Raw genomic sequence first — 60,948 nt, 5'->3', positions numbered from 1 at the left:
TTGTTTATTATTTGGTTATTTTCTTATGCCATAAACAGCTGTTAACAATTTTTAACTAAAAAGCATTTTATTCTCTTCTCTTTCAGCTTGATCTTTATGCCGCAAGCTTATACAAGTAAGTGAGCTCATCATTTTTCTAATGAAAATTAATGAAACGTATGAAAATTGCTTTTACTTGCAACACCTTTGTTTCAAGTACAAGCTTTTTATGCAAAACATAAAATCTTATGTTCCTTCCTTAATCTCACTCCAACATATCAAAACAAGGCATTAATCTGAAGTATATACCTCCCAGTGGGTACACCAACTTGTGGTGTCTGAGGTTGCTGTGAACTTTTAAAAGTATTTTGTAATTCCTTGAGTATTTGTTGCAATTATATTCCATGTTTTGTTCTATGTTGTCTCCCATCTCCTTGCTTTTCCTTCATTTTTATTGTTACACTAAACATGTGCGGCTCGAAAAAGGATTTCTGCGTAATACATTAGACAACAGCATACTCGTTGAAAACATAATTTGCTTAAGAAAGCACATGTTTTTTAGTCATTAAAAACTTTTCATTAGACGCTGTGGGTTTTTTTTTACATTTTGAAATGAAAGCTAAATAATTACTCGCACATACTATCGGAAATTGTTTGCTTTTTGCCCAAGAAAACAATAGTTTAGACCATTAATAACGACATAAACTTGTATAGAGCTTTAAGCTCATGCTCTAAGTAAGCTTTTTGTACCCCAAAATATCGAAAACGGTTTATTTTTTTCTAAAGCAATAGTTTTAACAATTAAGATTAATACAAGCTTTTGCTGAGCTTTAAGCTCATAATCTAAATAAGCTCGTTATATCTCAAAATCAAGCAAAGTCATTACTTATGTATGAATAATATCGAAAACTGTCTTCTTTTTACTAAAAAAAACAATAGTTTAGGCTATGAAAAACATCAGAAGCTTCTATAGAGCTTTAAGCTCGTGCCCTACTTAAGCTCTTTGTACCTCAATATCGAAATTTGTCTGTTTGTTTTTAAAGCAATCACTGGTTTTGGCAATTAAGCGCGACGCAGGTTTCTATAGAGCTTTAAGCTCATGCCCTAAGCAAGCTCTTTGTATCTGAAAAAGCAAAATTATGATTTTTCAAAATGATGTATAGTTTGTATATAAGATTGGCATACAAAATTTCATCATTTTTCAAAATGTGGAGCGCAAGCTTTATGGTTATTTTCACTAGTGACCAGGAACCCTCTTAGAATTTCAAAAGTTTTATTATTTAAACATTGCACGTTATTATTGAAGTTACCTAGAGATGACCTAGAGGCGTCTGGAAAGCAGAGACTAAGTGGTATGAAAAGAGTTTGAATGTTCTTTGGTTAGATTCCGGATATGTTAGGTTAGGTTATGTTATGTTGAAATGGGAAACATACATTTTAGCATCTAAAATAAGAAGTTGGTTATGAAGCATATCTGCAGAAGACAGTATCTGATGTGTTTAAAAACTAATTATCAATTGCAACACATTTTGTTCCAATATAACGTTAAAATGCATTACCGACTGATTTTATGTGAGGAAGAGTGAGAGTAAGTTGGAAGCTACTCCGCATTAACATTCGTTTGAGGCGTGAGTTGTAAAACCGGGAACTTCGAAGACTTCTGTGACACACGCTTCCAGACTCGATCTCATAAAACGCCTTAAACTAAATATTTTTAGGACTTTAATGAACTGCCTAAAAGCTTTTCAAACACTTATCTATCTTGAGGGTAGGATTCTAAAGACTACAAAATTGTATCTATAGATCTACTTAAATTTATGTGTGTTTGCTGGGGTTGAAGCTTTCAAAAACACTCTGAGTGACCTGAGACTCTCACAAAAATGACATAAAAGTAGTTTGCCCCCTCTGGATAACTAAATATCAAACATTCTCTTGCCAGCTTGTGTTTATTGAGTTTTGAAGCTTCCGAAACAGCTTTAAAAGACCACGTGCTCCCACTACCATGACATTAAAATATTTTACCCTCTCTAGATGAAGAAATGTCAAGCATTCTCTTAGTAACTTCGCTTTGAAAACATAAGCTGTGAAAGCTTTGATGGCCGCTAAGTTTAGAAAAGAGTAAAATGTGGTGTCTTTAAACGGATGTCATCTACATTGCTACATACCGTTTTCTTGCTATCTATCCTATTGCATACTTCAAAAGGACCTACATTTACAACCCCTTAATGAAGAACTAAAACACCCAGACACATTAAAGCTTATATTTGTTTATATGAGCGCATGTGTATATGGGCGTATGTGGGTAATGCCCAAAATTCCGCATAATCCATTTAGCTTTGCTTTTAGCGCTAAATCTTTTAAACTCAACCCATTCATAAACCACTTCAAATTAACTAAATCACCAAATGGCGTTGTCTTGGGCACCGAAAACAACCTGGCACACACACACACCCAAACACACGCTTAAATTCATATGCTTGTATGCATATATGCATGAGAGACAAGAGGAACTGACGAGCACTTAAGTGCCAATCAATATTGATTAATAGTGTTGTCATGTCGGGATGTTGCGGTTTTTGCATACATTAAGGCGCTCAGGCACACGCACCCAGCTACATATGAGCGCTAACATGGGCCATGAATATAAGTGCTTAAATATGGATAAATGGATAGTGTAGGTGCTTGTTTATATGTGGGTGTGTTGCCATACCCTTCGACTAGCTCCAAAGTATATGTGTGTGTAAATTGATAAATACCGAGCAGCAAAATTTCGCTTAATTCGTTGAAAAGCTGGTATTTGCGTGTGGATATTATTTTCGGCGGCTGGAGTTGAGCGCTGCGGTTTTATTTCAGGGTCTTCCACCAACCAGAGGTTCAGAGATGAAAAGTTAATTGAAATTGGCCGCAAACTTGAGGGTGCAGATAGACATTGAAACGGACAGTTAGGCAGGCAGACGGACAGACAGACAGACAAGCATGCCTTAAGTGCTACGTACTTAATTTGTTTTGTGAGTGAAAGTGTTCTAAGGTTTGATGCAGATGGCGGTAGGAAAGGTTATAAATTATATGCGAGTAATTGATCAGTGTGGCTCAATTGTATGTAGAGAAATCGATATGTGGCAGTACGGGTTATGAACAGAGTGAAATTCATGGTTTGCTCAATTCAAAACGCCTACATGGTTTGCTGTCGCTTTAGCTATATTAAATCTTTAGTGATATTAGATTTCGTTGCATACTTTTCGGAGTGAGAGAAGTAAAACTTTCGTTTTATAAATAAGACAATGTAGTTAGCCTTGTTTTAAAGCATATTGTGAGCATACTTTTAGGGGTAACGCTGCACTAAAACCAGATGTAGGATATTATAAATGAGCTTGCTAATGCGATTTTGAAATTATGTCAGCTTTCTTTACAATAAGTGAATTTGTGCCGGTCACTTTGTATGGCCGCTATACGTTATGGTGGTCTGATCATTGCAAAATCATTGGAGATTCAAATAATGAAATCGTGAAGATATCTTGTTAAATAAAAAAATTTTCCACACTAAAACTTGAATCCGATTGTTCAGTTTGTATGACAGCTATATGCTAGAGTGGTCCGATAGCGGTGATTTCGATAAATGAGCAGCTTCTTATGGAGAAAAAAATGTGTGCAAAGTTTCATATCGATAATTCAAAATCTGAGGGACTAGATAGCGACAGCTATTTATTTTTATATAGGATTCTTCGAAATATGGTGTATTTTTCGGACTGTGACACCGCAATTTTAGATATGTAATATCAAAATTAAAAATATATAAATCACAAATAAGAATTACAGATACACCTGAAGTCCTCCGATCCACATTATACACACTGACTTTGAAACATGTTTTGCATAAGCCTGTTGAGAATTCCAAACCCTATACAACGTATGAAAGAAATGTGTCAGAGTTAGCAAACAATTCAACAGCGATACCATGAACGCCTTTATATATTAAGACTGCCAACCTTCCGCCCCACTCACAAGCTTTGCGCGCCAATTGGCGCCATTACTAATTTATACCACCCACCACTCAATATCAAGCTCTCCAATCTCGACTGAGTGCCGGCGCACACTCCGCTGCTACAAAATTAATATGCAAATTCATTTTGTCAAGCAATTAGAAGACGAAAACGACAAAAGTTTCTGATCAACGCTACAATATCCTGTCCTGAAGCTGCGCTCGGCGCTCACGTCCGACCGTCGGCGGCGGCGCCAAGCGTTGCTCCATTGTCATTGTCACAATTATTGTCCGTTACGAAATTCACAGTTTGGTTTGTCCTTCAAGACAATTGTCAATTGACGCAAGTTCGGAAGCAAATGAGTTTCAACTTGTTGGCGTGCTTGCTTTGTTTTTCTTTTCTGACGGGAGGAGGGGGCAACACGGCGCAGCGCCAATGTTGACAGTTATTCAAGAAAAGCGTATAGTTTGGCGGCGTCGACTTGACGTGATGAGTGCGGGGGTATGGAAAGCGAAGATTTTTGTTTCGCAGTCTTTGTGTGTTTAATTTTCCGTGTGTGTGTGTGTGGCTATATTTGTGTAATTGTCTGCGTGGCGTATTCATGGCAAAGTTCAAATTGGCATCACTGTCAATTACGATTATTAGCCTGTGGGTCGTCCGTCCCACGCACGCGAGTCGGAGTCGGTGGTATAGTGCCGTTGATACTGTAAATAGCTGTGTGTGTTGCCACACCGGTGTATCGTTATGGCGCAAGCAACCGAATGACGGTCGAAAGTAGCAGATTTCAAGTTGGCAAATAAAAGCTAAGTTGCTGCGAGGCAACAAAGTCTTTGATATTCCTCAAATTCAACTTAACAAAGTGTGTTGTTGTTGATGTAAATTTTAGATTTAATTCTTGTTGCTTTTGTAGAATTGCAGATACTATAGTTGGTATTTCGATTTGTTTAAAAGTTTGAAGGTTGCCACGTTGATTGAAGGTATCGGAAGATGTGGCAAGTTGAAGTTACAAAATATATTAAAAAGGTATTAGTAAAAGCGACATATTACTGTTGCCAGTATACACTAGCGGCTCCATCGTCAGCGATTGGGGAATCAGCTACATCATCTCCTGGAGTTATGCTTTCAGTGCCATTGCGCAGGTTGGAGAAATGATCCCTCCACAATTTTAGTATGCTCTGAGCTTCAGTGACTAGATTAACTTTGGGGATTCTGCAAGAGTATGCTCCAAGCTCTTTGTACCAACGCATTTCGGCCTCTCGCTTTTTTGTCTGAAAATGCGTCTTGCTTCCCTTTTCAACTCTCGGTATGTATCTTATCCCGCACGTGTTGTGGTCGATTATAAAGTTGCGAGGTAGGCAGTCTGTTGTCACTCCACTGTGAGACCGCACTTCTCATCGTACCAGCTATTCCGAAAACCAATGGTTTCGTTTGCAGCTGTTCGTAAAGAGCTTGGATTACCGTCCCACAGTTCCCTTAGTTGCCGAGTTGCTGATGAGTGTTCTCGGTCAGCTTTCTGCTGTGATTGCTGCTTCTCGACGTCGAACCTTCCTTGTGTTTGTTGACTTGCTTTTTTTGCTGCATAAGGGCGGGTGCGTCGTTTGGCTGCAACAAGAGTCAATGTTAAGTCATCGGAGCCTACGCACGTCTAAAACACTGGAGACATGTCTTCCGTCTATCACAACATGATCGATCTAATTAGTGGCTTTTCGATCCTGGAATCCGGAATCTGGTAGTACAGATAACCATATTTCGGGCCCCGGCGAAGTCGACCAGCCTCAACGCATATGGGGATGTTTCGTCGTGGAGGTTGAATTTACCAACCGTTGTCAACAGAATCTCACACCGAATTTGCGCTTCTTTATAATGCCACAAGGACCTAATCGTCTCAGTTCTTGTCCCGCCCATCGCATTTCTTAGACGGCGATGATGTCAACCTCGATTCTAACGGCGACATCAACCAGCTGGGCAGCGGCATCTTCCCAATTAAGGGACCGGACATTCCAGGTGCATGCACGTAGATCGTAATCCTTAACAAGTTTGCAGGAGTCGTCATCAAATGGGTGGTCTCTCATCCGAGGCTGTTTTCTTCTTTTCATTGATAGTGTTTTTTACGTGACGGGTACCAAACCCAGCACAAAATTCTGGGGAGGGAATGTTTCGCCTTTTCACTTTGACTTATACTTAGACATAGCTTTAGACTTACTTAGACTTAGACTTAGACTTAGACTTAGACTTAACTTAGACTTAGACTTAGACTTGGACTTAGACTTAGACTTCGATTTAGACTAAGACTAAGACTTATAATACATTTATATGTGTTTTATCTTTATCCTTACGCTTATCTTTTGCCGTATATCATATTTATCTTTGTATTTTCTAGTTCTTTCTCTCTAGTCTGTAGTGTCTTTTAGAAGCAGTGTCCAAGCTTTTTCTGCAGAAGCTTTTGAACTGTCTCAGGGCGAAAAAATGTAAGCGTCGCTTTTGAATTTCTTTAAGGCTCCATCAACCTGTATCTAATTTCCATGTTCCAAATTCACACCTATTCCCCATGTAGTGTCACGGCGCCTTGTAACCCCCTTAAAACATAAATAATAATGGCCATCTTAACTCTTTGTGCTGCCATGTGACACATCACACTAAAATAATGTGATTTTTACGACACTCGTGTGTTGCATAACATTCGGCATTCAAATTGTCCTTTTATGTGCAACATACGTTTGCTGAGATCCCCGCGGAGAAGACACATTTGTTAAAACATAAATTTGTATTCATCTTGAAAGTAAGGGCCCCAATGCCGTCAACGCCACCAACAGGAGCGCTAAGCATGCCCGTGTTTATACCTAAGCAGCAAACAGCAAGTCTTGATGACTATAAAACACCAATATGTGTGTTAGTGACCGTGTAAAACGCTTCGTCACATGCACAGATTTCATATTAGCATATCTACTAATGAATGCGTGTAAAACAATATCAATAAAAGTAAAAGTTCATTAGCATAACATAAAAACGACATTTATAGCATTGGTAGCTTTTATTTGCATACATGATATGTGTATGTGTGTGTGTGTGTGACTGTCCCAGCGGGCTTGCGGCTTGAATTGTTAATATGATACATACTGTGCGTGTGTGTGTATGTGTATGTGTGTGTTTGTGTAAGTTTTGTGGTCAGTGTGACCCAAATTTTACAACCAAAATTTTATGATTACACAAGAGACTGCGCTAAAGGATTACTAATCACATATTCATACAAGCAAACGCGCACACACACTCGAGTGAGGAAATATGCAAGCACGCCTGAGCGTATGCTAATAAAATAGTATGAAAACTATCAGCATAAAATTTAGTTTACATAAAATTTTCTGTTGACACAGTGAAATAGAAATGGAAATGTTGACCGAAATGCGGCGAGCTAGAGGGAGATAGAGAGAGGGGTAGAGAGAAAGAGAGATAGGGAGAGCAAAAGTGATAGAAAGAGAAAAGGGTGAGCAGCGCCAGAAGCGTGAAAATGGCGGCGTTGAAAAGTCGTAAAATGACACAAGCGCAGGTGCCTACAGACAAACTAATATATCTGCTTGTTAAAATCGTATATATATAAAGATCTGTGTATATATGTATATCAGTCCAACGCACTCAAAAGCGCAAGCAACATTTTAACAGCTCATTGTTGCTTGCGTTTGAGCGAAATTTTCTGCAAGAGTCGCAACAAGACGTGGCTATAATGTCCGCAATGCGGCAGTAAAATGTGGCAACTAACGAGTTGTTGTAGTTGTATATGTTTGTAAATGTGTAAATGCGACACCTTTAACATACCATACATATATATATAATATGTCTGTGTTTGTGGCAACAATTGCGGGCATTATGCTAATTTTTGAAGGACATTTGAAAGAGAACTTGTCACACAGCCGCTCAGTCCGCACTCACTCTCGCTACACCAAATACTTGGCATAATATTATTTCGTCAGTGTGGCAAGTGCCGCGGTGGCGCGTTTTTGCAGCATGACACTCACTATACCTTTTCCATATGCAGCTGGCAGGGGTACAATGCAAATCAGTGTGGTAAATTAGAAATTACGCAAATCTGTGGCGGCAACAATTGGAAAGAGCGTGAAATGAACAGTAATGAAAGGGTAGCCAATCACATGCAAATCAATGCACAAAAGCATGGAAGGGATCCACAAAATAAGGAGGATTTGTAAGGCAATTGAAGAAATTAAGTAATTTACCTAATATTAGGTGCCATACAGCCTTTTTTCGATATTTCATTCATTTCATTCGAGCTGAAGCTACGTCCTAAACTTCTCAAACGAGTTGTGAATAGTTTTCTATATAAAATCAAAATAATTATATAGCCAAGGGTTTCTATAAGAATATATATTCTATTCTTTCCACAAAGGTGATCGCCATTGACAGGTAATATCTTTAAACTCCAGATGAGTGTTGAGCTCTAGAGAACCGGCTTTATCACAAAGACCCACAAAAGAACTTATGCTGCATTGTCCTCCTGTTCAATATCTTCCAAATATAATCTTTCGCAGCAAACCTCTCACTATGGTGGAATACATGCTAACTTCAGGGTAGTTCACCCTGTCCAAGCGACTTTTATATACTGACATAATTTGATCTCAGAAGAGACCATTCGAGCTTCTCTATAGTGTCTATTGTGAATTGCAATCTTGCCAACAAAAATCATCTGCCATCTATCAAAATATAATTCGTTGAAAAAAACCTTCTTGTCAAGCGTAAAATGTACTAAAGATGGTCTACTCGGCACCTCGAGGTCTTACCCAGAGATAGAATCTACTATAGTTCATAATTGGTTTTATAGTAGAGTGAGATGGCAATCACGGTCTCAGATTTATTGAAACAGAGCACAATATAGAAGTATCTTCCGGATTCAGTTTTAAGAAAAGTGCTTGAAACTTCATCCACAATAAGTTAAATAGGCTTTCCATCTCCAGCTAAATCGATCTTTTTCTTCTTTACTGGCGTAGACATTTTCCATGCCTCCGCATATCAAGATGGGAATGATGAGCGTCTTGTAGAGTTTGGTCTTTGTTCGTCGAGAGAGGACTTTACTTCTCAATTGCCCACCCAGTCCAAAGTATCCCATGTAGGCAAGAGTGATTGCTGTTAATACTGGTCCCAAGATAAACGAAATTATCTATTATAACTGCCAGCAGTCCATTCTTACAGAAGATTGTATCTTCCATATTTAGTTCTGCAGCTCGAATTATTTTCTTCAAGAGTAGATTGAAGATGTCGCATGATAGGGAGTCTCCTTGTCTGAAACCTCGCTTGGTATCAAACGGCTTGGAGAGTTCCTTCTCAATCCTGACGGAGCTTTTGGTGTTGCTGATGACTGCACCTTGTCAGTTTTTCGCCGCCGTATTTGAATAGCTCGACTTCGACGATCCATCGGCTCCTGTCACTTCGTTGTTCTTAGGCGAGTAATTGCTAATTAAACCTATTCATTGTCGAGTTATGCAATATCTATCCCACCGTCGTCTATTGGGAAATTGGGTTTGCATCTCCAGATGTTACACTCTACTGCCGTACAGCAGGCTGGAAAAGTGTTACCTCTATAACTTTAGTATGCTCTGGACGACAGACATTAAATGATCTCTCTTGAAACCTTCCGTTAGTTGCCTATCTTTTTGTAGATTTTTCGAACACTACCCTTGTCGGCGAGCTTCTCAAGCTCTTTATATACACGTATTTCGACCTCTTTCATTTTTGTCTGCGTATCTAAATCGATCACCTCCAGAATTATTTATTCGGATCATTCGAAAACGAAATCGATATATGTATGCTAAAAATTTATAAACTTTGGAGTATTCCATTTTAAAACGATCGTTCAGTTGTTTTTCAGCTTGTCTAAAAAAACGAAAAATATTCATTCAGAAAATTTTTTACGAGCAAAATATTTTATTTAGAACAAACGAAAAATTTTATTCAAGGAAGAAATATTTGTTTACAATTCTCATATTAATATGACGGTCTCATATCAAGCGCAAGTCGCGACCAGCAACTTCAATTGCTTCTTGAAACTATTGGCCCGCTGGCGTGGTAGCATTTATAAAATTATTTGGAGGGACTTAGCCGTATTTTTGGTGTTATATTATGCTCTGGGTATTACTTATCGTTTTATGATGGGACCGGAACAACAACGGTGAGCAGAAATACTTAAAAACGAATTAACGAAAAAGGAGCGAAGGCTGAAATTAACAAGTCATACTATTGTTAGGCTGGGAACATAGTGGAGCAAAGAGCGATTCTGCACCAAAAAAATTAGAGGAATATAAAAGTTTTAACCTAAAATTCGCACTGAAGCACTTGATTCACTATGATCTTAGCTTAAGCTTAGCCAGTTAAACTCATACTATCGCCACTTAAACCTACAGTTTTCAAGAGTACTTGATAGTACTCTATGCTAACCTCACTGTAATAAAATTTCTTAACTCCCCAGCCTCTTTGAACTGCTTGTGCATTACTGTCACAGCTCGAGCACACTCATACCGCTCTCGTTTGTGCTCGGCTTCTATATTGCGGTTGTCATGAATCGCTGGTGGACTCAATACATTACTGTGCCATGGCCTGATCCACTTGCCGTCTACGTGAGTACGCTCTTTGTCGGACAGGATGAACGTGGTCGCATAATGCGTCGCACCGTCATGCGTTATGTCTGCCTCTGTCTAACCATGATTTTTACGATGGTGGCGCCGAGTGTCAAGAAACGCTTTCCCACAATGGACTCGTTGGTAGATGCCGGTCTGTTGACCGAGAATGAGAAGGATGTGCTAATAGCTATGGATGAAAAATCACCGAAGCATCGCAAACATTGGGTGCCGCTCGTCTGGGCGGCCAGCATTGTATCGCGTGCACGTAAGGAGGGTCGCATACGTGACGATGTCGCGTTGAAAACTATTTTCGATCAGTTGGACGCGTTTCGTAACAAATGTGCCGTTATATTGCATTTCGATTCGGTGCCAATTCCTTTGGTTTATACACAAGTGGTAACGCTGGCGGTGTATTCATACTTCTTGGCGGCGCTGATTGGCCAACAGTGGATGCCTAGAGAGGCGGACCCTGATGGGCACTACGATTGGGTTGACTATTATTTTCCTATTTTTACAACGCTGCAATTTTTCTTCTATATGGGTTGGCTAAAGGTGGCAGAGTCGCTGATGAATCCGTTCGGTGAAGATGATGATGACTTTGAGGTGAGCTGGTGTGATTATATTGAGATTGCGTACAAATTCTTCACTTGTTGGTTAGGTGAATTGGATGATTGATCGCAACTTGCAAGTCTCCTACTTTATTGTCGATGAAATGCATCACGAGCATCCCGAATTGGTGAAAGATCAGTACTGGGATGAAGTTTTGCCTGGCGGTCTGCCATATCCAGAGGACTATCACAAGGTCACTACAGATTTCACTGATGTCGGCAAGGTATTGAAAGTTGTTTGGGCTTTTTTGTAGAGAAAGGAGTTCAATAATAGGAATTTCCATAGATCTAGCAATTATAGGGTGCTATTTGAGGTTATGTTAGGTTAAAGTGGGTTTACAGATTTATTTTCTTAAACCACGTTAGTTGTTAAGTTAAAAGGGTCGATCAAAATATCAATATTTCGGAGAGAAGGGAGCAGTAGTCTCGTTAGAAATTTTCTGCGGGGTTAGACCATATCGCACGAATACAAATTGAGTTTGTAAATCAGCTAGACCCCAGAGCAGAGTAACTGTGGGTTGACCTTCCTGAGCCCAAACTTGATCGGAATGTTTTCCGTTTTTGCATAGTCTGATATATCGAGTTGGGGTATCGAAAGCTCATCTCTTCACGGGTCAATTAGAAGTTGCCAGCAACATTTATAGAATGAGGTCTTTCCAAAGTGTTTTGAAGTAGGACTCGGTCTAATTCGCTGGGTGACATATTTGGATGTCCGGTTTCCTCTTAAGAATTCTGATCATTAATCCGGATTCGCAATTTTGCCGAGCTGATTGTCTTTAGCCGGACGAAGTTCCGGGTCTCTTCCGGCTACTAAAATCCGACTGTCATAAGAACGGTATTACTGGTGTGTGTTTAGTCTCGGTAGTTGCTTCTAGAAGTGTCTGAAGTTCGCAAATAAATGTCAGGAGAATTTAGGAGTTTCTAGAAGATAGAGGTCTAATCCGTACCAAATTCCACTTTGTAGTCGGATGGCGCCGCACATTTCGTTTGGAAGCGTCGCGACAACATGGCCACCAACTCTAGCATGCATAGCAGCGTCTCACGGATCAACGCGGTATTGAAGCGTCTAATCAGCAAGGAGGATACTCAAACTAACAACAGCCGTTTGCGGCTCTCTACAAGCTCCGTCTCACTGGGCGAACACATACCGCATTCCACATCCGATTATGAAAGGCATTTGGCCACAAATAAGTATTCCGGCGCTGCGCGTCTCTCATGGTTGACCGATGTCGGCGGCGAAGTTGATTCAAAAAGCATGCTTCTGCCACCCGAACAGTTGCGTTCTCAAACGAGCGCTGCTGAATCACTCACGTATGAAGATGAGGGCGCGGATGGAAGAGAGAAGGACGATTTCGATTTGTTGCGTGAAGAGCGTGAGCGTCAACGCCAGGAACGACAACGTCAGCGCATTATGCAAAATGTTTACACTGCCACAAGTGCCACAGCTGATCTGTTGCCTGCTTTGATTGCCTCGGGTTTGAATTTAGCAGCGCCACCGACTATACCGATACCAGCGCAAATGCTACAGCCGAAATCGAGTGATCAACGCAGTGCCACGCCGAGCGCAAAGAGTAGCAGCAGCAGCGGTGCCGGTAGTAAGTCACGTGTCGCTGGGGCGGCTGAGCAGAAGAAAACGCGTGATGAGCCGGACAAGCAGGAAAAATAGCGCAAAAGAAACGGTTGATAACTCCCTGTTGTATACTTATATTTTTAGTTCGAGTTCTATTTCAATTACATGCTTTACTTGTACATATTTTTATTAAAAAATGAAAACCAATTTGTGTTTGAAAGCCGTCGGTTTTCAATCTTCCGTTTGTTTCAAGAGCGCCATCTACTGGTTAAAAATTTAATACATATGTTCCGATTTCATAATGTTTCTGTTGAAAGATTTGTGTCTTAGCTAGAATATTCCAGTGTCTTGGATAAGATCGAAATATGTGGATGATCTTTATTTAGTAAATTTATTTGCGTTTGTGGGATCTGTGACTTTTATACTTTAAAAGGGCGTTGATTTTGTTTAAATCTGTTTTATCATCCTATAAATAAGAAGATATTCTCCTCTGTTATCTAGTGGTTCTCCATGTTATTGAAAGACAGCTATTGGAGGTTTAGTGGAACGTTTTTTCGATTGACTCATCATCAACGCTTAATCGTCTGTTGAACAAAAGCTATGCTCGGTTAATTGTTCTTGACCCTCTCAAAGTGAGTGCTCTAACCTAACTTCCTAAAGTTAGCTCTAAGCTAAAGCTAACTCTAATTGGAATAAAGAATAGTTTGATATGAATACTAGAGAAGATTTGGTAGAAATACAATGTAACCGAAAGCTGAATTCCAAACTGCGAACTAATGCTTTAGTTTTTGAAATATCGGTCTGTTGCAATTGTCTTCTTCTTTACAACACGCTGATTATTTGTCGGAATGGTCGATATCGGACCACTAAGACGTGGCTGCAGTACAAATTGAACGATAAAAAGCAAGTTCTTGTAAGGAAACTTTTATATTTGATAAGATATCTTCACGAAAATTTACATATGTATATTTATATCCAAGGCAACAGTACAATCCCCGAGCAAATTGCTGATATCGGATGACTATAGCATATAGCTGCCATACAAACTGATTGATCAAATTGAAGCCCTTGTATGGAAAACTTTTTTATTTGGCAAGATATCGTCGCAAACTTTCTTACAGCCTATTGCCCAAGTCAACGGTACAATGAACAGAACTTTTGTTCAGATCGCATGACTGTAGCATGTAGCCCCCATACAAACTGTATTGCATTTGCTACACCTGCCACCGCGTTTGAATTGCTTGTTGAGTGTTTGTATGTGCATTTAGTTAATAACATTAACAACAACACAATATATAACTGCATACATATAGTATATAATAAAATATATATTTATACAGTTAGTAACAGTTGCTGCTGCTGGTGCATGTATTTTGCGCCGGCAATGGCTTTTGGACTTAACGAACCATAAGTGATGGTAATGGCGTTAACTGCTGTGCCACACACACACATGCATGAACATGTAACTGCTTCCCGTTGCAGTGTTCTGTTAACAGCTGCGACCGATGCAGTCAATTGCTGTGATGTTGCTGTTACTGCTATTGTTGCTGCTATTATTCTTGTTGTTGTTGTTGCTATTGTTATTGCGCGTAATTGTTTTCTTGTTATTGCATTGTCCTGCGCTGCAACACATGTGTGGCACAGCTGCTTGCTGCACAATATAATTATTGCTAATAACACTATGCCGTTAAAGTGCATGCAGCACTTGACATTGTTGTTGTCGTGGCTTTTTGTTGCTGCTGTTGTCATTTTTGTTTTTGTTGCTGTGCACCGTTCTAACAATAGAAACAAAACAGCTCACTTTATTGCTTGTTAATTAACCACTTATTGCAGAGTGAATTGCATTCGAAGCGGTCAAATAAAGATTTAAATTCATGTTACGTATACGCCCCGTCGCCCAGTGTTATGTGGGCAAAAATACAGGAAAGTGCTTATTAAATGCATTGAACATAATTTTGAGTGGTTGATTGATAGATAAGTGAGTGAGTGGTTTATTACTTTGAGTTTATTTATTTTGCTAAAATATGGCAACTCGATTGCTTAAAAAATTTTTTTTTGAGAGTGTCATTATTTTTTTTTGTAACTTCGGGTTATTTCATTCAAATTTGTTTTAATTTTTTTAATAAAGATATGGCAACTCCATTGCTTAAAAAAATATATACATACATTTATTTACTTTTTTTAAGAAACATCTCCTTTATACAAAATATACTAAAAAAGTTAATTAATATTCAAATTATATGGCAACCCTTTTTTTCGATAATACGCATGCCGGCTTATCCTAATATTATGCGCTTTTTTATTCAAACGAAAATATTTATTGTTATTTATTTTTTTATCATATCTTTTGTAAATATGTATGTGGTAACTACATATGTATGTATGTATGTATGTAACACAAAAAACATAAAAGTTCTTTTGAACTTCCCTGATGCAAAAAATATTAAATATAAAATTTATGTAAATTGAAAATAGGTGGCAACACTGTTTTTTTTAATTTGTAAAAACTTACAGTTTAATTTTATTTGCAGTTTTAAACAATATTAAAAGGAAACTCATGAATATTAACAATTTTAAATTGAAAACATGTGGTAACTCTGTTTTTTTTTTTTTAATTTGTAAAAGTTTACAGCTTAATTTTATATGCAATTTTGAGCAATATTAAATAAAAACTCATGCATATAACTACTTTTATGCACAAGGAATTCCATAAGGCTCTTCAAAATCATTTCAGTTCAGTTGCTTGCAGCCGAGCATAAAAATATTAAATGAAATATGTACATATATGTTTATGCCTGCGTTTTCACTTTTAATCTTTCCAAATACCAATTCTCAAAACACAAAATAATTTTCCAAATAATAAGCAACTAATTTGAATATCCTTTGAGACATATGTATGTATATGTATATATTTATTTAGTTGTAATGAGTCATATTTATTGGAATTTCAATGTGTGTGTAAGCTTCTATAAACACATACATATGTACATATACACACACATACATATATGTTAGAAATTCCATCAGTGTCAGCACCCTCGTGATTTTGGCTAAAGAATATGTGCAAGCTTGCTGCATAAATGCGTACAATGATTAATGGTTACTGAGAGAAAACATTTGAATACACACACATAAAGAGAAATTTTTATCGAACTTTTTTTCATTGAAATGCCATACCAACCATTGCTATTTCTTATCGCTAAAAGTAAATAAACCTGCCAAAATAGCGAAAAAAATATTGAAAACTCAACACTCCCAGCGCGCTCTCACGGCACTTGATGACATTTTAATTTCGTAAAACTTCGCTCATTCCGCCTGGCATTGTTTTCTTAGCAAAATATTTTTGCGTGACTGTTCACAAACACTTTCACATATGTATGTACTATACATACAGAGAAAAGTGTATGTGTGCTTGTTGGTTCAAGCGTTTCCAACTCCGAATGCTTAAGTACATTCCTGCGAGACCTAACTAATTTGCATATACTTAGCATTTGTATGCGTAAATGCAACACTGTGTGTTGTGGCTGTGTTAGAAATGTGGTAAGCACATGTGTGTTTGTGCAGTCAGTTGTTATTCGTGCGCTGGATTCCCCAAACAAATTACACACATGCAGAACGCTCACGCATGTGCCTGTGTGGTGCGTGTGGCAAGTCGAAGTTTTATGCTACGACGCGGAAAAATAATAACACGCATCACGGCAGCTGACTTCCATGTGCTGTTAGCCAACTAAAGCATACATGCATATATACATACACACTTTTATGTGTATATACGCACACACACCGTACACTGGTGTTACAAACACATATTTTATGCATATGGTGACTCATATGTGTGCTTCCAAAGAAAATAAACCAATGTTAGCTTTCACTTACTTGCTACTGAATGTTTTGCGCCTTAATGTATGCTAAGTGGTTTGCAGTAAAAATGAAATTAAAAGTTCATTGGCATGAAATAATGTGGTGTATGCATGCATATTTACATATAGTGTGGATCGAAATTTATTATTATATAATAATATATGCACTCATCCGAACACGTCTTCAGTGGACAGAACTGCCAGTGTTTTAATGAGCAACGTTCTAGCTAAATATTAATTAACCAAAGCGACAAATAATTGTTATTCAGATTCTACAACCTATTGTTAGCCTTAAATTATGTAAAAACATTCAATAAATAACTATTTGGCTAAAAAAAGAGTCATATTTTGGATGAAATCAACATTCGGTGAAAATATCGGTGAAATTATCGGGTTTTTAGTATACTAAAGCTGCTGCCGCTGATATATGTACCATAACTTTAGAGTGCCTAAAAACTTATGAACTTCCTATAAATGACTACTAATGGAAATTTTTCAACTAAAGTCTCTAAAATCTTAAAAAATTCCAATCTTAAGAGTTGAACTGACTGCAATAGTCCTCAAATACCCTTTCCTGTCACCTTCTTACTTAACGAACTTTGTTTGTTTGTCGTTGGTTTAAAACCTATGTAGTTCGCTAATTTTGCTTCTCTCATATTATTATATATATTTTTATTAGGAGACTGCAGCTTTATAATCGGCTATTCTGCTGGAAGAATAAATGATTTATGACCACTCTCCTTGAGGTCTTTGTTTTTATCATTAAAACATTTTTTAATATTCCCAAAATCTAAACTTAAATTTTCATAAGATAAATATTCTTTGAGCTTCAGAAAAAACTGCTTCATAAAAGAGTAAAATATGTACAGAAGAAGTATAGCGGGTTGGTACGGGCAAACAAATAATGGAAGGATAAAGTTCTTCTTCTTGTTCATCTTCTTCTTCTTCTTTGCTGGCGTAGACAAAAAGTACTTACTTGTAAGAAATTGTACCGATGAAGTAGTTATATTTCCATTATAAATTACTGGAACTCTAACAAATACAAAGATGTTGGCTAGGAGCGGATAAATTGAGACGTGACTTCTACTCGAAGAGCTGTGTATTCGCATTTGAACAGCTATGTTTGACTTCTCAACAGATTTATCGAAAAGTCTCCGGCTTATCACTGTAAAATAAATTATTTTTACAAAAATATTTTTTTTTTTTATTCAACACTCATAGTTTCACTGATTACAGCGACTCTCCATCTTTTTGAAACCATTTCTGTAGTAAGAATTAGCCTTTGTTTCAAAATAGGCTTCAGTTTCACCGATCACCTCTTCATTCATTCAAAATTTCTACCCAGCAAGCATTCTTTTGAGATCTGAGAAGAGAATATAGTCGCTGGGGTACAGATCTGGAGAATGCAGTGAATGCGGAAGCAACTCGAATCCCAATTCATGGATTTTTGTCATCGTTTTCTCTGACTTGTGTCACGGTGCATTGTCTTGGTGAAACAGCACTCTCTTTTTCTTTAAATGCGGCCGGTTTTCGGCGATTTCGTTCTTCAAATGGTCCAATAATGCTATGTAATAATTGCTGCTGATGGTTTTTCCTTTTTCATTCCAAAATACAGACGCTATAACCTTGCCAGCCGATTGTTGAAATTTTCCACTCTTTGGAGTTCTTCGCAATGGATTCGGATGACTATGGTTGCACTTCGGAGTCCATGCTTCCCAGTTTCACATGTCGATGCAAAAACTTGGGTTTATTACACTTGTGCATCTCCAAACTCTCCACCAAACCATCCAAAATTATTTTGTGGACTTTTTTGATGTTTTCGTCGTTAACAACCTCTTTTGGGCATCCCCAGCGTTCACCGTCTTCGGTGTTCATTTCACCATGTCTGAGCTTAGCATTCCCATCCTTGATGGTTGATTTTCCTGGGGTAGTGTTCGGCAACTGGTCATCAAGCCACGTTTTTGCTCTTCAAAAGGCCTGATTTTCAATTGACTTGTTACCTCTTTTTTGGGAAAGCTGAAAGGCATAATTTACTAGCTCTGCAAAAACTGTTACGTACATATCCAGTTATGAGTGGCTGAACATTATAATTAACAATCACCTAACTCCAACCTATTCTCCCTATACGATTGGGCATAAAAATCCCGCTAATTCAAATATTTATGCACCTAAACACGACTTATGAGTGTTGCATTATAATAAAATCTCTATAAGACCACCTGGTTGCAACTTGTTAGCAAACCGCCATGGCGTTAAGCCACACCGGCTGCTGCGACAAATGTTTCCAACCTCCAAAAACTCAAATACACAAGTCGAGCAGCCACAGCAGTCACTTTCGTGGCGCTTTCGCACTATGAAAATACCAGCAGACTGCAGCAACAACAATATGCCTAGCAGTTTAACTTAGTTTGCTTTGCATTGCAAAAACAACAAATATATGAAGTTGTTGCACAGACGCCAAAGCAGCGTGCTAAAGCGAGCGCGATTTGAGAACACATGCAACATGCCACGTATGTTGCAAGGCGCTGCATTAGTAACGGTAAATATTTGCCATCCAACTTGCCACCAACTTGTAGTTGTTGTTGACACTACCTCAGGCTATTTTCATTGTTTCTCTTTCACGTTCTGCTCGCTGCGGTCGCTTGTTGTCATTGCGACTTCTAGCACGCATCTGTATATGTGCGTAGGTGTGTGTGTGTGTCACGCGTGTTGACACTGTGGAAATAATTGACCACAGGATAAACAGGTTTTGCAGGTGTTTTGCATTATCATCACCATCAGCGTTATTATTACCATAAAGTAAGCGGTTGTAATTTAATTGGTGTTTATGTTTATGACGAACAACCGACTGGGCGTGGCAGGTGTGGTTGTGCGTGATATGCGGCCAGTAGTACGTGGTTGAGAATATGTTGGTATTAAAGACATAATTTTAGTAAATGAATAAAAAATATTGGAAAGTATCATTATAGCATAAAAAGCTTTAAAGCTCTCAAGCACGGTTACTAAGCTCTAAAGCGCTTTCTGCTCATAAAAATGCCATTTTCACATCAAAAATGTAGACCCAAATATTTTTCTATTTAATTTGCAACATTAAAAGTTGTTTTCAAAACCTTATGCGCTTTTTGATACCAACTGTTCAATGGGTGGGCTTTAGGCCTGCCAAACACTACATAAATTGTTACGGCTGAAAGTATGGTTAATTATAATATTTAAGAAAGTAAGAAAATCTGATGCTAGTTTAATATTATTGTCCACATTGTACATTTTGCTGTTTTTAACTCCGCGGGTTGTTGTCCCGGCTGTAAATTTGGTTGTGTGCATTGATAAAAGCTTCAAAAACCGCCTCGAAAATGGTAAAAGACCGTGTTTCGAGACCGGGAATGTTTAGTTTTTGCAAGAGAACTTAAGATATTTAAAATTGTTATGACGACCATGTAAATACAAATCGGCGCTGACTGGTTTTGTCGGGTGAAATCTTGTTCGTCTAATTCAATGTTCAAAAAGAATCAATGAAAGATATCTTTATTCACAAACTTTGAATCCTTTAAAACCAATTCTATACAAAACACTTCGAAAACAGCGAAAGAGCTAGGCTTGACCTCGTAAGTTCTAGAAATCATATACATTGGATCTTCACAGATCAGACAGGAACCGGTTTTAAAAGACGACAGCTGTAATTTTCCAATAAAATGCCTCGGAAATCAACAAAAAAAGTGTTCCGAAGTACATACATAAACTCCTTCAGACCGCCGTTGTGGACTACAACAATATTTCTTTTCAGCCATCGACGTAGAAAACATTGCCTAATGTCATTTGCACCTCCAAGTAAAGCAAACCTGCCTGATTATATAATTACATCTCGAAATCCAACGCAGAATAATGTGTTGTCAAGAGTTATTCTGCGTTGGATTTCGGGATATAATTATATGCGACCTCGAAGTGAGTAGGCAATTAAAAAGCAAAGTTCCTTCTCGACGAACAAATACCAAATTCCACAAGTTACTCATCATCCCCGTCCGGCTATATGGTGCAAAGGTATAGACGATGACAACATCAGGTGAGTTGACATTACGAGTTTTCGAGAGAAAGGTTCTGAGGAAGATTTATGGACCTTTGCACTTTGGCAAAGGCGTTTGCCGTAGTCGATGGAACGATTAGCTGTACAGGATACGACGAGGAAATCGGGAGATAGCGGCTATGCTGGCTAGATCATGTCGTCCGAATGGACGAAAACACTCCAGCTCTGAGAGTATTCGACACATTACTCGCCTGTGGAAGTAGAGGAAGAGGAATACCTCCACTCCGTTGGAAAGACCGACTAGAGAAGGACCCGGCTACACTTGGATTCTCCAATTGGCGCCAAGTGAAAAGGATGAACGACTGGCGTGCTGTTGTAAGCTCAGCTATAACCACGCAAACTCTACATACGCCAATAAAGAAGAATATATGGAATAATATCTGCCCAGCAGAACGTAAAGCAGTAGCCATCCAAGTACAACTCATGAACCAGCCAAATCAGCACAGACAATAAAATTTACAAATATAACGGAAATAAACAACTGTTTGTGGCTTGACGGTCGTGTAGTTGTGAAACCAACAACCCACAACCTCACGTTGGTAGCACAGGTGTTTACTGCATACATAACCTCTAATGATGGTGTTAGTAATTGGTTTATTGAACGTTAGCACCGGTCAGCACTGACCATGCGATCCAAATGCCAGACAGTCTGCACGCAATGAATTATGAACTAAGCAAATGTAACTGTATAAATTTTGTGTGGAACTCATTTACAATTCGACAGGCAGACATAAAACTGTAGTTTTGTAAATGGATTGCAGTCTGCATGGTCTACGACTGCCTGCAGCTCAACTTTAGCTGACCGGAAATTATTGATTAAACCATAAACTACGCATATTTCCTGGCTATGCTCAGCTAATAACTCAGAATTGTGAATTGTGGCAAGCTGTTTGAAATGCGCACTAAAAGGATTCGCAGTTTTGCGTACACCAGCCAGTAAATATACACACTGGTGCCGTGTTTTTGTATGCCTACAAATGCAGTTCGGCCGTAGCGTCAGAGCAGGCAATGCAGCGTGTAATGCTCACAAGGATAATAACTAAAATTTATTGCATTTCCAATGCAGATGGCAAAAATCATTACTGAATTATCTAATGCATGGATGCGTTGATTGCTGCCAGGCAGCAAAGCTGTAAAGTTTAAAATGTGCATGGTATCAGTGTAACGGTGGTATTACGTGGTAAAAACGTGGCTAACCGGTTACTTTCGGACCAAAACGAGCTCGTTAGGTTTTTGAGGATAAATGAAAGACTCTCGAAGGATTATGCGATCCGTGTATGGACTTCTGTCTTCGATGATTACTTTACCATATCTGTCTTGTTTCTTCAGATAATGCAATGGAAGTTTTCGAAACTGTGCTTATACCCTCACCATATTCGATTTTTCCAACAGCACTGGGCTAATAGCCTTTACATTAAGACTATAATTGAAAACCCAGTTTTTTCCATCAACGTTCGGCTCTATCAACGGTCAGCTGTTATACTTGCTTGTGTTCTTCATTTTGTATTTTTCCTGATGATCAGCAGATTGCTATTTTATTAATGCACACAACCAAATTTACTGCCGGGACAACAACCCGCAGAGTTAAACACAGACAAATTTACTGTGTGAACAACAACCGGCAGAATTGCATTTCAGTTTTAAACTCGATTTCAATACGATTAAGAATCAATGTTGTAAAATAAGACTTTTATCTGATCTGTGGGAACTGAACGAATGTGCTTAATACACATTTTTGTATAAGTTATATATAACTGCACCCTTAGAAACTAGTCTAAGCCTAGTTTGCAACTCACTAGCACAATTTTAACTAATTATTTCTAGTAGAGAAACCCAAAAATTTGCTACCAAGTACGCATTCCCAAACTTTTGAATTGTGCTTGCACTAAAAACCCTTCCTCCTCTCTCCTTCTCCCTCTTTCTATCTCACACTCTGCGTCTGCGTTACGTAGCTCAATTTTCGATTTTAACTTTATGATTTCTACCCATTTGGCTGCCCTAGAGACATTATGGCGTACGCATAATTTTGCCATTAACCTCCGAGGCTTGTGTGTTGGCCCAATATCGAGATATATGTCTATATGTACATCCCTAATGAACTCTTGCCAATTGCGGTATATGAAGAGTAATCGTTATCACACATTTGCCACTGGCCATAGGCAACAAAATGAGCAATATTTGTGTGACCATCAACTTATGGAAAAGTTATGTCATTGTGGCGCACAATATGGCTACAACTCGTTTAGTCAATGTGGCAGCGCCTAAATGTATACTGCTATGATGCCAAATGGCGACTTAATTTTGTGTTGAATTATTGCAAAGTTTTATTTATTTTAATGGAAGCCAGCAAAATTTGGCAATATAATGAATGTAAAAGTATTAGAAAAGGCTTTTGTAATGTAATAAATTAATTCATATAGATAAAGTAAATAAATAATTCATATAAATATGTAGAACGCTGAAAATGGCTATAAAATTTCATCATACAGAGCAATTGCCTTGCTTTCAGCTACTTCCGTTCTTCGTCCTGTTCCTCTTCGTCGAGCTCCTCTTCAACATTATCTTCATGCTCCTGCTGTCTCTTTGGCTTCCGCTTTGTTGTTGAATCCTTTTGTTGCTCCGGTTGTGGTTGTGGCGACTGTTGTGCCGTTCCAATTGCCATGGGTGATGTCATCTGCCTGGTCAAAGATTGTACACTGAAGGTTTCCTCAGTCGTCGGCATGCCACGCGCTGTTGGCGATTGCGTAGCCGGCACGCCTGTCAAATCAGCGTCCAAATTCAGATTGGTCGCAGCCGAAATGCCGCGCGCATACTTCAGTTTTTGCCTTTCGAAACGTTCACGTTCGCGCTCTTCACGCAAACGTTCGAATTCGTCTTCGGGCTCCTCCTCCTCCTCGACATCCTCTTCCACGTCTTCAACTAAAGTGAAAAGTATTAATACCATTAGCAATATCTTTCAAATTGAACTATCCCTTCGACTTTTTAGTGGAGTCTCGACCAAATTTATGCTGTGCCTAACTTACATGTTACTTGCGCCGATGTGACACTTTCCCTACGGATACTCTCCACGCTGCTCGGTGGTATGCCCTCCTCAGCGTCACCACGAAATATTTCGCGCACATCTTTGGTCGGTGATATCTCCGGGTGTTCGGTTAGTGTTCTATCAGCATCCATGTCATCAATTTTCTCATCGATTATGTGCAACGCCTCGGCAGGTCGTATTGTAGTCGGCGATTTGATAAGCGAATGCACGGAACCGTTAGTTTGTGCAGAAGTTTGCTTCTCGGCATCTGGCTGTGATGTATTGCTCTCCTTTTCGTTGGGTTCGCGTGAGAGAAATCTTTGCAAAGCCGTACGAAAGCGTAAACTGGTGTCGGTCATGCGGCTGAGCGAAGACGACGCTGTGGGACGGTCCTCAATTCGTGTGCTGGTGGTCTAGAATAAACGACAAATCTGTATATGTTAGGTTGTCAGACTATAAGAGATTAATATGGCGTCCGTAGATTACTTGGGACTTGTGAGACCAATTATCTTTTAAAAGCAATAAGCTTAAGGAAGGCTTTCAGAGGCCACATGAAACTGGATCCATGAGTATAAACCATAATTTTGTTACGGAATATTCTAACAGTCCTATTAATGCCTATTTGTTCACAAGTAGGCTCCTAAGTAGACTTTTCGGGTCGAGAGACAATCGAACTCTCCATCTTTTTTTTACTCTTTAGCTCTCTTTTTATCGCTCTGTAACTGTTGTTTCTTTCTTTCTCTGTCTCTTTATATGTCCATATTTTTTTCTTTATTTCTCTCTCTCTTAATGTACTTACCATGCCATCATATTTGGACTCAGATCGTGAGAGCGCCGTTTGGTTGGTGTTGAAGTCCAATCTAGCGGTGGACTGTACCGGTGGCTGTTCGCGCTTGCTATCCACTTGATAGGGAAGTTCGTTGGGGAAAACTTCATCCCAATACTGATCCTTTACCAATTCGGGATGCTCGTGATGCATTTCGTCGACAATGAGATAGGAAACTTGTAGATTGCGATCAATCATCCAGTTGACCTATTGGCCAAATACAATATATAACCAAAAATCAACGTCCTTTTTGATTCATGCCATCAAACACTCGCCTCAAAGTCATCGTCATCCTCACCAAAGGGATTTATCAGCGTCTCGGCCACTTTCAGCCAACCCATGTAGAAGAAGAATTGCAAAGTGGTGAATAATGGAAAGTAGAGATCCACATAATTCTGATTGTCATGCTTAGTCCACTGATGGCCGATCACCTGGCAAATGAAGTAGGTATACACCGCCAATGTGACGACTTGCGTGTACACCAGCGGCACCGAAATGGTATCATAGAACAGCAAGACGCCACAGTTGCCACGAAATGTATTTAAAGCATCAATAATGGTTTTCACCGAGAAATCATCACGTATGCGTCCCTCCTTACGTGCGCGCGTTATAATGCTAGCGGCCCAAACGATCGGTAACCAATATTTTGGGTACTTCGGAAAGGCAACATTTAAGTCTTGTATGACGAGCTTCTCATTCTCCAACAGTAAACCCGCTTCAACTAGATGGTCGAGCGTAGGAAAACGTTTCTTGACGCGTGGCGCGATTTGTGTGAACACAATGGTGAGACAAAGACACACGTAGCGCATAACGGTGCGACGCATAACGCGTGCACGCTCATCCTGACCATGCACGTTGGCGCTCACGAAGACAGCTATCGGATCGGGCCACGGTATGGTCATATATTGATCCCACCAGCGTTGCATCACAACTGTTACATAGAAACCGAGCACGAACGAGAGCGGTATGAGTGAGCCGTAACTGTTGCAGTAGTGCACGAGATTCTCGAAGTTGCTGCCAGAAGCCGAAAGAGAAGAAGAAGCAACCTTTTTACAAAGGAATCGGTACTTTATTCTGTGCACTCACCTCTGTGCACTGTCACTCAAAACGAATTGATAAATCAAGTTGAGTACATAGTAAATGAACAGAAAGGCCAGCAAATCACGCCAAATGAGCTTGTAGATGCTGCCGCGCCATCTGAAAAATCGGAAGGATTGTAAAGAGAATTGGTTTATAATTAATAAAATTTTTGCTTTTGAGAGCATCACCTTCTTAACAGCGTGAGAAAGCAACCAAATCCGCGACAGGATGCTACTTCGGCGTTATAAGAAACAGTCATTCTTTTTTTTTTATTTTTTAAGGAAGCTCTAGGTCGGTATGTGCTCGAGTGAAAATAATTTTCTTACTGTTTGACAAAATGAAAAATTTTTAGAAGTTTTTAATTCAGCAAAAGTATATGATTGAATTTAACCTACATGAACCCAGTAGGTTTTTTTGGAATTCAATATTGAGTATTCGAAAATACTAAATGGAATCAGGTAGTCCGATATCATATGATATTTTGTGAAGCTCGGTGCTTAACTGAATATATTTCTGTTAAAGAAAATAAACTCTTTGTAATAGAGAATGACAATAATGTCCTCTAACATTTGCTAAGAAGCTTTAACGTTTCAAAGAGCAGCTCTTTTCGGCATTTCCCAGTGTTCTACGGACTACACCAACAAGAGTTGTTAATGTAATTTTAAACATAGCAATCATGGACATTGCCAGCGGATATATTGTTGCGAAGTGCGCCCTGAGTCTCAGAGAAGTTGTATATATCATGAGATCCGAGCTAGAACACACCGAATCTCCCTCCTCCCTCAACTACCTTCCTGAAAACTTTGATCAATGCATCGCAGAGGTCACTGGTGGCAGCTGTTTCTCTGCTCACATGGGATATGCGAATGGCGAAAAGTTGCGGGGGAAGTTAGTGGGTCAGTGCTAAGAGGGAAGGTTGGAGAGGGTGTTTTCTTTCAGGCGCTCTCCGCTAATTTTAGCTTTAGGCTACCGGACTACCGCTATTAAGGTCTTCGTAGACATATACTCCAAAAGCAGAACAATAATACTAGCGCTGAGCTTGCTAATTGTTCGCTTAAAGCTACTCAAAGGGTGTCTATCCTTACTTGAAATCAGAAGGAGTGCCCTTCCCCTGATTTTATCGGATTGGGACCGAGTTGTACCTCCATTGGAGTCTAGAACAGGAGCAGTGGATCTCGCATGTACCTCGTAGATGCTAGTCAACGACTAGCTTTTTTACGATTGCCTGATCCTTTTAGGATAGACTAGAATGCAGAAGATGTTCTGAACTACATGCCTTTAGTAAAGCTCATCTTACCGCAATAGCAGGCGATCTTACTGGGCACTGTCCAACATGCTGAGTTTTGGGTACCAGAACGGTCCGACGTTAAAAGCTGTCCAAGTGATGTCCTTGTTAGTATCGACCTCTTAACCTAACCTAAAATAATTTTATTTATTGCTGAGGATACTGTTTGTTGTCATTGTTGTGACGGACCACAGTAAGAAGTCTTGATTTCAGAAGGCTTGAAAAAAGTTGTTGGTGCTAAATTGCGTAAGTTTCCGGATAAATCCAGACCGCGATAAAGTTAAGGTGACACAGCTGGTGCTGCGTCTCCTAGAGCGTCTTTCATGAGAAGTGAACTCATACTCTCTATATATGACTGTAAAAATGGTGGCTGCCGCATGAGTTGTCTAAAGATACCGACAAGGACAACCGCAGTAAGCCAAGGAAGTTGGGTCAGTGGAATTCTGAACGATTTTAGGACTTTTTTTTAAATAAGCATTTTATAATCGTGGACCCCGTTTGATTCCTTTCAAAATTTTATTGATATAACAACAGGAAGAGCAGTCGACTCCTTTAGGTTGAGGTTCATCAGAATATTCCGCTAAGCATTAGTGAAATAAATAGTCTCGAGTGTAAAGTTTCGGTTTCTGTTTGAATTTTCAGTGCGCTTTGGCTCGCTCAACCATCCCCAGTCGAACAGAACTGGCTGCCTCATCAAATATTTTGGAGCTAGCTTACCAACAGGTTTCGTTAAAAGAGGTTTAAAGCGGGTTTTGAAGAAACTGTCTATTTTAAGATTTTGGAATAGCTTGCAAAGACGCTCGGGGCACTTTCATGCATCTGCGATTCTAAAGAAATGCCTTTGGGAATTCAATAACTGTCTTAAACATATTTTTCCCGATTAAACAAACAGTTCTTACAAATAATTTTTTTTATTATCCAATATAAAATATTATTAATTAATAACGGTCTTTTGCATACTTCAATATTGAGTGAATAATTCGCTGACACAGCTGTTGCGCTCTCCTGACTCTATCGAAAGATATTTAAGGCCCTTGCAAGTAATGCAGTGGAGCAATGTGTTCTAGTGCCAGCAGCAAGCGCCTATTGGATAGGCTACCAATCAATATTTATTACGAAAATATTTCTTGCGCAGCAGCTTTTGGCGCAATTAAACAAAAACTGTTTATTTATAGAATTATTATGAAGAAAACCAGAAGCTGCGCCGCCATTAATTAGAAACCGGAGCAGCTGCCGCAAGAAAAATACTGAAATTTAAATGCAAAATTTTGCAAAAAAAATCATAATAATAGCAACAACACTTAGCAAATAGCGGCAGCTTATTAGCTAGGCACTCGCCTCTGTTAGCAGCAACAACAAAATTGCGCATTATATTTGGCCTGCGAGGTCCTGCGCAACTGCCCAATTGCGTCCTGGCTAATTTACATTTGAAATTTATGACGCGTCACGTGAAAATTGGATTTAATTACAGCAAAAATGTTCGGGCTATGAATTTTACGATGCGCTGCTGCCATTGCTACTGTTGTTCGTGCTTTGTTGTTGCTTGTTGGTTTTTGGTTACGGCGTGGCGCAAAAACAATATCAACGTGATTGCCAAGAGCGGCCGCAACGGTTGCAGCCATTTGATGAGCGCATTTTGCGATAATTTATTTTGTCGCATGAATAATTTAGCCAATTTGGATTTAAAATTGATCAGCGTCCGCAACGGTGCGCTGAAGCGTAGTGGCGTGGAAGATGGCGACTGCTAGGAGAAAGAGCCCCAAATGCTGTTATTACTCATAGGTGCCGCATGTAGCATAGCAGACACTGTAGCACTGTAGTTGTTGTAGTTGAGTTTGCTGTTGGTCACTTGCCATTTTGTTTATTTACAAGTGTGTGTGTGTGCGTGTGTGTGCTTTCCTGTTTGTTCGTCATTATCGCCGTGTCCATTTGATATTTTTGCGTATTATTGCTACTGCCATTTGCCGTTGCTAGGAATCAGCGAAATCATCAGCGAGTGAAATAGCTGAAAAAATACAATAATAACAAATAACAAACATTTGGGTTGCATGTGTATATTTTTATATGTGTGTGTGTTGTCCGTCAATCGCTCGTTGCAGGAAATCGAAATGACCAAATTGTTAAAGCTGACGCCAAAAACAACAAAAAGCGTAGTAATGAAGATAGCCCAACGAACAATATATTAAGTATGTAGTTGCTGAAAATCGTATTTAAAAGAAATTATATCAATAATTGTTGAAAAAAGATCAAATTAATTAAATAAATAATATTCTTATAAATATTTTAGTGCGAAAAAAATTTTAGTTCTAAAAAAATACTTTTTGTACAAATTTAATATGTATTAAATGAGAGAAAAAGAGAAAAAGAAAGAATTCGCTATAATGCCCTTTATAAATCAGAAAGTATTTCATACGAAAACCTTATTTCAATTGTTCAGTTTGTATGACAGCTATATGATATAGTTATCCGATCTGAATAGTTTCTTCAGAGATTTCACTACTGCCTTAGGTAATAATCCACTTCAAATTTCTTGTTGATAACTCCTCAAATTAAAAAGTTTTCTATGCAGGAACTTGGTTTTAATCGGTTAGTTTGTATGGCAGCCATAGGTTATAGTAGTACGATCTCAAAACTGTTTCTTGAAGATTGTAACTTTTTCTCTGACAACAGTCTGTGCCAAATTTCGTGCCCATATCTTTTGAAATAAAAGAATTTTTCATATAGGAACTTGATTTCAATCGTTCAGTTTGTATGACAGCTATATGCTCTATTCACTCGGTTTGAGCAATTTCTTAGTTGATTGCACCGTTACCTTGGACAATAATCCATGCCAAGTTTCATGTCGATATCTTGTGAAATAAAACGTTACTCCTACAAGAACTTGATTTTGAACGGTCAGTTTTGTATAGCTGCTATATGCTATAATAATTAGATCTGAAGCATTTCTTCGGATATTGCATTGTTTCCTAAGACAATGTTTTGTGCCAAATTTCGTGAAGATATCTCGTCAAATAAAAAAGTTTTCCATACAAGAAATTGAATCCGATTGTTCAGTTTGTATGGCAGCTATATGCTGTAATGATCTGATATCTGCCATTCCGACAAAGGAGCATACTCTTAGTTGGAAAAGACCGTGTGCGAAATTTCAGATCGATATCTCAAAAACTGAGGGACTAGCATGCAGATGCTTCTCAGCCTATTCCTACAGCCACAGACTCCATTTAAACTCGAAATTCCAACTCAGGCAGCATTAACGGCATATTTCTTCAAAACTCAAAAGCGATTTCCCAGTTGGGACATTTATGTGCCGCTGCAAATTTGCGCTTTTTTAACACCACAGCAACGTAGCACACCCATTTACATATGTGGCACGCAAATTTCCACCAAATGCAAAGAAAAAATGTATACGAAAGCCAACAACAACAACTACAATTAATTTGCTGAACCGAAGAAAAAATGCATCCACCTGTCCACCAGTTGACCAAGCGCACAGTCAATCAGTCAACAACGCGCAATATATGAATGCAACACATGCATGCAACAGCAGCGCTCAGCTGCTGCTTGACCATTGAACGAAAAGTGTTAATTGGCAATTATGTACAAATTTGTTCGGGCATAAAATTAAATCAAATTAAATTGCCAACAAAATGGGTGTGTGCCACGTAGCCACGCAATCAGCAATCAGCGAGTGTTGCACAAATAAACTCTGTTTGATGCGCGTGAAAAATAACAAAATGTCATTGTATGCGCAATGCTTACACACACGCACACATACAGGCGCTTGCGTAATTGGCAGTTGCAGGCATTTTTCTATGTCATTGTCCTTGCATTTCTGCTTATGCGGTTGTTGGTGTTGCTGCAGCTAACCAGCTGACCGCTGCGTGACCGTTGCATTGTGGCGCATACGCCGATTGTTCTTGTGCGGCTGTGTGCAACGCTGACATAATATTTATTTGCATTTCCAAAAAGTTTTTGTTGTGCGCGTGTTTTGTTGGCTTTGATGGATTGCCTGCGTGCAGCGAAGTGTTGCTATCGGCTTCGGCTTATTATAGGTAAATAATCATGGCAAAGTGCGGAATGAGCTTTTTTGCAAATTTGAACATTATAGCGTGGCTTTGGGGTATTTAAATTGATATATAATGGCTATTTGCATAACCGCGACAGCATATATTGACAGACAAATTATATGATATGCAATTATTCCATAGCTCAAACTAGTTTAACTAGCTGTTATTATGAGAAGGGTTACTTTAGCATTTCAAATAGAGAAACTCAGCCAGTAACCTGTATATCGGGTAGTCGAAAAAGTCTTTTCGTATTTTGTCAGTAGATGTCTTTGCAGTCGTATATCTCCAGTGCTACCAATCACATTGTGTCATACCATATAGTGTTGGAAAGGTGAGATTTTAAACTTCGCTTAGCCAAAAATTAAATTCGGATAAGTTGAAAAAAAGTTACAGCTGTTCAAAATTTGTGGAAATAATGAAGAAATTTGCTAAATTTTTAATTTTTTTTGTATAAAAAAGGGAATAATGCCACACAAACCACCAATGGAATTTGTTTGTTGTTCGAGTCCAGTGAGAGCATTAATTTGCAAATTAAAGGATAAGGTCGAATATATATGTATGTATTTGAAAGTATGTACAGTTATTATGCAAGTTATTATACTAAAATAAAATCCGAATAAATCTTCTCAACAATAAAAGCAAATTGTCAGGGCATAAAAGTAAAAACTGTCAATATTTTTAATAAATTTACAGTCATTGCCAAAGCCATGTGTACTTTGTAATGGAGAAATTATGCACGTTGCATGCCACAAATATAAAAAATTCGATAAAATAGCCCGAAACTTATTGACAACACAATATAAGAAGTAGATATTTTAAAACAAGCAATTGCTGGCAGGTGGGGCGAATTTCGTTAGAATCTCATGCATCCCACCCTCTTAAATGAGCTCCATAAACATATTTACTTCAGCATAAAAAAAACTCTGCTTGCATCAAATTGTGACAAAATGAAATAAAGCTAAGTAATTACGGCGCCAGAACAGTACATGTAATATTATATATACATGTCAATATATATGTACATATATAATTTTAAGCTGTATAATCGGCATTTCTAATCCTCAAGAGAGTACAAGGTCTACAAAAGTGAATGAGCTTTTTCAAAGCTTAAGATATGTAAATATTTTGAGCTTTTGGCAACTCTGGATTAGTAAAACTTCAAAAAAAGAATGCATGAAGTTCAAAAATGTAACGAGATTAAAAGCCCCAAAAGCCGGTGGGTTTTTTTAAATCTCAAAAAAAAATTTTTTTTTTAATTTTATATATTATAGATCAGTAAAACTTCAAAAACTAAGATACTTTTCGAAAAAACTCAGAGCCATAACCTCGAAAAGCCAATGAGTTTTTTCAAAGCTCAAGTTATGTAAATATTTTGAGCTTTATGCAACTTTAGGACAATAAAACTTAAAAAAAGCACGAAGTTCAGAAATTTAAAGAGTCCAAAATCTCCCAAAACCCGGTGAGCTTTTTCAAATCTAGGACAAAGAATATATTTTGAACATTATGCAACTATAGGTCAGTAAAACTTCAACAACTTCGTAAAGGCACGAAATTCAGGAAATCAGCGGAGAGTATAACGAATACAAAAGCCAATGAGCTTTTTCAAAGCTCAAGATATGTAAATATAGGTATCCTCGTGGGATCTTCACTAGCTTCTTCTCGGGCCTTCTCCTTGAAAAACAGCAGGATGTGAGGCACTTATTCGCTTTTCTGATTAATATAGATTAACTATGACAATAAGACAAATTTCAGAGACAAATTTTAAATTGCCTCATTAAACCGCTGAAATATTTCAAGAATATCAGCTGATCTGCGAAAGCCAAACGCTTACTTACCAAAACTGGCTACAATTTTGCTCACAACTTTCCAACCAATATTTTTCTAACTTTAAGGAATATATACAGTCTATTCACAAGCTTGAATGCAGCACCGACAGTAGCGCTGCTAGCGTTCCTCAAAAACCAACACAACAACAACAATGCGGACAAATTGACATTAACAAATGCCAATATGGCGCGCATCACTCCGAATTTGTTGTGAATGCGCGCTATTACGCCATAAAAACTCAGCTGTGGCTGACCAAAGGACGATAAGCAGACGCTGAAAAGCAAAAAAATAACAACACCAAAAGCAACCACAGCCGTGTGAGTGGTGAGTCTCAACAAAAAAGTTTCGACGTTGAACAAAATTAAATGAAATTTCATGCGGCTGGCTGGGGGCGAGCTGGTGGGGAGCGTTGGTTTGAAAGTTGTGAAAAACTGTGACAAACTTTGCGATTTTATAATTTGCGCAATAAAAAGCGAACATATAAAAAGTGAAATAATAATAATGCCACAAATGCCATAAAAGCGGTGAATTTCGGCGAAGCGATTAAAGCGAAAAATGGAAATAAAATCAAATGACAAAATGATCAAAGCGTCCCAGGAAAATTTGTGTCTCGTTATTGTGGCGAAATCAACAAGCGGCGACGTTAGGGAAGTGGCTTAAATATGAGAGTACTAGGTCATCTGTGGAATTTAGTCCCGAACAACGAATTGATATAAATCCTGAAAGAGTCCGAAGTGTTTATAATTACTTTAGAGTATCAAAATCTCTAGGGAATTTAATTTTAGTCGTTTTATATACATAATAAAAAATGCCGATTAATCCCGAAAGTTTTCTTAATATTTTCGAGTCTCGAAAATTTTCGTAAATCTAATTTTATTCATTTTTTATTCCTAATACAAAAAATCCCTATTAGTCCCGAAAATTTTCTTAACATTTTTGAGTGTTAAAATTTTTACAAAAATTTTTGAAAATTAAATTTTAGTCATTTTAGTCATGCATAACAAAATAATCCCGATAAGTCCCGAAAATTTCTTAATGATTTTAATTCTAGAAATTTATAAAGAATTTAATTTTAGTTGTTTTTTATACATAATAAAAAAATCCCGAATAATCCCGAAATTTTCCTTAGTATTTTTGAGTCCCGAATTATTTAAGAATTTAATTTTACTCACTTTATATTTATAACAAAAAAATCGCTATCCCGAAATTTTTCGGGATTATCAAATTAACATTTTTTCGTCCCGAAATTTAAGTATCACTAAAGTAGTGCTAAACAAGCTCCGCACGCCCCAATTTTAGCGCACACGCTATTAGTCCATCTCGTCTGGTACCAAGTGTGAATGGCGTCCGTCTGTCTGTGATTTTTCACCAGCCATTGTTTTGATACTCTGTTACGGTTTAACTTTTTTCCTAACTAAAAACTGTTATATGCCGCAAACGTAGCTTTTGGTTAGCTTTGGCAGGAGGAATGTGGCATGTACCCAGTAAATGTGGCCAGTGAGCGAAAGAAACAAGTTAAATTGAATTGATGAGGCTGCTGGTGCTGTTATAGCAAATTGACAAAACCAGCGCAAAACAATAAAATACAAAGCTACCAACAAAAAAAAAAAATTTAAACGACAGTACAAACAAAGAGTCCAGCACGGCTACATGCCACAACAACTCGTTGCAGAGACCATAGAGCTTGAAAAATTCCCACCTCCATGTTTTTCAAGGCGACCGTGCCTGAGCTGCCTTTGGGCAGTCAAAACTTTTGTTGACAACATGTACACACCCACGCCACACACCGACTAACTCTCACTTCCCGGTCGTCGAGTTATGGCCGCATCAAACTGGACGACAATAATAGCAACAAGCGAAAAACTCCTCATAAAAATTATCAGTCGCAACAAAAGCTGAAGCAGCAGTGGCAGCTTTAACAAAAGACCTTAAGAGAGAGGGAGAGAAAGAGAGAAAGTTACGCAACGTTGCATGTGTAGCGCCAAAATCCCATCAAATAACCGGCAAGTCCTCAGACACGTTCCTCTCGCTTTCGGCTACGGCTGTACGCCGGCTGAGCTCGACTGAGCTGTGCAGCTGCTGTAATGGCGTTACCGTAGAAGACACAGTACACCCTTGTGCTCCCACCATTTCTCATCCTCTTCCTACTCTCCGTTTGTTGCTGCCTTTTATCACACTCGTCAGCTGGCGCTTGGTTGGCTTAATAGCCGCATCTCGCATGCCTTATTGACACTTTATGGACAAAGCAGTGGGCGCTTTCATGCCGTCGTCCTCTTTTCTCCCGCGCACTCACTCACTCGTACTCGCTTTGAATTTTAAGCACTAGCACTTTTCGTCGTGTGGGTGCAAGTATGCGTGGCATTGTGCGATAAAACACGTAACTTTGCCTGGGCAGACAATGGCAGCTGCTTTGGCTGCAGTTATGGCTTGACAAACGCCACAAAAATGAAACCAAAAGTGTGACATTGTCGTCGAGTAAAAAATTAATGATTTGGAAATGGTACAATCATGATTACAAGGAAAGTACAGTGACGACGACAATGTGGAGGTACAAGGCGGAAAAGTGGCATACAACTACCGATGTTGAGGTATTACCGTTTTTTGAAGCTGAAGTAAAGTCTGAGGTATGCTGTCCTTGCAGAAGCTCAAATAATGCAGCAGAGTTTAAATATTTTTCATGTTAGCTGGTTGGAGCTCCAATACGAGGAACAGCGACATTAATTACATTTCAAAGTATATAATTTCACATCTACAGGACCGAATGTTAGTTCCATACCATCATGATCTTCTTTTTCTTTGGAACAGCAATCGTGGGTCAGTCTGAGTCGAGAACATAATGCTTCGCCAGTTTCCTTTATCCTTTGCGAGGTCATGGCAGGTGTACATCCTAAATGCAGGCAGCTCTCTATACACTTGGTCCATTAGATGCACGGGCGTCCTTGCTTTCGTTGTCCACTTATGGGTCTCGAGCCGAAGTAAATTTTCGTAGGAGCATCATCTTCCATGCAAACAACATGGCCTAATCAGCGGATTCGTTGGATTTTTATGAGTTTCACTATATCCATGTCGGCAGACAGCTCATACAATTCCATCTTTTTGATATTCATCGCTTAGGCGTAGGACTCCAAAGATCTTGCGAAGAACAGTTATCTTGAATGTTCCAAGCGGTTTCTCAACTTGGTTCGTCATCGTCCATGTTTCTAACATAGTTCCCAAAAAGCAAGGAATCTTTGTCTGTGGTCCTCAGGTACTTTGTCTTGCTCGCATTTACCACAATACCAATCCCTTTTGCTTCTTTTACAAGGCCGGGAAAGGCTGCGCTGACCGCTCTGTTGTTAAAACCTTTGATGTCAATATCAACTGCGTACCCCAGCACGATTGTATTTTTGGTGTTGACAGTGTCCACTGCGGTTCAGATTAGCGGAAGTGTATCACTTTTTTCAGTTGAAAAAGACACAGGCGATGGAATCACTCAAAGTCGGGTAACGAACGGTTCGGAGTGATTCTTCTTGAGTTTAATGAAGCTGACGTCATTCTGCATATTCGTAAGAGTTTTGCAGGGGTTCCATATTGAGACATGGCGTCGCATAGACAGCTTTTTTCAGTGCTGTGGGAAGCGTCATTGAAATTGATGAAAAAGTGATGGGTGTCAATCTGTTTGTTAAGGGTCTTCTCCGAGTTCTGAAGTATTATGAAAATCTTGTCTATGGTTGATTTGCCAGGTCTAAGGCGCAATCAGTTTATTTACAATGACGTTAAATCTTTTACACCATTATGATAGTAGAGGGAAATAATGAATAATCGTTAGATTCATGAGCTTTACTGTAGAGGTTTAGAGCAAGATCATTCAAAAAAGAGTATTCTTGTGATGCCAGACAGTTGAAAGAACGTTTTTAATCACGTTTTTGAATTTTGAAAAATCTATGCTGGATTATATATACACTTTCTAGACATTTATAGGTTCAAACTGATATTTTAAGGTTTCCTGATTTGTTTTAGGAATATTATTCTGGTAAAAATTGTACTTGAAACATGCCCACCATATATTGAGTCCTGATAAACGTCATTGCATTAGTATGATTTATAGTTCGGAGAAGGAATATTGCGTCAGTATTCTTGGTTATAAGTTATAAATGTCGGAAGAGTATTTTGTCTCATCTTAAGGTACCTCAAATTACTGTTCGCCGGAATGGCAGAAGGCAGAGGAGACTAGTTTTTGATTCATCTGTTAATGGGTACCTCCATGAATCATATTTCAGCGGATATTGGTTATCTCCTTCGAAAGTTGAATACCACATGAATACCTTGGGCTTAATTTTTGTCCAGGAAGCTTGTACTTCGGCATAAAACGTCTTCACTTAAGTTTTCAATATACGATTTTACTGACCACTTAAATAATTTAATGCATTTTAAAATTTCATACAAACACGATGAGCTAATTGCCTCATAATTAAACAACCAATGGACTCATTTCAAATTCAGCACACACATTAAAAATTCAATTTTAATTACTTAATTAGAAAATCTTGACTAATCATAAATTCACTTAAAAATTCTACCAAGCCGACAAAAATGTGTCATTTAACTTGGATATTTGATTGTTGGTAGTCAAGGCGTTTTAAATTACTGTACACGTATGTAAAATTATATGTTTAGGGTGGTTATAAAATATACAGCAAATAGTTTGTCGTAAGTCTTACGTTATGCCAACGATAATATGTTGGCCGAAGGACGAAAATAAAAATATTGACGCTGATTGAAGACAAACAAAGCTCTTGTCAAAGCTACAAGTTTTCCACAAAATTATCAAAAAATTTAAAATTTTTATACTTCGATCCATGTGGGATAGGACAAGCTTTTACTGTGCCTAAGTATTCGAAAATGTTGGGTAGTCGAAAAAGTCTTTTCATATTATGTCAACAGATGTCGTTGCAGTCGTATATCTCCAGTGCTGCCAATCTCATTGTGTCATGCCATATAGTGTTGGAAAGGTGGGATTTTAAACTTCAAACTGTCATCAAAATTTGCTTGTCACACTTGAGGACCACCCTAAAGTATCGAGAAACAGTAAGTTTGTGTTGACATTTACGAAATTTGAAAGTGCAGTGAATTGAAAATGTTTCTGCCAGCAAGTTTCACTGGCTGGAAAGCACGCATATTCATATACATATGTATTAACACAAGCTTACACATTGAGCCGCAACTGCTAAGCTGTCAGAGTTGGAGTTAAGCATTGGCAAGTTGCTCAAGCATGCGAGTCTGCAATTCCAACTGAAGTTGCTTGTAATTCCGCTATATTCATATGTAAGTATGTATGTGTAAGTGCGTGTTTGTGCATATGTGTCGGGATATTGAAGGCAACTTGCAACATATGGCATAGATGCAACATCTGCTTGTTCTTAGCGTGCGTAAATGTGTGCGTGTGTCGTTTGGTTTTTGTCTGTGTTCATTAAAGCAGTGACTATACGAAAGGTAGCAATAAAACTTATAATTGAAAATTCAAATAGTTAAACTATGTAGAAAATTTTGCTCATTACGCATTTGTTTGCGACAACTGTCCAGTTGTGTTGGAAGTTGTTGTCGCCTTGCAGCCAACCGAACATTTTAAGCCGCACTGTACATACACGTGTATATGTCATTTCAAGCTGAATAAATTGAATGGCCTGACATAAAGTGCCCACTAAGAACGGTTAGTCTTCTTCTCTATTGGCGTAGAGACTGCTTTCACGGTTATAGTCGAGTCGCGCCAGTCGTGCTTTCTTTTCATTGGAGATTCCAAGTGTAGCGAGGGCCTCTTCCACCTAGTCGTCCCCAACACAGTGGAGGTCTTCCTCTTCCTCTGCCGTCCCCGTTGGGTACTGCGTCGAATACTCTCAGAGCTGGAGTGTTTCCATCCATTCGGACGACATGACCTAGCCAGCGTAGCCGTTTCCTTTTGATCCGCTGAACTATGTCAATGTCGTCGTATATCTCGTACAGCTCTGCGTTCCATCGATTGCGGTATTCACAATTTCCAATACCATAAATCTTACGAAGAACATTTCTCTCCAAAAACTCGTAACGGCGACTCTTCGTCAATGCCTCTGCACCATATAGCAGAACGACAATAATGAGTTTGGTCATTGTTCGTCGAGAGAGGACTTTAGTTCTCAATTGTCTACTCAATTCGAAGTAGTTTATGTTGGCAAGAGTAGTTCTGCTTTGAATTTCGAGGCTTACTTTGTTGTTGGTGTCAATGCTGGTTGCAAGATAGATGAAATTATCTACGACTTCGAAGTTAGGGGGACTCTCGATCTGAACAATACCCAAAAGAACGCTAATATTTTTGCTTTACAGGAGTTCCCGCCAAAAGAACGATTTTCAGAATATTGTGGTAAGAAACCGTACTTGTTACTGTGAGAAATCTACTATAGTGAACTTCTGGATACTCCAATCAACTTAAGGAATTTTGGAGCCGAAACTATTTTGACTTTCCGTTTCAGTGCTATCCAACATAACCTGCTTCAGGCAGTTATATGTTAGTAAGTAGGTTCACCGGGGTTGGTGGAAGTATATATTGTCGGTAACTATACATCAATACCAGTTCCGGCTTCCAAACTCTTGTGGCGTTTTCCAAGGCGAGGTTGTTGCCATCAATGTAGCAGTTGATTTAGTGCTCCGGAGCGTATTCTCTTTTAGAGAACTGACTATCCATTCTCAAAGCGGAGCGGCAATGCCAGCCTTGATATTAATATTTGTGCGCTTGAAGCTGGTTAAGGAATGCCGGTTTACTTATACTTAAGACTAGTTTAGGTAGAAGGGCATAGGGGAATCGCAAGTAACGGCAAAACTGATGAAACACACCTCATCCCTGTTGTCGTTGAAGTAGATACAGGTCGGAGCTCCGCTGTACTCTTGTGGGTTACTGTTCAACAGTTGAACCCAGCGGATGCATGGAAAGCGCTGGATTACTATCAGTGCCTGCCAGGTAGCAAGATTCTTCTGGCATAGAAAGTGCGAACTGATAAGATACACACATTTCTATAGCTACTTTCTAACTATCGCGCATTTGCGGGTTCGGTAGTAATTTAGATTCCACGCCTTCAGACATCCAGTGGTACAATGTGCTTCGTCGACACTTAAAATCTAATTGCAGAAGTTATTTTTCTGAGTTCCCAAACGAATGATCATAATCATTCAAGTGCGATGGTCTCTTGGCGTCAGCCATGCAACCTAATCTAGCGTATGGTCCGCAAACCAAGGTAAGACGGGTTTAAGATCAATTCTGCTAAATAATCTTCAGTTTGCAACAATTTAATCCCACAGCGTCTGCTTAACCCACCAATTATATTTGTATATCTAATTTTGAACAAAAATTTCCTACTGGGCATGTACCGACGCATATTAATTTCTCCAAATTACAGCATGTTTGTCTCTATATGTATATGTGTGCCAGTTATTATATCCATATTCATAAGCATGTTGCCAAACTTCTTACGCTCGCCTGCGTTCTGACAGATGTTTCTATAGCTACAGCTGCATTTGCTCCGCAGCCGCTCGCTTCGTATCCTAGTTAGACACACACACAGAGACAGCAACACGGCTGCAAATGCATCCTTAATTTGAGTTGACAAAGTTACTTTGCTATTGTAATTGTTGCTTTTGTTGTCATTACAAGTTGATGACTTTGATATTGCTATGAAATGCGTCAGCTTTGGATTGTTGCACAAGTTTGTCACTACGCACCCACACATATACGCGCGCATGTTAATGATGACCACAAACACATACACACGCATACTGTTGAGTAAGCGCATTTAATCGCTGGTAACTAAGAAAAAATTACTTACTTGCAACTAGTGTTTTAAGGGTCAAATATGAACTAGTTCGAAAGTAACTACAAAACGACTAGTTTAGTAAAATCATTTAAGCGCCGGTAATTATAGAAAAGTCACTTAATTGAGACTAGTGTTTTAAGGGTCAAATATGAACTAGCTCGAAAGTAACTACAACGCGACTAGTAGAGGTCGTACTAAATGAGTTATAAAGCTTATTTGCGTAATGAGAACACAAAACAAATATTTTTTTGCTTACATAATTGTATAATAGTACCGTGTGCGAAGCACTAGTTTGACGCGCTTGTGGAAATTTCGCTCTCAGGGTACTTTTTGAAGTAGGAGAGAAATGAAATTCGAACTAATATCATAACTACTCACTATAATATAATAATAGGCTTAGCTTAAGTGCTATGAAAGTGACTTCAGTTATTAATGTACACCCTACACTAAGAAATTTATATAACCAGATTTCAATATATGTATATAAATGTATATTCATATGTACATTATATATATGACATATGCCAAATCGGTTAAGTACATTAGTATTTGCCAAGCCTACACGATTTCAGCTGAGCTAAATTGCGTTTGTTTAATGTTAATGGCAAACTTATGCTTTAATTGCTCTCAATAATTTTAAGCTCCCTGTGGTAGCTTGTTGTAACTGTTTATTGCATTATTGAAGATTCTCCACATTAACAAGTGTTTATAATTGCATTTCTGTTGAATTTATAAACATGCAATGTGGCATATTTCGGTTTATTTCATATTATTCAATATAACCTCAAAGTTCAAGTAGAGAAAACTTTAAGTGGAGTGTAACAGTAATCACACTTAAAGTATATTTCTTTTGCACAAACCTGAAAATAGTTACCAGCAATCAAATCGACCAGATTACACCAGTTGTTTTATAGACACTATACGTGAAGTAGTCCCTCCACTTGGGGAACTCTAGTGTACCGCCGCCATAGAAACTTTCTTTGTATGGGAAACTTTTTTATTTGGCAAGGTATCTTCACAAAATTTGGCACAGATAGTGGTGAGAAGTCTAGCTATAATTTTCCCATAAATTCTTCAGATCGGTACACTATAGCATATAGCTGCCATATAAACTGACCGATAAAAAATCAAGTTCTTGTACTCGTATGGAAAACTTTTTTATTGGACAAAATATCTTCATGAAATTTGGTAAAAATAATTGCATAAAGCAGCTCTGTAATCTCCGAATAAATTTTTTGGATCGAAGAAATATAGCATAATGCTGCCATACAAATCGACCGTTCAAAATGAAGACTTTGTACGGTAAACTTTTTTATTTGACAAGATATCTTCATGAAACTTTGCACAAATTATTGCGTGAAGCAGCGCTGCAATCCTCAAAGAAATTGTTGAGATCGGTACACTATAGCATATAGCTGCCATACAAACCGTACATACAAAACCATGCTCTTATATAGAAAACTTTTTTATTTGCGAATTTATCTTCACGAAATTTTGCATGGATTATTATTCAAGGTAATGCTATAATTTCTGAAAAAGTTGTGCCGATCGGGCCACTATAGCATATAGCTGCCATACAAACATAAAGTTGCTGTGAGGAATGCAGCTGTGAAGAGTAGGTGTCCCAACTTTATTGCCGCCGCAGTTATGATTTTTTCTAGTTATATATTTGAAACAGCACTGCAGCAAATATATAATGCTAGTTATGAGGTATGATATGCTTTCTCAAAGCAAATAACTAAAATAACTCATAACAAGCGCCGTTCAGTAGAGGTAAGGCATATGCATGCAGAAGAAATGGAATTCCAATGATGAAAAGAGCTGGCCAACTTTACTTTGTTGCAATAAAACATATAAGAATTTATGCATATACATATGTATATAAATATAGGTGAATGAATGTGCTTTAGATTTGTATGTTCACACAAACAAATTACATCAATACACACACTCAAGCAAATTAAATGGAATGTGAAAGTTTCTAGCAAATACTTATGAATTTTTGACCAGCTTAATTTTACAGCACTCTTATTTATTTATAACTGTTACATTTTATATTTTGCATGTATAGCATATCCTTAATTTAACACGCACATACATACATGCATACAGAGAATTTACAAATTCATGAGCGCTCCCAACACATAGCAAGCAAAACGCGCTTTATCTATGGCACAAACAATTACACAATGAAACATATGTATATACATATATACATATAAATACATGTATATGTGTGTGTGTGTGTTACATGTTCATATATGCAGCTACACTTCTTGGTATGCAGCACACGGCGTATACGCAATCGTAAAATATGTTGACAGCTGAAGATTTATGTGCTTCAACGGCATTTAAATTGCTGCGAATTCAAAATAAATGTGCGCAGCGCTGTCACCAGCGCCAGTGCCTGTGTCTGCATGTGTGTTTGTTGTTATGTAATGTTAATCTGTAATTTCTACCGCCTCGCGGCACAGTGCCGCATAGCCTGCCGCGTCCAGCCCAAGTCCAAGTGCGTTGTGCAATGAGTGTGAGGTCCGTGCGAGCGGCGTCACGAATGTCACTGTGGCGTGCGCACGGAATTCGCACCTAATAAACTGAAGTTCGCATGCACATACATATATACATATGTTTAAAGAGGGATATATTAGTGTATACATGAGAGCTGTTGTAATTTTCATGCCCTTTCGCATTTGTCTCTGACAGCCAGCGACCGACTTTACTCATTTAGTGGTATATACAGTGTTGCCTCTTAGTGTAAAACATCCTCGCTCTACTCTGTGAGAGTCTATGCTGTTTTCTCACTTTTACAGCGTCCTCAGGCTGCTCAGCTGTTGTTTACTAAAGTTTTTGGTGACCCACGGTTTTATGTTTCATTTTACATAACTGAGCTTCAAGGCAAAATTTGCGAAACTAAAAAAAAACATATACATATATACTGTAGAACATTGTACATAAAAGTGATAATCTGCAAATGTCACAAGAGAGCTGTCGCGTAACTCCTGCCTGCCTTTCGAAAAGCCCATCCATACTTAAAATGTTAAGCCTTGCTGGCAATCATTTCCACATTTTTCTTTGACAACATTCTTTCAACTGCTATGTGGGTTTGCTATGACGCCTACAAGGAAATGGGAAAGTATGATCCATGCTCTCAACTTTCAGCAACAGAACCGTTGGTCTATAAGCGGGCCGAGCCCTCACTGCTGTACACCGATTTCAGTAAAAGAGCTTATTGCCATTCTCGGAGCTGTAGTTCTGAACACTACAAACAATTTTTTGAAATTTCGTTTAAGGAAGACCCGAAAAAATTCGGTTGAGGATGACCCGATAAGTCTCTGTTACCACTAATGTATAGGTCTACATGCTCCTATTCGTATATAATTTCCAAAAAACCAAAGATACATCGAAATTTGTATTTTTTTTTAAGAAAGAACTCGTGAAATGTTAGCAGATAATATATAATTTTTTTGTATGATGTGTAGCTTATGAGAAGCTTACAAGTTAGGATCAGATTTTCAGCTTCAATATTTTGATTAACTTATTAAGCAACTTTGCCCCTCTCTCTTTACCATACATACTCTTCGGCGTATGAAGCAACTTTGTCGCATTCCTTCTCTCTCTGTAACTTTTTCTATCACTTTCTCTCTGTATAACTCTGCGGTTCTTCCTTTTCACTATTTGCGTCTCTTTTTCTTACTCCAGCGTCCAAAAAAGAGATCCAAAGTATTTTTAGAAGTTTGGATTATTATTATTAATCTCATTCTGCAAGAGCTTACTCTCACTCACGTCTCCTTTCTTTCACTCACCCCTCTTTTCTCTCTAACTATCATTCTTCGTCTTTATTACCTTGTCCATCTCTTTTTCTTCCGTCACTTTGCTTATCTCTTTCTCTCTCTATAGCTTTGCCTCTACTTCTCTTTATTTTTTTTTTACATTTCGTCTCTTTCTCTTCTACCCGATCCAATAGTCCTCAAAAGAGACCCATATATTATTGAAAGTTGGGATTATTATTAATAATTTAACTTTCTAAGAGCTTACTTTCTCTTTCTCTATCCATAATTTTGCCTCTACTTCTCTTTATTTGTTTTTCTATTTTAACTTTTTTCTCTCTTTCGTCGATCCAAGTAACCCCAGAATCCCTTAGTATTTTTGCAATTTTTCATGATTAATCTTATTTATTCACACCTACCCTCTCTCGATAACTTTTAATCCTCTCTTTATAACTTTTTGTCGTTTTGTATCTGTGTCTCACTCTATAATTTTGCCTCTACTTCACTTTCTTTTTCTTAAGCTTTGCGTTTATTTCTCTCTTACTTCGATCCAAGGGTCTCGCTCTTTCTCTTTGCATAACTTTTTCTCTTTCATTCGTCTAACGTTACGCCCTGTTCTCTTTTACTCCGATCCAAGCGTTTGCAAAACAGGAAGGTCGTATTTTTGCAAGTTGTGATTGTTCTCTAATATTTTGGCACTATTTAACAATCATCCCTTTCTTAGTCTTTTTGAAGCCTGTTCTCCTGAAAATGTTCTAAGAAGCCTCTCTACGACAGTTTTCTTTCTTGTTGGTGTGATAGAAAATACTTCTGACATATTCTAAAAGATTGCTGACAGTGTGGAATCGATAGATATCCGTGTCCGTTCCTGTTACATCGATTCGGCTATCGTGTGCATGTGTTATAGACCTAATATATGTCTTAACTTCAGGGCTATTTCTGTACCTGCAGAGGTAAAGTAATGAAAATCAACTGGACAGAAGTTGGGAAACCTTATGGGTTAGAATAAGTCTGTTAATGTTTCCTGGTCTTTGTCAATTCACTAAGTCCGACTGAAAAATAACCGGACAGAATTTGGCATTGGGAATCCTTTAATGTTTAGTATAAATCTGCTAATGATTCTTGGACCAAAGAACATTTCTCCCCTCTTATAAAATTAACGAATCGCCATTGCTTTCAAACACGCAGATAAATAAAGGTTCCTCTGTCCACCTTTTCCGCGAATGTCAACAAATGCGTATATTTAATTAATTTCAGCTGAAAAGTAAAAAGGGCGCACCCAACTAGTGTGCGAAAACCAACAAAATACGAAAGAAGATAAAGCTGAAATGCAAAAAAATGCAAAGTTGTCGACAAAGCAAGACAGGTGTGTCCCACGGCATGCAACAAAAAAGGCGAAAAATTAAAAATTAGCTGTAATTTCACACTTTTTCGCACGCTACTAATTTCTACGTGCCCCGCTTCCCTACTTGCCACAGCGCGCTTTTTGCAACATTGAAGTGACGGCAAGTTAATGTCACTGCTGCCTTTGCGACGAGCGAGTTTTAATGAAAAAGTGCGCGCAGCAAATTAACGTGCAGGCGCTCGTGCGGTGTTCGGGTGTGCGAGTGTTCGAGCGTCCGTTCGTGCAACGTGTCGACACACTTTTCCACCAGCCATTGTCACCACGCGCACTCGCAGCCAATCGCGGTCTTTGCCGTGTAACTTTGAATACCGGCATTCCGCTGTTTGCCTTGCTCTGGTATGTGTGTGTGTGTAACGGTAAAATTGTCTATAGCTGTATTTGTATAACAATAAAACTGTATGTATATATCTATGTGTGTGTAAGTGAGAAATTGGTTTGCAATTTGTGTAGTCAATTTTTAATTTGCGCCACTGTTTTGCCTGCTGCCATGTATGGTATTATTGTTGTGGTTGTTGCTGCTGCTGTTGCCTTCATTGCCACTGTCTTTATTATGCAAATCGTCCGTTTCGCTTTGCTGCTAATTTTTGCTGGCTTTTTTCCGTGTTTTATTGCGGTTGGCTGGCGCTGGCTTCTTAATTGCCATTAATTATCCTCACCCACACAGGCGCGCTCACACACATACGTACATTCTCATATGTAGACCTTACCTCGCCAGCAGTGCACGTTTGTTTGCTTGTTCATTGCTGTTGTTGTAATTTATGTTAGAAAATCCGTTATTCACCGTTAGTCGATTAACAAATTAAAAACTAAAATTATCATGGCAATTCGTATATGAGTGCGCATGTGTGTGTGGGTCGATATGCAAATTTCATTTAACTTTATGATACTATATAATTAGCTAACGCTTGGTATTTGAGTAAGGTTATTAAAAACGTAGTAGTGTGCTTCCGCTAATTTAATGTATAAATGGTGATCCATTTTGAGGTTTCTTACTTTAAAAAAAAAATCACAGAAACTTCAAATTTAATGGGGAATAATTATTATCATTCGAAAGAACATTCTTCGCCTTTTCTTAAGATTTCTTTCAAATGTTGGCCGCGGCTACCTCTCAGATGGTCCATCCGTTGAGTGCACTTTTCTGGTATCTGGTGTAAGACAACTGTGATGTGTTGTTCCAAGGCCTGAATCGACGCGGGATTGTCCACAATGACTTTACATATCCCCACAGGAAAATGTGATATCACACTATCTTGGTGGCCAATCGACCGGCCCTAAACGTAAAATTACCTGCTCACCGAAGTTTTCCCGCAATTAATCCATTTACTGATGCGATTTGTGGGAAGTGGCGCCGTATTGTTGAAACCAAATGTAGCCGAGATCACGAACTTCCATTTCAGACATCAAATATTAGATGTAGTAGCCGATGTTTCCACCGACCCATAAAACACACCAAACCGTTGCATCTATTGAATCTCTTCGGACTTCATTTTGCCAGAAATGGGCCTTACTGCTAATCAAAATTTGGTTTGGAAACTTTGGATTTTCTTGGAACTTGTCAAGAGCCCATAGAGCGAAGCCATCACACTTGGAAAGGTCCAGCGGCTCAGTTCTTGCACAATCTGTATTTTGTTCGATTTCAATTTAAGATCTCGAAAGTGCGCTCTTGTCCTTCTATATGAACGATGCTGAATCGACTCTCCACGGTCTCGGTGTACATTCTCGGCTTCGGCTGCTACATTTTCTTCATTGCGTGCTGGACTTGGATCGTTGAAAAATTTGTAAATGTTTTTCAAGCGAAATTCTTCTCATGATGAAATGCCAAAAAATACTGGACAAAAATAGTATGACGACTCACGCCACGCGTGATCTGTCAAAAAAAGCTATTGAAAAAGTTTCGGCTAAAACATCCCAGGAGAAACTGATTGGAGAGAAGTTCAACCGGAGACGTTAATGAACATACTGTAGTCGTAGGAGACTGTGACATTCAGGCAATACTGTTTCCTTATTCTTTCTCCAAGTGCTACCGGCCAGCGGTACCATTCAAATAGCATTCCATGTTGGCAGTTCGACCGGTCGGAAATAGATCGGAGAGCACTGTACCTTACCTAATCGAAGAAAACTCAACATAACCTTGATATTTGACTTGCTCTGACGTAGTTTTTCCGGCTTCGACTCACCTTTGCCTCTTCGACCGATTGATCGGCTGATTCTGGGCCGTAAGAAGGGATCCTATGCTTCGAAAAAATGAGTGATTTTGGAACCAATATTGCTTTCACTTTTCTTAGGCAAAATGGTTTCATTGATCTCTCCGATACTCCAACGATGCCAGTAAGATCTCTGACTATTAATCGTCGATTCTCAAGCACCACTTCTTTATAGAAGTAGAAAAATGTAAGAAGGATATACGGTGACACAAATTGGTTTGCGTTTTCAGTATGGAGGTTTTCTCGGGAAGTTCCTGCAGCTATTCTGATCCTTACTTAGCAAGTGTCGTGACTTTTGAATCTCCCTCGTCAGCTCTCATCCAATTAAATATATCAGTAGGCGGATTAACTTTCAGGAACACTAATATGTGACCGCTTGTTGGCTCTCGGGAAGTTTGTTTTCAAATGACTAGGTTGATTGAATTTCTATTACTAGAAAGAATAGTATAAGGATTATAATGAATACTGACCTTTTGGTGAGTTCGGTGAATTTTGCTCACCTAACCTCAGGGTCTTTTTGACACATTTTTGAGTTCATATTGTGCCTCCACACCCCGCTTTAAGTCGTCCACTTACGCTCAAAGCTCGCTAGTTGCAGCGCAGCCGCTCATCTCCATTAATTTACTCGTCCATTCATTCACCAAAAGTAAAATACTTTTGCCAACGACCGCCACTGGCCACACACACACATACCTTGCCTCAAGCTGATTATGACAAAGCACATCCGGATCCGGGCTGCCGCGCTCGCATGAAAATGTCTAAATTAGCAGCAAATTGTGTGACAGTTGGGACGCCACGAGTCCGGATCCGAAAATAAGAAAAAAGCTTCGAACTAAATAAACGTGGAATGCCGGCATTTAAAAAGCGTCAAGTCCATTTCAATGATTAGTGTGCTTTTTCGTTGACTACGCTTTATTGTTTTTTGCTGCCTGCCATTTCGGGGGGCGTGTGCGCTGCTTTCAATTTCGGCTTTGTGCCGGTGGAAAATCCGTTTGTTGCTGGCTCTCGGCGTTTTTCAGCGCGTCTCCACTAGCCAAACTGTAATTATTTAGCATTACGGTGCGGTAATTGTTATCATAAAAGCAACAACAACAAGTCGAGTGAAAGGAAAGCGGAAAAGGTTTAACGGACTGTGCGGTAAAAACAACTACAACAACTAAATTAAAAGGAAACCCCGCTTAACTAAGCTAACAAAATTACAGGGATTAACTGACATTACAACAAAAGCAGCAAAAAATGCCTGGATTCGCACAAAACGTTGGCGTGAGGCACTGTTGTTGCTACATGATTACCGTTAACAACACATTTGTAGGTTAGTTAGTGCGGCTGCGCTCGCTGGTTTGGGTGTGGGATGGACGTGCGTCCGTTTTCGGCGTTGGACTGAGGTAACAAATCGGCATCAGGGGCATAAAAAGCGGCAACACGGCAACACACGTATGCAAATAATTAATTTTATTCATAGCAAAGCCTCATACTCTCTATATGTGTACACATGTATGCGTGTATGCATGTGCGCCCACAATAAATTGCTGTAATTAATTTTTATTTAAATACAAAATGAAAATTTTACATCCGAAAAAAAAACAATAATAAAAATTGGCTTAATGTGGTGAGTTATTATTACATGTCCCTATGTATATATGTATGTATTAATGTTGCATGGTGAGAGCCAACAAATGATGTTGGGGCGCCCTGCAGCATTAAATTAAAGCTGGAATTCCCAGTCCGCTTGGAAAATTTACTGGTTTTTGCCACACGCCGACAATACCACCGCCAATCCCACCACGCGGTGAAGTGTGTGACAAAGGCACATCAGCTGGGCGTTCAAATGCAAACCTGCCTTCAATTTTGTTTTTCTTTGTTTGCCTTTGGCATGGACACAGTGGGCGTTGACCGCTTTGTGCCAACGCTAATGGCGTAGTCATTAATTATATAGAGGTCTTGTCAAAATATGTGCATGTAGGTGTGAAAATTAAAATGGAAACTACTAAACAGGGCAGTGACAGCTTGCAAAAGTTAATGCGGAAATACCTTTAATTAGCTTTTGATTATTTGAGCAAAATTAAAACATCTTTTGATTGATGCTCTGTTTGCATGACCTTGGGCTGCTGAAGAAAATATTTCCGAAATAAGTCGTGAAAAAAAGTTTCGGGTATGCGGTATTGGTTATGTGACACCGACTGTTGTGAAAACAGGTCTTCTGGTTTAAGCTAGCTTTGCTCACTTTCTATCTTTACCTTCCACAAATTTCTGATTTTGCTGTTTCTAATAAAAAGTTTCAATATTTAGTAGGCCCATTTTGATACCACCGGATCTAAAATTCGCTCACTATATTGTCTCCAGCCAATTATACGAATCTTGTTTCGTGAGGAGGGTAAAGCCTCCCGCAGGTTATGAATTTTGACAATAAAGCGAGAGCATTCAGTACTAAATACACTTAGTGTTCAATCCTTATTGCCACCAATACCCTATTCTTCTACTTCTTATAGCCAAGTTTACAACTACGCGCCAGTTGTTCTTTCTTTTCACTGTTTGGCACCAACTGGAGATTCCAAGTGTCCAGGTCCTTCTCCACCTGGTCTTTCCAGCGGACCGAGGTTTTGCAGGCCGGGTCAAATTTGATCAGCATAATTTAGTAACCGAAAAAGAAAAAGTTCGCTGAAGGCCATACCAGCCAAGACTTATAAAACATCTATGGAAAATTAAATTGACCAGCTTGTCGTATTTTGAAGGCGATTTTAAAGATAAAGAATTATAATACGTGGAAATGCAGACATTGTCAGTCCGGATCAAATTTGATCAGATGTTATATAAGGAGAACACTTTAACGGAGATTGGTTTTTAATCAGTCCGGATCATATTTGATCAGATTATATGTAATGAGAAAACTTTTATGGAAGTTGGTTTTTGACAGTCCAGGTCAAATTTGATCATATGATATATAACGAGAAATCTTTGAATGAGGTTGGTTTTTGTCAGTCCGAGTTTAATTTGATCAGGTGATCTATAAGGAGAAAACTTTGGTGACGTTTGGTTTTTTGCCAGTCCGGGTCAAATTTGATCAGGTGAGATATAGTGTGAAGACTTTTATGGAGGTTGGTATTTTGTCAATTCGGGTCAATTTTTTTCAGATGATATATAAGGAGAAATTATGAAATGAGGTTAGGTTCTTGGCAGTCTGGGTCAAATTTGATCAGATAACATATAAGAAGAAAACTTTTATGGAGGTAACATACCTTAAGACACATAGTAATAATAACTTTGATTTCGGAGGTATGAGCAGATTTTTGACAAGTTTTCTTCTACTTCCATCATATATGACATATTTTGTGTATGAACAGCCGATTCCTCAACAATATGGTTATGTAGTCCTCACTGAATTCAATTCTTTCCCATAGCAGAAAGTTGTAAGCTTTTGTTGCTAAATTCTCAACCACTTCATTTCGTTAAAGTTGTCTAAACTTGACACAATTAAAAATTTAGACTCCACAAATACCAAATAAATCAAATTGAAAGCCGAAAACTTGTATTTTCATGCATGCAAAAGTTTGTTGGGGGAAAAAATAATGAAAAACAATTTTCCACACTTTTTATTTGCGCATTAAGAATTGATGCGGCTAACTTTTTCGTAAAATATATACATCTATGTATGTAAATATCGTAAATGTATCACAGACATGAAGTAAACAAAAATCGGCACTGCCGCCACTGGAGACTAAATAAATAAGCGGCAGATAAACGAAATTTTAATTAAAAGAGTAGCAAACTATGCAAAAAGCTGACGATAAAAGTATGCGAGCAAATCTATGCACGAACATTTGCATGAAATGTGCTCGTGAGCGTGTTGTGAAAATGAAACTTTTATAATTCATTTGCAATGTCAAGCGAAATGTGTAAACAAAAGCAAAAATTTTGTGCATTCGAAATGAGTGACTAACGGAGCATAGAAATGTAAGTGGAGTAGAGCGCATAACGGAAGTGATGGCAGTACAGTGAATACTGTGAGCGTATACCAGAAAGCGAGGGTGTGGGTAAGCGGAAGCGGAAGTCCAGAAGAAAGTACAAAAATGAAAAGGCATTTTAAATCAAAGCGAATAAAATATTAGTAAACATATTGAAATAAGTGGCAGCACGGTTTATTTGCACGCTTAGCGGTTATTTGTTTTGTGGCATTGTAATACAAAAAGTGTTGCCTACATTTAGGCGCATTTACATTTAGCGAAGACTCAATCCCAAGAGATAGCAGTTTATTTGTATAAAATTTTATATGAAGGGCGATTCATTTCGAGCTTCCCTACCTCTTAAAAAGCACAGAAACTTCAAATTTAATCGGGAATGTTTATTATCATTCGAAAGCACGAAACGTGAAAGTATCTTTTCACCGAATCGAACTGTTCTCTCTATAAATCTATTGATTGATGCGATGTATGGAAAGAGATAGTTTCAAGCTTTCAGGCATCAAATATCTGGTGAACTCCGAAGCGCATTTTATGGTCTCAAAAAACTGTCGTAAAATTGTAGAAATTCTTTCGCTTTTGATAGTAAAAATTGTTGCTACGTCAGGGTCAAAGTCAACTTACATCTTCTGTAATCCTTGCAATAGCCAAACAGCCTTTTTCCAATCGATGTAGAAAATCTTAGGGCTTTAGGCTACACTTCAGCTCAAAATTGTATTTTCTATATCACACTTTGATGTAAAGCTTGGTTAGGTAAGGCCTTTTGATACGCAGAACAGGGTATAAAAGGTATATAAATATGTTTGTAGTGCCCAAAAAGAAACGTCAGAGACCCTTCAAGATACATACATATATAAATGATCAGGCGACGAGCTAAGTCAATTTTGTCATGTCTGCCTGTTTGTCCGTTTGTATATATACGAACTCTTCCCTCAGTTTTCGAGATTTCGATCTGAGATTATGTACCTCACCTTTTCGCACCAAGAAGCTGCCCATTTGTTGGAAGAGCCAGCATCGGTCCACTATAACATAAAGCTGCCATATCAACTGAACGATCGGGATCAAATGCTTGTATGGAAAACTCTTCCATTTGACGAGATATCTCAACGAAATTTGGTACGGATAACTGAATAAGGCAATGGTACCTTTTATGAAGATAATATTTAGATCGGATCACTATAGCATATAGCTGCCATGCAAACTAACCGATCGTAAACAAATGCTTGTATGGAAAACTTTTTCATTTGACGAAACATCTCAACTAAAATTGGCACAGATTATTATTTGAGGCAGCGATATATTCTGCAAAGAAATTGTTGAGAACGGACCACTATAGCATATAACTGCCATACAGACTGAAAGACTGGAATCAAGCGCTTGTATGGAAAAGTTTTTTATTTGTCGTGCTATCTTCAGGAAATTTGGCAAAAGTTATTTTCTTTGACAATAATGCAATTTTCGAAGATATTGTTCAGATCGCATAACCATAGCATGCAGTTGCCATACAAACTTGTCGATAGAAATTTCTTCATTAAAAGAATTTTTTGTATCGAAGGAAATTTTTTTTATTTTCATTCTTTGGTTTACTGGGCTCATACATATACTATTATTGACTTACAAAAACTAAAATATTTGCAATTTAAAAGCGTTGCCTCTGGCAGCAACAAATTTTACAACCCTGCCCATCATTCATTTTAAACTATTTGCCACTACTGTGTAAAATTGTAGCAATAACACTTCAGATTTTATTGCTTTCACTTTTTGTTAATTTCGCAGAAGAATTTCAATCAAAGTGTATGTATGTATGTATGTCTGTATTTACTACCGAATGCAGCGCGTGTGTGTAAAATTCACTTTATACCAAATGATACCTTTTACAAACTGCTTCCTTACTACCTCACTTTCAAACTAAATCACCAAATTATCCGAGCAACAGGATACTTATACTGCTCGCCCTTTTTTATGGTACTTTCCGCCCTTTGCTTTGGGCAACTTTGAGTGTACGTCACACTAAAACAATCACACTCAAGAAGTTTAAAAGTATTTCGGGCAACACACACACATATTTGCATACGACCGAGTAGTTAACTTTTCACTTACGAAATTACACAAAATTTACATGAGTTTTGCCACAATGATCCGAGCAGCTACCGCACAGCACCTGCCTGCAACCAAACTGCCACAAACACCAACGCAGCCAACAGTGTTTGGCACTTTGACTACGAATAGCAATAGGAGCAGAGCGTGTGAAAAAACAGTAAAGTACAATAGAAAAACTTGTAATCCCTTTGTTGGCTGCATACTTTGGTGTTCAATTACGCAACAGCTAAAATGCCAATAAACCAATAAAACCCATACTTTTTGAACTCGGCCGCTCACCTTTTATATCAACGCTGGAAACAATGCACTCGACGTTGCTTTGCTAATTCAAAGCGATGCTTTACCTTAACGCTGCGTATTTGTCCTCTATATCTCTTCCTCTCTCTCTCTTTTACACATATGCAAGGCAAGCCTTAACCCTGCCAGACTTTTCCTTACCTCCTCACTTCAGTTTCACGAAAGTTTTGTTTTAGAAAAAGGTGACTTTTTCGTCTTTTTGCTGTTTACTCGCTGGCTCGTACTTGTATCGGTAATATAACCCGGAGGCAGCTTAAGACAAGTGTTAAGTTTTATATTTGTATTATCCAATGAAGTGGCTTACTTACTGTTAAACTCACTTTTCTACACATACTGCCGCATATATGCATGTGTGTTGCTTCCACATCCTTCGCATTCCGCATTGTACCAACTTTTGTTCTTCAAGTGATATGAAAAGTATTTCTGCTTGCCCATTTGCCCCTTCGGATAGGTATATCCAAATGCATATCTGTATTTATATCATAAAAGTTCATGTTTGTCTGTCAGCTTGCGGATTTTAAAGTTCTTGCTAAACTTTCTTTCGCCTAAGTAATGCCAATGAATTTGATGAAGAAATTCCTGGAAAACTATTTTATTGTGCAGAAGTTAGTTTGCAATGAAATACTCGTAAAACGGGATTTGTTGGCAGAAAATAATATAATTTATAAATTTATTGCAAGTGTTGGCTCCATAAGGATATTAAAGAAAATGCTGAAAAGAAGTATTATGCAGAAATAGTTGTTTACTTTGAAAATCGTCGCCTACATTTAGGCGCTGATACATTTTTTTTCGGAAGTAGCCAACAAATTTATGAAACTGACAATAAAATATTTGACGAGTGTTTTTGTGAAACTGACTAAAACCACTAAAATATTACAGGTGCACTTAAGTAAAGATTTTGTTAACTTTTTTTGCTATTTTTGCAGACTTACAAACAAAATTGCTCCAATGATCTGATTGAGGCCCTTTAGTTTCTATTGAGCTCCATTTTTTGGACTTTCCACCATTTCATTGTCATTTCTATATGTATTCAATGCTGAACCTCTTCTTAACACGACGGTGCTCAGCCTTGGTTTATACAGGTTTTCATATTCGAAAATTTGAATCAAAGAACTTCATCTGGTTAAATATTTGTGTAGATCATTAAATATTAACACTACCATGAATTGAGTAAGAGTCTCTCGATATTGTATTTTGACCATTCTCATGTTAAATAATGTTTCTTAAGAATTCAGGCGAACCTTTTTCGAGCTTTCTTGAAATCAGTTCTTTGAAAAGAATAAAGGAATTCAATAAAATTACGTTTAGTCGACCGAATCGAAGGTTTCTTCAAAGGACTAGTTAAAGGGCCAGTTAGCGGCTTTAGATCCAAAGTAATATGTATTTTTGGACACCGACTGTGATGCGAAGCGGTGAGCCCTATTGGCTAATCTGCGAGATCAAAAGATATATCTGTAATTGGTTCTTGTGGTCGAATATTTTCCAACGTTCAGCATAATGGACTTGGACTTGGCCTTATCCAAGAATCGGGTGTTTATGATTTCTATCTGATGTGAGACATCCATGCCCTGAGCTTTCGTGACCAATCAGCGAGATCAAAAAAAAAGAAAGCAATCCTTCCCTGTGGTCGAATATTTGCCAAGGTTCAGCATAATAGACCAGGACTTATCCCAAAAGCGGGGGTTTACAGTTTTTCTCTGATAGTTGGAGGCACTCGGGTTTTCTGGTCGATTGCTTTCCATAGTTGAGCATGATGGTGGACGTAGACTCAACCAAAAAACGAGGATTTATGATTTCTATCTGATGGTTAGTCGATGAAAATTCTTGTGAACCGATTTTCGGACAGTGAAACTACCTGTATGAAGCATTAAACCTTATTGACCAACCAGAGAGATCAAAAGAAATTAGTTCTTCTGGTCGAATATCTGTCAGAGTTCAGCATGGTGGATGTGGGCTCATCCAATAAGCGGGGTTCACAGTTTTTCTCGGATGGTTAGATTTTCGGACAGACCTGAAGAGATAGGTAAGGTACTCGGTTTTTCTGTTCAAATACTTTCCAAGGTTGAGCATGGTGGATATAGGCTAAAAAACGTCGATTTATTATTTCTTTCCGATTTTACAGACTCATCACCTATAGAGTTTGAGTTCAGATACTGAATTACTTTTGATTATACTAGCTTAAGCTTTCGAGACCTTAAAGACAAAGGTACCTTCAGTTGGTTTTCAAGGATAATAAAGTAAAAAGCTTCGGGCTTCAGACAGTATTTTCATTCTTGAGATCTGGCATCAAAAAATTGAGTACGGTAGAATTATCAGAATGTAGAGAATGTGTAATACTCATTAACTTTTAAAAGAGATTTTATGCTGTAAGAAATTTAAAAATAACATGGAGTCCTTACTACAGCTCTGTGGACCCGCAACAAGCCTAGTGGTGACTTAAGTGAGGCAGCTTCTATACTTTTTTATTTAAATTCAACATACACAATTTCACTTCATCCTCTTAAAGAGCCAAGATCCCCGACCGCCTTTAGACTAGACTCCGCATAGCCCACTAACATAATGATCCAACTAACCTCCATAACAAAAATCTAATGAAGATATTAGCTTCTCAGTTTTCTAGCTCCCTTTCATGCGCATTCGCAATGGCTTGCTTGCTTCAATTTCATTAAAATTTATTGTTGGCCAACAACAAACGAATTTGCGTAAAACTGCGCTATAGTTGGGTGTAATCACAGCACTTCAGTGTTCAGTGATTGTGCCACAAAACACCAACAAGCGCACACGCATACACACAGTGAAAATGCTGCTGCCAGCGTTTGGCTATTATCCGTTCTAATGGACCATTGAGCCGTCGCCAATAGCCAGCGCCGCCTTAATGTCCATCGTCCACACAGCTCCACATGTTAATTTCTTTATTTGCTTACAAATCGAGTCCAAATCATTTGCACACCCTTCGTTTGGCTTGGCAGCAGGCAAGCAGTCACTTATACATATATAAAACTGACCTACTTGCCGACAATTTCACGCTCGTCTTTTCCACCCATTCATTGGCTTTATAGCAATTTAGGCTCCAATACCGCTTAACCCACAGGGATTTATTTAGTAGTTACTATTCTATTTAGCATTAAAGAGATTGCTTCGCTGCCGCTCTTCCTTGCTGCTTGTTACAATTGAGTAGCTCGTGGCTTAACCCACACACATCGATTGTCATTTATGAGTGGCCGGTCGCCACTCGCTGCCTCTCCGCTACTCTTCGCGCAGCTTCAATTTCTTTTAATGCAATCATAAAGCTTACTGAAGCAACCGAGCGCGGTTTGTCAGCAATTTGCTTACATTGACCACCGCAGACTGCGTAGTCTGCACTCAACTCATTTTCGCTTTTCCGACAAAATTCTCATTTTAAGCGCCGAAAAGTATACTTATGCTGAGTGCGTTAGGGGCACAGCGTATAGCAACGCAAGCGTTTGTGGAAGGCCATCATATTGTGAAGACTGCTTTTCGCTCTTGCCTTCTTCAAGACGCTTTCAAGTCGCCTAGCCGCTCAGTCTTCACTGCCTGCTGTCGTTTCAGTTTATTATCGGCTCATCGAGACTTGGTGTAGTTCTTCTGCTTCTTTCGCTTTTGTTTGTGCTTCACATTTGTTTTGTGGCCTTTACGATTTTCTTCCTGTCATTTTTTATGCAGATAAACACACACACACATATATAGTATATAGTTTAGTATCGTTCTCTAAACTGGTTGTTAATTGTGCTTTGCGTACAGAGAAATCGGCCATGCGATAATAGTTCAGATAATATCCAAGTTGTGCTCGGTTATAAAGTTGTTTTGTCGTTGTTTATTGCTGATGCTGTCAGCAGGCAATGACATGTAAACTTCCTGTGGTTGCTTATCTTCTTAGAAAAATAAACACACGAATAAGTTTGGCTTGGAAAGTTTGTGGTTACAAGGACATATGCTGTCTTCCGTTTTGTTATAACACACACAAGAGTGAATAAATGGAAATTTTAAGAAAGAAAAATTATTTTCAAACAATATACGCTTGTCAAAGGTCAAGATGGTCCACATATGGCGCTACTAGGAATAAATCCATTAGAAAACGTCGTTTCACCAGGACTATGGATTGTTTCACAAGCCATTGAAGACAATGGTAAAAATGAATTTTGCTTCGAATTGCTTTCGAATTCCGCATATTCTCTTTATGTGGCCCCCAACGACTATTTTCTCTTCTCGGATCTCAAAAGAATGCTCACTGGGAAGAAATTTTCGTCGAAAGAAGAGGTGATCGCCGAAATTGATTCCTATTTTGAAGTAAAGCTGAAATCGAAAAGTTAGAGGATCGCTATAATCAGTGTATCACCCTTGAAGGGATTTTGTAGAATGAAAAAACGAACTTTTACAAAAAAAAAATTTGTTTTACTATGGAAGACCGGAGACTTTAAAATGACCTTCTATATGTATCCTTCGCTTTCGAGTGTAGTTCGCAAATATTTTGTAAGCGGCTACAGAGCATTGAAATATTTGGGAATAATTAATGAAACTAAAATGTTTAGAAATATTGGAGGAAAGACCTCTTACCTATCGCCTATTTACCTGTTAATAAATTTTTTGTAAAAGTTGATTCCATTTTCGCACAAAACCGAGGATTCCTCTCCTGCACAGACATATGACAGATATGTCCTTCTCCTTATGAAAACAGGTTCGAAAATTGGATGAGTTAGATCGCAAACGTATTTGCTCCTGATTCTAGAGCCCATAGATGGCGCAGTGGCAGTTTTGTTTTAAGAAAATATATTTCGTAAAAGTGGCTACAGGGTTTTGAATGGCTAAAGAATAATTCAAGACACTTAATTAAAAAAAAAAATAGTGAAAGAACGATTTCGTTGTTTTCATAAATTTCATGTAAAAAATGTATTACTTTTTCATCTCGAAACCATACAGTCCTCTCTTTCGTACATATGTATATCCTTATAGCGACGGTTCGAAACTTGGCTGAGTTACATCAAAAATGTATTAGTTGCTTCCTCGAGTCCATAGATGGCGTTGTGGCTGTTTATTTTTTGAAAATCGCATATAAGCCTTTTCTGTATTCAGAGTTTGTATTTCTGATGCCTCCAAGTATAAGTTACTCCATTAAGGTATTTAAAGCCTCTGAATGTTTTTAGAATTCAGTAAATGTAATAACAGGTTTTCGAAGATAATCGATTTCTAACCATTCTCGAATTGAGTAGTAACAATACGATGTTTTTACTTATGATTAGCTTAGTTAAGTTTTCAGAGGTGGAATTTTGTAAATTGAAATGGAATGGGCAACGAAAAGCAGTTGGCTAACGGAGTTATGAGTTTAATGGATAGAAATGTTGAGACTTAACTAGTCCGCTGACGACGTTACGAGTTTCAACGAAGCAAAAGTTGGGGCTTAACTAGTGGTCTCTTAATACTTAATACTCTTGTAGATGCCGCCAGATTCAAAAAGTCCTGCTTACTTTGGAACGCACCTTGTATATCGACAAACCGCGTTGGAAATGGGACTTACGTTGACAAGTAGATACTTCAGGGGACTCACAAAATTTCTCGGTAGTTGATATTCTCTCAGTATCTAATATGATTTCAGTATCCAGTATTAGCTCAGTATCCAATATGAGACAGAACTGGATCAGGGGCCAAGCTAAGATTTATAAAAGCTCTCATTATTGTTCCCATGACTATTTCGCATCGTAGGATAAGTCGCCGCTTTTTTGATGCAAGATCCTTAGTATTCAAAGGCCTGGGAAGGATACTTTCCGATTTGAATCGAAGTACCGGTATTACTACACCCATTTTAGAAACACCTTACAATTTTTGAGGTCAAATATTCAGTTTTATCGGCAAACCTTTTCCATTTTGTAGAAAGAAACTGTAAGGTCTCCTCAAGTGGCCCTTTATCGACTCCTGCGGTCTAACCCTTCTAAAAATCTAAATACACAGTTACTCAGCTGCATGCACAAATTCCTTTGCATACTTTCCAGCGCGCACACACATAAGAAATAGTGCGTAAATGGCAATAATAGTAAAATTTGTTGCACCGGATCACAGGGCAGAGACGGCATGCAAAAAGCAACCGAAAAAGTAACACAAAAGGAAGCATATTGAAACAAAAACAAAGCACAACGCAAGGGTTTGTTCTTTGCTTGCCGCTACTAACAATTGTGGCTTGCAACCGCATAAGCACCTTTGTGCAGCCACAAGAAAAATTATTACGTTTACGTGTCTCTGCACATATGACTAACAATTTTCTAATGTGCTGCGGTCGTACCGGCGTCTGTGTGTTTGTGTGTGGCATGCATGGCATGCGGCACGTGCAATAAAAAGTGGCTGCAGCGCAAAGTTGAAACGGAGTTGAAATGCTGCTTGCGCGCCGAAGCATTTAACAGCAGCGCTGCACGCCTGCTGTCGGCAGCGCAGGCGCCTTCCAGTGGCAAAAATATGCAATTGCATGCAACTGGTTGCATGTTGCACACAGACGACGCGTGTGGCTGTGTGTGTGGCTTAGTATTTGCGCCGTTGCACGTCTGTAAGTGGCTGGTTTGCATTTCTGACTTTTTGGCTTACTCGTCGGAGCGT

General features: G+C 38.5%; 2 protein-coding genes across 2 annotated transcripts; one reads left to right on the top strand and one right to left on the bottom strand.

Annotated features, from left to right (window-relative positions):
- Positions 1–9,952: 9,952 nt before the first annotated feature.
- On the top strand, positions 9,953–12,853 carry LOC126762845 (bestrophin-4). Its single transcript, XM_050479887.1, has 4 exons — positions 9,953–10,131; positions 10,429–11,182; positions 11,238–11,411; positions 12,152–12,853. Exons 1-4 carry the CDS (start codon positions 9,953–9,955, stop codon positions 12,851–12,853), a joined length of 1,809 nt encoding a protein of 602 aa, XP_050335844.1.
- A 10,156-nt stretch (positions 12,854–23,009) lies between these two features.
- LOC126763521 (bestrophin-2-like) lies at positions 23,010–27,104 on the bottom strand. The gene is made up of 6 exons (XM_050481086.1): positions 25,812–27,104; positions 25,630–25,740; positions 24,819–25,557; positions 24,517–24,750; positions 23,719–24,130; positions 23,010–23,614 (listed from the first exon to the last, which is right to left on the bottom strand). Exons 1-6 carry the CDS (start codon positions 25,880–25,882, stop codon positions 23,205–23,207), a joined length of 1,977 nt encoding a protein of 658 aa, XP_050337043.1. The 5' UTR covers positions 25,883–27,104; the 3' UTR covers positions 23,010–23,204.
- Between the last annotated feature and the right edge of the window lie 33,844 nt (positions 27,105–60,948).

The sequence above is a fragment of the Bactrocera neohumeralis genome, chromosome 6 (genome assembly GCF_024586455.1).
Source record: "Bactrocera neohumeralis isolate Rockhampton chromosome 6, APGP_CSIRO_Bneo_wtdbg2-racon-allhic-juicebox.fasta_v2, whole genome shotgun sequence".
Lineage (NCBI taxonomy): Eukaryota > Metazoa > Arthropoda > Insecta > Diptera > Tephritidae > Bactrocera > Bactrocera neohumeralis.
The sequence above is the reverse complement of the archived record's forward strand: the minus strand, read 5'-3'. Positions and strand labels throughout refer to the sequence as shown.

Bases quoted from the DNA above. Each gene is read 5' to 3' on its own strand.
- LOC126763521 (XM_050481086.1), bottom strand. From the start codon at position 25,882: ATGACTGTTTCTTATAACGCCGAAGTAGCATCCTGTCGCGGATTTGGT. The intron at 25,741-25,811 runs GTGATGCTCTCA...CCGATTTTTCAG, and splicing joins TTTCTCACGCTGTTAAGAAG to ATGGCGCGGCAGCATCTACA. The intron at 24,751-24,818 runs GCGAGTGTTTGA...TTTGGCCAATAG, and splicing joins AGGATGACGATGACTTTGAG to GTCAACTGGATGATTGATCG.
- LOC126762845 (XM_050479887.1), top strand. From the start codon at position 9,953: ATGACGGTCTCATATCAAGCGCAAGTCGCGACCAGCAACTTCAATTGC. The intron at 10,132-10,428 runs GTGAGCAGAAAT...TTAACTCCCCAG, and splicing joins ATGGGACCGGAACAACAACG to CCTCTTTGAACTGCTTGTGC. The intron at 11,183-11,237 runs GTGAGCTGGTGT...CTTGTTGGTTAG, and splicing joins AAGATGATGATGACTTTGAG to GTGAATTGGATGATTGATCG.